Source organism: Panicum virgatum, chromosome 5K, assembly GCF_016808335.1.
Source record: "Panicum virgatum strain AP13 chromosome 5K, P.virgatum_v5, whole genome shotgun sequence".
NCBI classification, from domain to species: domain Eukaryota; kingdom Viridiplantae; phylum Streptophyta; class Magnoliopsida; order Poales; family Poaceae; genus Panicum; species Panicum virgatum.
Genome location: NC_053140.1, coordinates 53,602,866 through 53,653,472, shown reverse-complemented (window position 1 = coordinate 53,653,472; position 50,607 = coordinate 53,602,866). Strand labels below are relative to the sequence as shown.

Here is a 50,607-nt window from a genome sequence, read left to right as displayed (position 1 = left end):
CTTCCCAATCCCTCTCTGTGTCGACGGCGTCTTCCTCTCCGGTGCCGTCGGTGGGATTGTGGAGTCTTCAGGAGAGTTAGTCGGCGGTGGTCGTCGGCTCGGTTCAGGTGTTGCAGAGGTGCAGCCGGTGGGTTCCGGCGGTTGGCGGCGCGGCTGGCGCTAGTGGCTTGTCTCCGGGGTCTGGTGGCGTGTTTCGTCGGCGACGGAGCTGGCGGCTCCTCTGTAATCTCCTGGGACCTTCAATCAGTACCCTCTCTCACACGTGGTGCCGCAAGAGGGAGTGCAACGTCCCTGTTGCCTGCGGAGTTCATAGGACTTCGTCGATCTCAAGAAGGATGCGTTTGTTTTAGTGTTGTGTAGTTGTAGGTCTGGTAATGTAGGTAGGGGTGCGTGTGTGTCTCTATGTACATGAACAGATTCTACAATTATGCAATGAAGTGTGAGAGGGTTCAAAAAAAAAAGATGACATCATCATCCGACATCCATCATCATGAAGCGTATGGCATGATGGTACTGCTTGGGCTGCAAATTGGCGATCTTTATGTGTATCTCTAACGTTTTTTTAGTTCAAATGTTTATACTATTTTTCCAAATAATATTTATTATTTTAGAGAAAGAGTACAAATAACTATTTTCAAATAATATTTATCATTTGGAAAAAATAGTATAAATACTTGAATTTAAAAAAATTGGAGACCTAAATATCACCAACTTGCACCCCTACTCCTACCAGACTCCTCTCAACTTCCACCAAAAGCAAACACCCAATTATTCTCTTCCCCACCATCGTAGAATCATCGACGATTCAACGAGAGACGGTCACCGGTCATTTCGGGGCTTTTGGAGCAATCACTACGGAACAGGTCCATCAGTGATAGCCGTGCACTGCAGCAACAGTGCCTCAGTTACACGGATATTCTTAGGGGTGGATACGGATACCCCGGATACGCCTTAGATATGTTTTTAGCCGTATTCTGAAAAAATAGATACATATTGGTTTGGATACGCGTATCCGATACGTTTGGGCCAGATGGGATATGGCCCAAAGTAGTAGTCAGCTCAATTAGTCCACCCAAGTTCAGATTTGAGACTACTAGTCCTCCCTCTTCTCTTTTCTTTTGCTGTTTTGGTAGTAAGAGATGGCACGAAATGATGAACGCGCGGTAATAGAACTAGGTGAGCAGCAACTGAAGAACCCCTTGTGGAATCACGGTGTGCTTTTTGAGAAGGTTAGTTCTGGAGGTAATGTTGTATAGACATGCAAATATTGCACGTCCGAGTATAGTGAAAGTTACTCAATAGTAAAATCTCACTTGTTGAATATTTATTATTTATATATAATTATTAATTATTTTAGCTGTATCTCCGTATTGGTGTTTTTTTGAAAAAGTACATATCCGTGTATCCAATACGGTCGTATCGGATATCCGTACAACATAGAACAGTGCTACGAGCTGCACAATCTACAGCATAGCTCTCTCCCCAGGCCTCGGCCCTGCGCCCCACGAGCTCAGGAGGAGCAGGAGCGGAAGCGAAGACATGGGCACATGGCCCATGGGACGCCCGGCTCCGCCCGCGACCGCCCCGACACCTGCAACGTCCTGTCAGATGGCCGCTTGCGCTTCCGATCGATGTCAAAAAATTTTGGATGTCAAATCATGTTGGGAGGATTTTTCGGATACTAATTAAAAAATTAATTTCAGAACTCACTTGGAAACCACGAGACGAATCTTTTGAGGCCTTTGACCGCGTCATTAGCACATGTGGGTTACTGTAGCACTTATGGCTAATCATGCACTAATTAGGCTTAAAAGATTCGTCTCGTCATGTACATCCAAACTGTATAATTAGTTTTGTTATTTAATTATATTTAGTGCTTCATACATGTGTTTAAAGGGAAGGTGAAAATTTTTGGGTGAAAATTTTTGGGAGCTAAACGCGCCCCAAGTGGATTGGATGGAGGCGCCCCAGCGAACAGTTCGTAGTGGCGCGCCGTCGCTGGTGGTGGTGGCGCCGTGGCGGTACGTGGTCTCACATGGAACTACGGATCACCGGTAATGTTTGGTTGCTACAGTAAACATTTCGCGAAAAGAAAATTGTGTATGCACAGAGTATTAAATGTAGTCTATTTGTAAAATTTTTTAGAGATAGATATAATTTTTTGCGACGAATCTAATGACGGTAATTAATTCATAATTTGCTACAGTGATGCTGCAGTAACCATTCTCTAATTGTGTGGTCAAGGGTCTTATTAGATTGGTCTCGCGAATTTACCAGAAGTTCTTCAGGTGGTTTTGTAATTAGATTTTATTTAATACTCTAGTGGTGAAATCTGCAAAAAAATTTCATAAAAAATTTTTCGCTCCAAACCATACATGGCCACTGACCAGTGCGGGTGTGCAGTGCTGCACTGTTACTACACCACCACCATCGGATCACTGATCAGTGGACGGGCACCTTTTTCTGGAGAAGTGGGTTGTTGGACGCACATGCTTTGGCGGCGATCTTGCACCAGGGGGCTGTTGATCTGAATTGTTAATAGTACCATGAGGCGGTTTGATTAGAGCTGAAAAACTGCGATAGATTTTTCTATAGGCGGGACGATACATCTGGACTCTTCCGGACGAACAAATCCTAACTTGAATTTGATCTGAAAAAAAAAACAGAATGAAAGAAAGTTCCGCATGAGTTCTCGAGATAATGGACGTGATCTCACGTTGAACAAGCTGGACCACTCAATAGCTAAACCTTTTTTTTTTGAGGGAACAATAGCTAAACCTTAACCAATGTCATCTGAGGGTTTCAGCCAGCATGTCACCAGAATAATGTAGAGGAATAGCGGAAATGTTCTAAACCCGTATCAAGCTCACAAATAATGCATGTCGGTACCCTGCAACTGGGGTACCCACTCCTACTGTGTCAAGACTCGCGTAGTTATCCGTAACTATGCCCTAAGGAGCTGAGCAGCTGGACCCCTGGGGTCCGACTCCATCTCACCGGACCAACGGTCCCGGACCCGCTTTCCGCTCGGGGACGAGTCCAGTGTCACCATGTGTCCCAGAGGTGGAAATGCTCAGCACCTGTGGCCGCGGATCCGAACCCCCGCAGGTGGGTCGGGACCTCCACGTGCCATCCGGACTCCCGCAGATGGGTCCGGGACCTCCACGTGCCTATCCGGACCCCCGTGAGCTCTCGGCTCAGCTAGCTGATCGGGAGGGGTCCGGAGCCGCCACGTGTCACGCAGACGCGGGCGCGGGCGCAAGCCTTCCGCTGGAAGCTCCCTCACCCACCCGCATTAAGTGCGAGTGGTTGAGGCAGGCTCTGCTGCCTCTGGGCACGGGGCAGTTTTTGTCAGTCCACACTGTGGATCGCCAGTTACAGAGGCGGCTCGTCAGTTACCAAGACAAACATTAAAGATTCAGCGCCGTGCGCATGGGCGACAAGTCATGATGACCAGCTACTGACTGGAGCAACAGTGCACGCTGCTACAGTGACCGAGTAAGTAGTTCGGCGCTTCATCATGACCTCGACACGCGGCTGCAGAGGCTATACTCTACTTTGACAGGACAGCTCAAGACCATCCCTGGTCAGAAGCTATGCACGGAAGCCGACGACAAGATCTCCGTATCTGAGGCATTGAAGGCCAAAGTGTAGTTTATAATACATCACCGGGTCCACATGTCGGGGCCCCGCTCAGTGTACGTGCTCCCCTTGGACATATAAAAGGGAGAGCACGCCCGCTAGAACACAGAGGCTCAGACTCTCTCGAGACTCAGCTGGAGAGCGCAAGCAATACAACACACAGTGGACGTAGGGTATTACGCTCCGGCGGTCCGAACCACTCTAAACCCGGTGTGTGTTCATCGTGTTTTTCGTATTCTTGAGCGAGATCGAATTAGGACTAGCTAACCCCCGAGTACTCACCCTCTGGGCTTAGGCGGATGCATTCCGCCACTCGGCTGTGATTTGCCACACCACGACAATGCAGTTCCATATATTTATTTGTAGCTTCAAATCCCCGCCCCCTTAGCTGTCGTCACCGTGCATTGGTTTGAATAAGAAGATGTCAAAAAAAAAAAGTCAGCACGCATGGAAAAAATGTCAGCACGCATGAAAAAAAAAGGATGTCAACAAAAAAAATCTCAGCACGCATGAAAAATAAATAAATATGAAACAATTGGGGTGGAAGAAATCAGAGTTCCCTCTTGACCCTCTTGTGTGTTGGCCACGCGGCCAGTGCAGTGAAGCTAACCCACAGATGCGACTGGAGCACAATGTTCCCCCGTGCCTCTCCACTGGGGACACATGCTGAAAATTGTGCCATCAACGCGATCCCTAGCCACATGCAAGGGCACCTAAAAATTTTCTCATCTTGCTCCCACACTTCACATGACTCGCATGCACAATGAGTCACGGTAACGAATAGGTGGCCTTCGTTAGCTCTTGTCCACGTTGCAGCCAATCATCTCCATACTATGGTGCCGCTTGTGATCCAGGGACCAAAAAATTCCTATTCTGAACAGCCGGGTAAAAGTAAAAATGTCCATGTGCTTTCTCCGAATCCGCACCGTGTTTGTTTTCTGTTTCTTTTCTCGAACTGGCGACCCTAACCCTACATGGTCAGGGGCCGATACTGTAGTTAGTCAGCAAGAAAACAGCCACACGTTAATGTACTAACAGTGCTTACTTAAAAAAACTCGACCTGCGAGGGGCTAGCTGCTCCCCGAGCATTCTTATAAGAAGGAGGCCTACTTAAGATGAACCGGTTGACCTACTTTGGTTTTGTAACAACTGCTTACTCTGCTGCTTTTTGATTTGTGAGCCAGGTATATTCTATTTGTAGATATTTGCAAAATGCACTTTCAGAGCCAACGAAGGATTGTAGTTCGCCAGAATACGATGGTTTTTCTTTTTGAAAAGAAGAATACGACGATTCATAGTTGCATTTCAAAAGACCTGAATCTGACCAAGCATCAACACGGGAACCGATACCACCAGGGCAGGTATCACTCGCTGATGCCGAAAGCTGCGTCCCGGTAAACGGCTCGCTAGCTGTAGCAGGAGCAGATGGCCGGAGCCGTGCACCGATCTGACGGCACACGCTCACGTGCTACCCCCTGGACCCCCTCGCGCGGCGTAGGTGACCGGCATCCCCAACCACTGGCCGCGTCGCGTACTACGCTGGGCTGGGGCAGCAGGCCACCCGTCCACCCCAACAATCGCGCGCGCGTACGAATACGCCGTAACGAACCCATGGATGACGGTTGATGGATCGATCGGCGTTGGCTCCGACGGCCTCCGCGGCGGCAACGCAGCATGAAGGTTCGGCGACTCCGCGGCCGGCGGCCGCCGTACGACGGGGAAAAGGCGTCCGCGGCCGTGGGGTAAAGCGCAAAGGTGGCAGGGTGACCGCCACCCAATCTGGCAATCGGCACGTGCGAGCGCGCCGGGAACCGAGGGCAAAAGGCGACGGCCGCTCGAGTTGGCAAGATCCGGCATCCGGGACATCGCGCAGAGGCTGGCAGGGGAGTAAAAGGAAATAAAAAAATCCTTTTTTAAGAAATAAGAAATAATAAAAAAATCTCACGCAACACAAGCAACGGATCTCATCTCATCCGCACTGACACCAACGCTATTCTAATCATACGATCTGCCATCGCCGCCCGTTCCATCGGCTTTGCCCTCGTCTCCTCCCCCACTCGGCTCGCCAATCATGGGTAAAGAATGGCGAGCAGCCAGGCAAAAAAGTGCGAAACGTATACAAAGGCCAGCTAGCAGCGTTTTACAGGTACTGCATGTCTGCATCAAACTTGGGTCTTGTTTAGATATGTAATTTTTTAGGTGTAAAACACTGTAGCACTTTCGTTTATACTTGGTAATTATTATTTTGTCATGAGTTAATTAGACTCAAAAGATTCGTCTCGCAAATTATAAATAAACTGTGTAATTACTCCCTCCATACCCAAAAAACCTGACGTTTAGGACAAGGTTTGAGTCAAACCTTAAGAATATAAATCATGAATAACTCTCAAGTTGTTGAGTTTGAAAATGTAAAAATTATATGAATAGATTTGTCTTGAAAAATAATTTTATGAAAGTATACATATATCACTTTTTGATAAATATTTTTAGAGGAATAAGAAGTCAAAGTTGTGTTTTGGAGACCGTGTCGCTGTCCTAAACGTCAGGTTTTTTGGGTACGGAGGGAGTAGTTATTTTGTTTAACTACATTTAATACTTCATGCATGCGTTGAAACATTCGATATGATGAGAAATTTTGTAAAGTTTTGAAATTTTGAAAGCAACTAAACAAGACCTTGATACTAAAAGCTGTAAAAAACGGCCGAACCAAGCCTTTTCAGGCTTTTTCCAATCTGGAGGCGTTTTTATGACCGAGTTGTAAATGCCCTCATTCAACACGGCATTTAACCGGAGCAAGATGGAACGGTGCCGGTGGGCCCATTTAACCGATGAAAATACGTTGCCCACTTGCCCCGCAACATGTGGGTCTTGCTAGTACTTGTGGGCGCGTGGGGGGTACTTCCGTACCGTACATGGTATGGTTGCCCGCTACAGGAGCCGGAGGAACCCCCGCGGCCCCGCCTGCGTCCATGACGTGTGGGCCACGAGCCGCCGGCCGGCCAGCTGCGGCCGCGCAGCAGAGTTGAACCCGACCGGCCAGAGCCACAGCCAAGCGGCTATCAGCCGAGCCAACGTCTTCTGGTCGTACTACCAGTTGTCGCAACCGGCTAACGCCTTCCGCCGCGACCGGTCCGCGGCCACGCGGGGCCCACCTGTCATGCTCCCCTTGGCGGGGCCCGCCACGCTGCCAATAAGATGCAGCAGGGACAGCGCCTTTGGGCTGGCGCCGGGAGCGTGACCGTCACGAGCGGGGGCGGAGAGAGGAGATCGAGAGCGGCCCATCGCTCCCCACCGCGCCCCACCTCCAGCTGCCCGCCGCCGTGGTCCGCGGCTGCGGGCGGGGCCACTCGCCCGGGCGGGGGTGAGCAGCGCGGGACGACGGGGTCGCCGTCGGGGAGGTGGGGGCGGGCGAATCGATCCTGCGTGCGGAGTTGGGCTGGCCGATAAAAGGGGCCGCCCCCTTTGGACTGGTGAGGAAAATGTCGGGCTGCTTGCCCTTCCTTGCCTTTTGGTATTTTTCTCCCCGTCTCCGGTTTATTTTTCCTTCGTCCTGGATGCGCCGGTCGCGGGTTTGATCTGACCAAGACGTAGAGGCGGTGGTAGAGGTCCGTGCGGTGGGCGGTGGCTTACCAGAGTTAGGTCCTTGGCGCCTTCAGTCGGGTGAGGAAGGTGAGGGGCTCAGGTCTTTCGGTGGCTGCCTGCTTGCTTGCTTGATTGCTTTAGAGGTTAAAGCTTGCCTTTCTCGCGGTAAAATCGGATCTTTTGGGGTTTTGCGCGCCGCTATTTGATTCTTCTTGGCTGGCTTCGCCTGTGGCTTTGTTTTGGGGGTTTGCTGGGTTGATTTCTTCGCGATTGTGGACGAGGGGGTGCGGTGGGCAGCTGCGAGAGTTTCTCTGGGTCTGGGGCAAATACACTCTTCCGGTCTCCCTGTCGTTTGCGATTCGACCTTCTGGTGAGTTTTTGCGCCAGCTAAACGATCGATGGAGTTCAAATGTCGAAGGGTAGGAAGCGCCACACGAAGCTTGCTTGTTGTGCAAAACAGACGCCTTTCTTTTGTAAGGAAGTTGCCATTTATGGCGAAGAATTGTGCGTTGGCGAATGTTTTGTGTTCATCCTCTGCTTTTAAGCCTGTGGCCTGTGGGCTCAATTCAGTGGCGTCTGTTTTTTCTTCTTGATTCAGTCAAGGCTTTGGTGTGCTGGTATTGGGATCCCGTTGTTATCCTGCTAGTTCGTGGTGAATATCGGATTTTTTTTTCTTTTTGTTCGTTTGACATCTGAGCAGCTTGAAGCTAATTTTGTCGTTGATTTGTGGTTGAACCTCTCTCATTTAGCATCTTTTGGTAATATGAGTTTTTGTTGAATTTTACTCCTGATGCATGAATTATGGTACAGCGAGTACAAGAGCACTAAGTAGAACTTCTGTTTAGTATTTTACTACTGATCTAGCCGTGTGCTCGATCATGTTTTGGTTTCTGTTCCAAAGATTAGATTCCGCTGGCCAAGTATTCTAGTTTCCAACTTATTTTTTAGTAGAGTTAATCTTATTGAACATTTGATATGTTCTGTACATGCAGGCTTGCAGCCGAGACATTGAAGACACAGTAATAGAACACAAAAGAATGGGTAAGAAGGGAAAGTGGTTTAGTGCTGTGAAGAAAGTCTTCGGCTCCTCCGATCCTGATGGAAAGCAAGCAAAGGTATGTCAAAATTCCCTACTTAACAGGAAAAATGCTGCACTTGTCATCAAAGTCTTATCATTTCGATCTGTATGATCTTTGGCTACTACGAAGGCTGAGAAGGCGGACAAGTCAAAATCCAGTAGGAGATGGCCATTTGGAAAGTCGAGGCACTCTGATCCTTCTGCCTCAACGGTGTCAGGGACTGCTCCAGTAGCTCCTTTGCCGCCGCCGCCACCAATACAACTTACTCAGCCACACTCTCAGGAGATTAAAGATGTCAAGCCAGTTGAAACAGACAGTGAGCAGAACAAGCATGCATACTCTGTTGCCCTTGCATCTGCTGTTGCTGCTGAAGCTGCAGCAGTTGCTGCCCAGGCCGCTGCTGAGGTTGTCCGCCTCACAGCAGTTACTACGGCAGCACCAAAAATGCCTGTTACTTCAAGGGAAGAACTTGCGGCCATCAAGATTCAGACCGCCTTCAGAGGTTATCTGGTAATTCATCTGCACTTGTAGGCCATTTACTACTTGCTTCTGTTATCTTGTCAATGTTGTTCGACTAGCCATATGATAAGAAAATAAGATCTTGTGGCTGACGTGGGTCACATCTTGAACTTATCGGCACATGAGACCATGCACGTGAGCTAACTGTTGGGTTAATATTTTGTATGACATCTGATTTGGTTGGTGAAGTGTTGCTCTCTAATTCATCATTGTTTCTTATGCGGACATCTAAATCATCATTGTGTATCTGTACGATTTGTTCGTTTTTTAATACAGCCAAGATTTTGCTTGTGGGTCATTTTCAAAGTTATATTTGTTTGATGTTTCCAATTTCATGGCACCTGAGAGATGTTAATGCCAATGTAACAGCTGAAAAAGTTACTAAATTTGGTTAATATCCCTTTTTAGGCAAGGAGAGCATTGCGCGCACTAAGAGGGCTAGTTAGATTGAAGTCACTTGTTGATGGACATGCCGTCAAGCGCCAAACTGCTCATACTTTGCATTGCACACAAACGATGACAAGAGTTCAAGCTCAAATCTACTCTAGAAGGGTGAAATTGGAGGAGGAAAAACAGGCTCTTCAAAGGCAGCTCCAATTGAAACATCAAAGGGAACTTGAGAAAATGAAGGTGAGCACACCATTCTGACGCCCCAAACTTTTGGGAGAGAATTAAGTTATACCATAGTAAAAAAAAAGTCACCTCGAATTAGATCTTTTCTTTGGGTAGATGATGTTAATCAAAATTTTGCAATCATAGAATAGGAAATTCTTGATATAACATATCACACCTAACTTTCGTATCAGATTGATGAAGACTGGGATCACAGCCATCAATCCAAAGAACAAATTGAGGCCAGCCTAGTTATGAAACAAGAAGCTGCGCTAAGACGAGAAAGAGCACTCGCATATGCTTTTTCTCATCAGGCAAGTTGCCTCTTTCCTATGTTATTTAACTTGTTGTGCTCTTTCTTAATATCTGTAGCTACATTGGCCTGTTCAATACATGTAGTTCTGTATCTCACACTTTCGCCATTCTGTTTCTTCCCATACAGTGGAGAAATTCTGGTCGAACTATAACCCCAACTTTCACAGAACCTGGTAATCCTAACTGGGGCTGGAGCTGGATGGAACGCTGGATGACAGCAAGACCTTGGGAGAGCCGATTGGCAGCATCAGACAAGGATCCTAAAGAGCGTTCTCTGACAAAGAATTCCAGCACCAGTGCTGTTCGAATGTCTGTACCCCGTGCCATCTCAATCCAGAGGCCAGCAACACCAAACAAGTCAAGCCGTCCACCAAGCCGGCAATCACCTTCAACACCGCCATCGAAGGCACCATCTACCTCAGGAAAGACCAGGCCGGCAAGTCCAAGGAGCAGCTGGCTGTACAAGGAAGATGACCTGAGGAGCATCACAAGCATACGCTCTGAACGCCCAAGGAGGCAGAGCATAGGTGGAGGCTCGGTCCGGGATGATGCAAGCCTGACTAGCACACCACCTCTCCCCAGTTATATGCAGTCGACAGAGTCTGCGAGAGCAAAGTCTCGATACCGCAGCTTATTGACTGAGAAACTTGAGCTTTCAGAGAGGGCACCTCTGGCCCATTCAGTTGTTAAGAAGCGCCTCTCCTTCCCAGTCATTGACAAACCGAGCGGTCCACCGGCAGATAAGCCAAAGGAAAGGGTGAGACGCCATTCAGACCCTCCGAAAGTCGATCCGGCAACACTGAAGGATGCTCCTGTTGCCTGATCAGGCCCTTGTGATTGTTAGGTTTCATGCTGTTTTAACTCCATGATGAAATTTCTAAGATTGTTTTCTCTGTGTAATGTATGATCTGTCCGGGTTGATTTGAGAATTGAGACAATTCTAACTGTGTTTGCAGACATGGTTTTCTCCCTGTAGATTGACACGTGTGATGCTAACAGTGTGTGCTGTTGGCTTTCAATGTACCATATAACGGTTTTTGACAGACTTTCTTAACGTGTGAAAACTGCAATATTTAGCCATTCCAAAGAGCCCTTGCCATTGCTATATCTGAATATTCTTTGTGTTAGATATTATATGGGTGATTTCGATGCACTAACTTGCTCGCGGTTGGCAATCCATGTGTTCCTGAACAGAAACCAATCTGATTTCATTTGTAATTGCAGCAGCCACCAGCACCAGGTCGAAGCTAACCGCATCATGAGCAACAAGCGCTCATCTGAATCTGAAGTGGATTACAGACAGCCATTTTGCCTGTTACGGATTTGGAATCCAATCAATTCCTGGATTTTAATTCAAAGAAAGCAAGAACATCGTGGTGAGTCTAAAGATTCATCAGACCCAGATTCACAAGGTTAGGAATTCCATTCACAAAGTAACCAAACCTGAGCTACGAGCCTACGACGACGACGCATCGGAAAGAACACGTCGGGGACGATTTAAAAAGAAAAGCCCAAGTCTAGTGTAAAGCCCATCCCAAACTTGGGCCAACGCTATATTGGGCCGAGATTACTCGTCCAGCAATTACGAATCATTTGATCGTTTATACTAGCTTCCGAACGAAGCAACTTGAACGCCAACGCCAACCGACGCGGTCCGGTTCGACCAGCTCGCCACCCGGCGATAAATTCCCCACGCGCCAACTTCGCGGGCAAATCTCTCCTCCGACGATCTCCGCCCCCGCGCCGAACGCGAACTCCGTCTAGATCCAGGTATCTTCGACCGCCAACCGCTCCTCTCCCCTTTCTTCTGTCGTCGTCCACCCCTGACGGGCGTGGGGTGGAGATCTAACCGGACTCGGGTTGATTCATTCTTCTCTTGGTTAGTATCGGGCCTACTTGCTTGGACGAATCGCTCGTTCCTTTTGTTTTGCGAAATTCTAATGTGCTTGATGGGATGAATGAGTCCATCCAGATTGTTCCGGATTTGTGTGCTGCGTCGGAGTACTAGTGCCTGTCTGTATCCCATAATTTCCGTGGGTTGAGCTGAACCACAGTGGGCCCCACGTTTAACTCCGCCGATGATCCTGAAGCCCGAGCTGTTTGTGGTGTCATCGGTAGCTTCAGAATTTCGACCTTGGACATTCCAACATTTTGATATGTTAGTTTTGTGCGTAGAATTAGCTTTAGTTTTGTAGGGGCTGTTGTATCTGACTTTTTTTATATATTGAAATGATATTGTATTTAGAGCCTAACCAACTAAAAGCTTATTTGGTTAGGGCATGGTAAAACCAGCATAGTAACATAATGGAAATCAGTTTTGCTATTGGTTAAGGTATGGTAAAACTCAAATTATTGGCTATACGAAAAAACTACTCTTACAAATCCTCATTGCTTTGAGGTATATATCTATCAGTTATTCTCGTATTGTTTTCTTAAATGAATCATTCTCATATTGTTGTAATTGAGATTTGTAAAAAATTCATAGGTCCTGCCCTGTGCACTATCTTTCTTGAAACAACATAGGCCCTGGGAAATGTGTCAGCTTTCACTTATATGTTAATAATGGTTCACTTCTCTTGTTGCATTTTACCAAGTTATGGTAGCTACATGGCAATTGCATTATTTTTTTATGACTAAGTTCCCTTAGTCTTAATGTTGTGCTTCTGCAGTTCTTATGAGTTGATCTGTTATATTTTGTTGTGCATGACTTTTTGTTGGTGGAACTAATTACCCTCTTTTTTTTTCCAGTTCAATTCCTCGTTGATTCATCTTTTCTTATAACTGGGTGATAAAACCATTGGAAATGGTATGATTGATTCAAAGTTATATTGTCTTTTTTTTAATAAGCAATTCACTTTGGTCCTGGTGCCTAGACATTCAAAGAGGGCACTCACTGATAAATATCTGTCATTCCTGTAATCTTTGTTGCATCTTGTGATTTGGTATCCATAACAATCTAATTGTTCAATATTTTTCTTTTTTATGTATTACAGGTGGTCCTTGCAGCCTCTATAGTATCAAAATCTGGAAAAGGTAAGCTGGCTTAAAATCGCCCATTTATTAAATTTGAATATTAATATATTACTGTGGATTCGTAAATGCTATATCTTTGTTCCTCAAAATTTAAACATTATTTGGTCACTTTTCTGCCTGTAGCATATATATTCTTCACTCTCTTTACTTTTGGTAGCTATAGCATATTAGTGTGTGTGTAGTCATGAGTCTATAGTTATGTGAAAACAACACTTAATGGACTTTCCCCAATAGGCTTTGTCCAGTAGATTTATGGATTTCCGCTTATGCAGTTATTTTTAGCTACTGCCAACAAATTTCCTCTGCATTGTTTGCCTGACAATTTTTTTAATAGCAAATAATGAGTTGTCTCTGTTTTTCTTCAACTGCAGCACTTGTTTCAAGACAATTTGTTGATATGTCTCGGAGCAGGATCGAGGGACTGCTCGCAGCATTTCCAAAGTTGGTGGGAACTGGAAAGCAACACACATATGTTGATACTGAAAATGTCCGCTATGTTTATCAGCCTATTGAAGCCTTATATCTGCTAGTCATCACAAATAAGCAGAGTAACATTCTTGACGACCTGGAGACACTGAGGCTGCTCTCTAAACTTGTATCCTGTCCCAATTTGTGTTATATTCATACCATCAGCGACTAGTTTAGTGCTAAAAGATTGTGTAGTCAGTAGTCAACACCAGAAAAAGGATTTGTTTTTTTCTCCATCTCTGTATCATTTATTTTTTCCTACATGGTTGGCATTAGATGCATGCAATTCTTTATAAAAACAAAAGAGAAGATTATGCATGAACATACCAACCCTTTTTGGTTTTGGAACAAAGGTCATGGCATCAATCGCCGTGTTAGCACCAGGTGTCCTTGCTTATGACCTAACTATTAGCTTATAGCATTTGCATATTCAAAATGCCATTTCAGTTCAGTGATTTCCTTGAACATATACAAAGGTACCTGAATACTCCCCCTCTTTGGATGAGGAAGGTGTCTGTAGAGCAGCATTTGACCTTGCTTCTGCTTTTGATGAAGCCATTTCCCTTGGAAATAAAGAAAATGTTACTGTTGCCCAAGTTAAACAGTATTGTGAGATGGATAGCCATGAAGAGAAGCTGTACAAACTCGTCATGCAGAGCAAAATAAAATGAAACTAAGGATCACATGAGGAGGAGAGTCAATGAGATTGAGAAAAGCAAGGTCTGCCATATTCTATTCCTAAAACATGCAGGCTTTTCTTAAATCTTGATCATCGAGAGATCTTTTTACTTCTTGTAGACCTTTATACTGTTATAAGTTGAAATTTTATAAACATCAGCACGACAACTCTAAAAGATTTGAGTTCACACAAAATGTTTACTTATCTAAAAACTGGTCAAAGAGCTTGTTAGTCACACAAATAACATGGGATTTAATCTAATAATAACTGTCTTCTGTTAGATATATATTCCATTTCTGTGAAGGCAAGATAAAGCACTGAATGATAGGTAGTAAAAAAAGGTCTGCATAGATTTGCTGATAAACTTGTTGGAATTTATGCAGATTGATAGAGGCAAGACTGAAAAAGCATCTGGCCCCCTGAGGCCTCCAAACAGTTTTAGTGACATGAACACTAGAGGCACTGGTCTAGGAGGTGATCCTATATTTGCTGACTTGTTCGCTCAAAAGCCCAAAGGTTAGTACCCAAGCAAACACTATGTAGAAATTCTGGCGCCGTTAATTTTTTTTTATTGCTGACATTAATGGTTATATAGTAGTTCTGATTGGCATTGTTGAGAATTGATGATAGTGGATTGTGATTTTTGTATCTTTCAAAAAAAAGGTGTGAACTCTCAAATTCACTACAGAACTTTCAGGTGAATTTAAGCTCTCAGCTTTTAAGTGGATTTTGGAAAGGAAACGTCACTAATGAATGCCTCTGTTATGAGCAGCTATAATATTATGTTGATCATTTATGGCATTTGTACAGGGCTTCCTTCTGCTCCTGCTCCTGCTCCTAGTAAAGTTGCTGGTGGTATGAAATTGGGCAAGGCAAAGAAGTCAAATCAGTTCCTAGAATCTTTGAAAGCTGAAGGAGAACTCATTTCAGAGGACACTCAACCAAGTGGAATTCAGTCAAGGCTGTCATCTGTCCCTCCAAGTGATCCTATCGCAGTTGCAATTGAAGAAAAGATCAACGTCACTGTTAAAAGAGATGGTGGGCTTCATAATTTTGATATTCAAGGAACCCTTGCTCTCCAAGTTCTGAATGACACCGGTGGATTTATCCAGTTGCAGGTCATTTTCTATATTTATTTTCTGGACCTCCTATTCATGTTCAATTTTTGTTTTTCTTAAAATTTTCACAATCATGGCGTCAGGCATAAAAGGGCCTCCGCTAACATCTGGTCATACTGATATCTACCATCAAATTTATCGAAATGACCAAGGGTCCGATACCAGTCAAGTGTTGGTCTACTATGCTACTTTCCACACCTGTGCTTCTAACATAAAAAACAATTGAATTTATGATAGTTAAATCCTTCCATTGATTAATTGCTGAAGCTCTCTTTTTGTTTCTTCATGATTGTACGATATAAAATGTTTGTTGTAGAAATCGTACTGTTTGTTCCATATGCCTTGAGATTCTTTCAAACTTATTTGAATCTTGTTGTGTATTCCTGCTATCATAAACATCATGTCTATGATCGCTATTACCTGCTTCCAAGGCTGTGTTTTGGCTAACAATATATTTTTTCTGATCAATAGAAGTTTTTAATTGGTGGAACATACTATATTTGCATGGTTTACAGATCGAGAATCAAGATCTACCTGGACTTAGCTTCAAGACACACCCATATATTAACAAAGAGCTGTTCAATAGTCAGCAAATTGTCAGGGCAAAAGATCCAAACAGACCTTTCCCCAGTGGTCAAAATGAAACCCCTCTTGTGAAGTGGAGAATCCAGGAGTTGGATGAGTCATCTCTGCCTTTGTCAGGTATGTTTCAATTGTTTACTATAATTACGTTACTTGCAAATTTAGACTTGTATAACCTGTTTTTGCCACTTGCAGTCAATTGCTGGCCTTCAGTCTCTGGAAATGAAACATACGTAAACATTGAGTATGAAGCTTCTGAGATGTTCGATTTACACAACGTTGCCATTTCTATACCTCTGCCTGCACTCAGGGAGGCTCCAAGTGTTAGACAAATAGATGGAGAATGGAAGTATGTTTCAAAACCTTTATGGTCCTGTTTTAAATACTCTGGTAATGTGTATGTCTCAAGAATAACCTGTACAACTCACATAATGCTAAGAGCTGTAAGTCAACTATGCATCTGAAAGAAAATGCATCCAACAAGCCTTTGGGTGCGAACATGGAGTTTATGTTATAGAAGAAAGGTGAAGCTGTTTGTTTGACAAGAAGATGGAAAGATCTATTTGTAATATGGTATAAGTTATTTTTTTGCTGGTTGAATACCGAGGTCCACAAAACTGTCTGTAGCCTCTATTTACCATAAGTTAAAATTTCATACTGAATATAGCATAATAATTCCTTCTAGAAGTGTTACAATTCAAAGTTTGCCTCTTTGAAACTGCTCTTACTGGATTAAAATTTGTCTCGGCACTCGGATGGTCTCTTTGTTTGCCTATCTAACTGGTCTCTAGTTGGAGATATTCTCTCTTTCGTTTCTTCCATGCAGGTATGACTCAAGAAACTCAGTGAGTCAGTGTTGGAATGGTCAATTATTCTTATTGACCAATCCAACCGCAGGTACATGATGCAATTCTATCTCACTATTTTTAGTTTCATGCATTATCCCCAACACTGTTGCTAATACTTCCTGTCCTTTCATTTCCAGTGGTTCTATGGAATTTGCTGTTCCTGCAACTGACGCATCATCATTTTTTCCCATCTCAGTTGGTTTTTCTGCGTCAAACACCTTCAGTGATTTGAAGGTTGGTTACCTTTTGTTTTCATTGCATCTACTTGTTTACCACCTTCTTGATGAAGCATGAGTGAGCATAATGAGAGAAATTTTGGGGAGTCAATCAGTTAGTTTAGAACTACACCTTGGATATAGAACATCACTTCTTGTTTTGTTGGTTGCATAATTTATTAGCTCTATGAAGTTCAGTTGTTTGCTTTACAGAAAAATCGTGGGGGTGGTCTGTACCCACTCACTCAATACCCGAAAGTCCTTACCTTGCACCAGATCCCCCCATTACTTTGCAATGATTAATGCTGCATAAGTGCATAACCTATACAGCCCAAATAATGCTGTGGCCCTCGGCATCCAATTTGGTCTGAGGATGTTGAATTTATTGTTTAAGCACCAAACAAAGATTTCCACTTACCAATCCCCACTGCTTTGATGCCATGCTTAGTGTTCTGGTTGTTCACTGTCATTCTTTTTTCCCAACTGTAAACTTGATAAACTGTAAATACCATTTGTGGATTGTGCACTCTAATTCCTGAATTTTATGTTTCTTGGCCTACAATGTATAGTTCTCTTAGTTTTCTCCAAATCATCGTTTCAGGTTACTGCTGTTCTTCCACTAAGGGAAGGTAGCCCTCCAAAATTTTCACAGAGGATTCGTTTGGTTACTGATAATTACATAGTGATTTGAGGCTGAGGGGTGTGGCTGCTTTCCAAACCTGAAGTCGATTTGTTTGATGTAATCGCGCGTAATTAAAGTGTATAGAAGCTAGAAATTTCTGCTGTAACCTTAGGCAGCCACTATGGATAAAAATTTGTTATACATAATGCATTTTTGTGTCTACTTATTGCCAAATGTAGCACCGTGGTGGTATGCACTGGAACACACCTTTCTTTTCTTGAGAAAGTCAAGACGTTGCATTTGCCTTAAGCCTCTGATTGTAGTCCTCATGCCAAACAATTCGCACTTGATCGGGACTGCTCTGTGTGTGATTATGTATACATGTGGCTTCTGGAACTTCCCATTACCCAGAAGTTCACCAGCCTTTTCGTCTCTGGCGGGAAAACCAGGGTCCGGCCTGAAACAGCCAAATGTGGTGCTTATTATGGTCGTGGCAAATGGGTGGCCACTGGCCACTCAGACATGAGCGTCTTGCCCTTGTTTTGTAGTATGAGTTTTTTGTACACTTGCAGCACTTGTACCCCGGAGAGAGCAAGGCGTGAAGAATTGTAATTCCAGTTTCACAGATGCAAGTGCAATCCACAGGATCTAGAGTCTTCTCAAACGCTCCACCTGCCATTTTTGGCCACTATGTTTGGTTGAACCCTGAATAAATCTCGACATTGTCAAGCAAGAGCTTCTGCTTCTCCAAGTCATCTCCCCTGAGCAAGAAGCTTTCTGCCTAGGCTACATTGCCTGTCAACCTTACCGCTGCCTGTTTCCCAAGCACAAGGGCGTCGCCTCCTGGTTCAAAGTCTTCACGTTGGCAATGGCTATCAGCGGCCGAGCAGCCGCGTGCGCCGCGCTCGTCTTCCCGAGCCCCGCGACCACCACCACCCCCACGCTGCCCTCCACCGTCTCCGTGAACCCGAGAGCCCGGCACCGGTCGAAGGCGACTCCGGCGGGTGTTGCCGCGGCGCCGCACGCGAGCGGCGGCGCGGTGCTGGAGCGGCCGGCGTTCGACCAGTCCCAGCTCGACGCGCTCCCCGTCGCGGAGGAAGGAGGGGACCCCGGGAGGCTCAAGGACGGGAGGCGCTCCGGGAGCGGCGACAGCTACAAGGTCTTGCTCGTCGACGACGTGCGCCACACCGAGCAGCACGGTAAGCACGCTCTACCCCCCGTGCCCTTCCCCTTGTCCTGAAACAAATCCGCCGCGCCGTTCAGGATTATCCCAAGCAAGTCTTCTGAGCCTGGACTCACGTCACGTCCTGTGCCTGTGTGCAGTGGAGAAGGCCTTGCCGCAGGTGGTGCCATCCATTACCGCCGAGGCAGCGCGGCAGCTCTTCCACGAGTCCCGCCTGAAAGGCGTCGCGGTTGTCATCGTCGCCGTCAAGGTATGTGTATCCACAGCCGGACAGCCCACGTTATCCGGAACTTCTAATTTCTAATTTGTACGTGAAGAGATTGTCATTGCTACTTTGATGGCTGAACAGGAGCACGCCGAGTTCTACGCGCAGATGATGGTTCGTCAGGGACTCCGCTCTGCCATCGAGCCGGAATCGGACCTGGCGAGCTGAGCGACCGTCTGTAGTAGCTTCCGTTGCTGTAGCCAGCACTACTTGGAAGGAAGAAACCCTGAAACAGTCATACATCTGCCATCTGGTGTCGGGTCTGCTTCCAAACCTTGAAGTACTAGTTTGCTCTGGCTGTGTTTAGATGAGGTGAAAAGGGGAGAAAAAGTCACATCAGTCACTGTAGCACACTGTAGCATTTTTCGTTTGTTTGTGGTAAATATTGTCCTACTATGACCTAACTAGGCTCAAAAAATTCGTCTCGCAACGTACATCAAAACTATGTAATTAGTTTTTTTATTTAACTACATTTAGTACTCCATGCATAGGTTATTTACTATATTTAATGTTTCGATGTGATAGGAGATGTGATGGATGTGATGGAAAGTTTGGAAATTTAGTGGGAACTAAACACACCCTCTCTGTTTTTTGTCAGCCAGTTTCAGACACCCAAAGTTCTGCAGATTTTGTCACACTTAATATTGCAGCATTGAAGGATGGTGCACTTTAAACAAACTGTTATTAGTGGTATCCTATTATTCGACCATTATTCATACACATTTTATGGGCTAGTATTTGGTATCCCCACTTCTGACGAACATTAACACGTGATGTTGATTAATTTGTTAAAGGCTCGTACAGCCACTTACAGTTGTACTTAAACTAGCTCAATTTGCTAGCAGAGTAGTTCCCCGCTCTAAAGAAAAAGAAGACGGAGCAACTCAAAAGGTGAACAGGTAATACTTAAACTAGCGCACGAACGGTTTTAAACTGAAATATCTAGCGCCGGGGCTCACTTGAAAGTTGAGCAGCCGTTGCTTTTCTGACCGATGCAATGATGCGGCCTCCGGGCAGTCAGAGCCCCCCGTCGCCTGAAGCCGCGAGGCGACCCTCCCGCCTCGCCTCGTGTCGTGCCGGGCTCCTTGTGGAGCTGGAGCACCACCTGCCTCGGGCAGTCGGGCGGTCTCGGACGAGACAAACAGCTCACGATCCCCTCACGTTGCCGAGCAGTGAGCAGCTCGCGTGTTCGGTTTGGTTTTGATTAGTCTGGCCGCCCGCCTCCTTTTCCCAGCCTCCACGTTCACGCGTGCGCACGCGACGACATGCCGAGAGCAGATGCGATGCGATCCCCGGCCCTGCCAATTTTCAGCCGCCTCCCGGCTCCCGCCCGGTTCCCCTCCAACCCCCAACCCCATGTGCCCCATTTCAGCCGCGTTCGCCGCCCGCCCTCCCCCACGGCGCGCAGCTCGGCCCGGCTCCGCTCTGCTCACCCACGCGCCACCACCCCCACCACTTGCCGCGCTGTAACACCTAGCAGCCTAGCGCGCCGCGCTGCTGTGGACGCCGAGTTTTTCCTCCGAGAGGCGCACGATCTGATCCGGCGCTTTTGGCTGAGCTGTACCCGTGCCAATCAATCATCGAGGCGGGCGAGGAAATCTCGGCACATTCGGGCCGTACTTTCCCCGCAACCACCGCCTTTGCCGGCACCGCGCGCTGGTCAGAGCAGAGCCAGCGGATGAGGTCAGCTGCCTCTGCCTCCCTCCTCCGCCTCCCCCCTTTGACGCTTCAAGGGGACACCGCACGGGCTCCCTGAGCTGTCCTCCGGTCAATGGGAGTGGCGGAGGGTGGCGTGCGGACCCAAAATCCCCGCTCAAATCAAGGCAGCAACAGGGCAGCCAATCTCCCTGTCCCTTCCCTAGTCAGCAGCAGCAGTAGCTGGAGCGCCGTTGCGTTTGCCTAGTGGGCAAGTGCAGAGCACTGTGCTGGGTGCAGCCAGGCTCAGCTCCGCTAACTTCCGCCCCAGTCTCCAGCGCCTGAAGCTTAAAGATCTCCCGGGGGGAGCTGCACCGCACTGGCAGCTTGCCTCTGCCCAGCCATTGGTTGGAGCTTGGCAGCTTGCCCCCAATGGCAATGGCTCGCGCGTTGGTGCTGCTGCTGGCGGCCTCAGCGGCAGCGGCGGCCGTGGCCACCGGCACCGCCGACCAGGAGAGCGACCGGATCCGGGAGCTCCCGGGGCAGCCGCCCAACGTGGAGTTCTCGCAGTACTCGGGCTACGTCACGGTGAACCCGGCGCGGGGGCGCGCGCTCTTCTACTGGCTCGTGGAGGCGGTGCCGGCTGCGGGGCCCATCGCGCCGCTCGTCCTCTGGCTCAACGGCGGGCCAGGGTGCTCGTCGGTCGGCTACGGCGCGTCCGAGGAGGTTGGCCCGTTCCGCATCAGGCCCGACTGCCAGACGCTCTACCGCAACTCCAATTCTTGGAACAAGGGTGGGTGCATGTTCTTGAGCTCCATTTGACTCTCAATTTAGAGAGCAAGCAAAGCAACGATGCAATGATGTTGGTCTGTTGGAAGTGGCTTATTCCTTTCGGGTGTTCTTGCAGCGGCCAATTTGCTCTTCTTGGAGTCGCCGGCCGGCGTTGGCTTCTCCTACTCGAATTCCTCGCTGGATCTGTACACCGCAGGAGACGCAAAGACAGGTAAAACTGAATCATGGCCATTCCTGCGCGAGCTGGAGCTGATCACATAGCTGTGCTGATCAAGAATTCAGGCACCAACGTCTTGTACTTGCATTTGTCTTGTAGCACTGGATTCCTATGCTTTTCTGGTGAATTGGTTGGAGAGATTTCCACAGTACAAGTACAGAGAGTTTTATATTGCTGGAGAAAGTTATGCAGGTAAAGTTTCTATGATAAGAGAAGTTCTGAATTCTGTTTTGGTTAACTCCATTTAGGGTGAAAGAGATCAATTGTGTGGCCCCTGATGTTTGCACTTTGCAGGACATTACGTTCCTCAATTAGCCCAGCTCATATATGAAAAGAACAAGGGCATTCAGAATCCCACAATTAATTTTAAAGGATTTATGGTACACCACCTTTTGAACCTTTTTTTTTTCCTTGTATTGTACTAGTTCTGGTTTATTTATGCTGGTTTTTGAAATTTCGTGATTCCTGAAAATTAAGGTGGGGAATGCGGTTATTGATGACTACCATGACTACCTTGGCACGTTCGAGTTCTGGTGGACTCATGGTCTGATCTCTGACAAAACGTATCACGACTTGAAGGCAACGTGCTTGCTTGAATCCTCGCAGCACCCTTCTCCTGACTGTCTCAAGAACCTAAATCTAGCCAGTGCTGAAGAAGGCAACATTGACCCTTATAGTTTGAATACAAAGCCATGCAATGACACAGGCTCTCTCAAACTTGGCTTGGGTGGACGCTACGTAAGTGCTTTTCTTTTCCGTTTCTGAGCTTCCATCAAGTAACCCTGTTGAAATATTGTTTCACAAATCTAGTTCCAGACTCCCATGTCTTAATTGCTGAAATTTAGTGATACCGTTTGCTTTTTCTATTTTTGAGGGCAGTGAGCCCATTTGCTTTTAAGGTACTATTTTCACTCAGCAGAAAGCAATGCAATATCAGTCACCAGATGCTTACTGAAACTAACAGATAATTAAGCATGGATGCAATTTACTTCAACATGATGTAGTAGCTCCATTTGAATATCAAATTATCGAGGAGCTAAACTGAATTAATTTACTGTCAACCTGATTGATTCACTGTTAGTCTTGTGTTGTAGATGTTCAGAAAAGCGTAAGCAAAACAGTTACAGGTCCAACACATAGGAAAACATTTTTTTTTTGGCAACATCCACTGACAAATAAGTTACTTGGATGGAGTAAGCACATTCACTATCTAGGAAATATGAAGTTTATGATTTCTGATTTAATTTTGGACAGATATACATCTTTAGAATAAATGGATGTATTTCTGCAAACTTCTACTGTGCATAAAGATACGCCTTTTTTTCATAATTCCCGTTTATTAGCATTATTTCTATAGTTTGGCTCCTTTCTTGTCTACGTCTAGTGACATGTTTCCACCCACAGCCTTGGTTGTCCAGAGCTTATGATCCTTGCACTGAAAGATATGCAAGTATTTACTACAATCGGCCAGAAGTGCAGAAGGCATTACACGCAAATACAACCAGAATTCATTACCCTTGGCAAACATGCAGGTAGCTCACAAAATATCCCATGTATTTGATATTCCTCTTCTGTACATGCTAACTCATTTACTCTCTCGATCACAGTGATATTGTCGGAACCTATTGGGCAGATTCCCCAAGATCCATGCTTCCAATCTACCAAGAACTGATAGCAGCTGGGATCAAGATATGGGTTTTCAGGTGAATATAGTTTAGCATCTTATATTGTGTTGCATTACAGAGGGATTTACTGGGTGTACTCACATCTGGTGCATGCTTTGGTCAGTTCAACATAAGTTCTATCAGTAAACATAGTTATTATATATGTGCTTTCATGTTTTGTAATTGTATTTGTATTATCATCTACCATTTTATACTGGTACTGGAATACTGGTAAAAATGGATGTTTTCTCCGAACATTTTAACTATCATTAAAAGGGAGTCAGATGGATGAAAACTCCTTTTTATCCAAGTTTGTACCTGTCTCTCTTCAGGGAAAAACAACCTTTAAACCTACCTTCGAAATTAAGTTCTCATAGCTGTAAAATAATGCTTTGTGTAACCATGGATTGCATTGAATTATTGACTTAGCTATGTTTTTTTCCTTTTTAATCTTTTGCAGTGGGGATACAGATGCTGTAGTTCCTGTAACTGCAACAAGGTACTCGATAGACGCTCTCAAGCTTCCAACACTGGTAAATTGGTACCCTTGGTATGACCATGGGAAGGTCAGTTACAAGAACATTTGACTTTATAAGCAAATTTTGTAGCAGAATAAATATTACAACATAATATTGATCAATAATTTTATCTGATGTTGCAGGTAGGAGGTTGGAGTCAAGTTTACAAAGGATTAACTCTCGTAACCGTAGCAGGTGCAGGGCATGAAGTCCCATTGCACCGGCCTCGACAAGCTTTGATAATGTTCAGACACTTTTTGCAGAACAAACCAATGCCAACACAATAGCCACTTGAAGCAGAGTTACTATCACAGTAAAATTTATTTCTTTAATTTCTTTTTTACATGATTTAATTATTTAACATATTATTCAATTATCTTGATTGAATGTATGTATGCCTTTTAGCAAATAGGGATAACTGAGATTTGTACTGCAGAAGCTTAAGAGCTCCTCTGTATATGATAATGATTTTTAGCAGTATCTCAGTCTTAGAATTTGCTTAAAGATATAGTTGGCTTTTTGCTAGTTCTTTATCAATTTTTGTGTTTCTATATTCTTATGATGATCATCACCATTTGATCCAACTGAGGCACTACCTGTATGAACCTTCCTGGCCCTGAGCCCCTGATTGCATGAGCTTCTATGGAGCATATCTGATGAAAACTAAGTGCTGGAAACTTGAAAATTTCAACAAAAATCATATTTGGAAGTTTTCAAAAATCTTGAGAAACTCACCATCCATAGATGAGGTTATGCCGCATAAAAATTTCAAGTCCAAACTCAATCCCATTTGTGGAAATATGATGCCATACATATTTGTTTTCACCGGATAACCATCCATGCGTCCAAGTCCTAATTTTTGAGTGAGCTGGTGCATATCATTGTATCCTTGCTAAGCAAATAAACTTAAATGCTTGTTTCGAGGTCACCAAATCTGATTATATAACTTGGATGCCACAGTAAAATTCAAATACTGCTCAATAAATTATATCATTATACTAATTCTTACTTTTTTCCAGAAAGGAAAAGAACTAAAAAGATAAATCACAAGCAGTTGACATGTGCAAGTGAAGCAAGGCTACTCAAAATTGCAACCGTGGTGGATCATGAGTCATGACACAGTACAAATTCTATGGGATCAACTGACATACAGCAAACCTAATCATTTCCTAATACCATGCAAAATTCAACAACCATGTCGCTGTACACTTCACAAATTTACAGAGGAAACGAAGATACTACTGACAGCAAAATGTCTGAAGAAAACAGCATGCAGTTTGTTACCCTCTGAAAAGTTCTCAGCTGTACCAAGCTCTTCCTTGCTGTATTTTCTCCTGCACACAAACTCACATCCCTGATAGCACAAAAATTGAATTCAACCAAGCTGGATGAAGAGCACTCAGCAGCAACTCGACGCCATCTATCTTCATCATAGTGTGAAGGCAACAGCATCAGAATTGTCTGACGATGGCTGCAGCGCGCTGATCTTGATCACGTAGTTCCTCTGGCTCGACGCGCTGCTGCCGCTGCCGCTGCCACCGGAGCCCGAGCTCGCGCGCAGGTCGTCCGAGAAGGCGTCGCCGTCGCAGAGGCCGGAGTCCCTGTCCTCCTCCTCGTAGGCGGCGCCGATGCGGCCGCCGCACTTGCGGCAGAGCAGGCGCGAGCGCCTCCTGAGTGAGGAGGCCCCAGGCGCGCCTGGAGCGGAAGTAGGGCATGCAGGTGATATCGTCGGTGAGCGTGAAGCGGCTCTCGTCGACGGCGACGAAGGCGACCACGCCCTTCTTGATCTGCTTCCGGTACTTGGAGCCGATGCCCGCCGTGTCCTGCGCCGACGAGCTCAGGTTCAGCGCGTAGCCGCAGTACCCGCAGCTGCCAGTCAGTGACATGCTGCCAGTCAGGAAAGGGTACCAAACAAACGGCAGTTGCAGATGCAGAGAACGGGAATTATGCTGTGGCTCCACTCGAACACGTGTCGCCTGTGCAAGGAATTAGGCAGTTGCACTGCTCGTTTACCCTAATTTAAAATCTTAGTCCTTAAGCGTTCGAGAACAACCTTAGTCCTTAAGTAATGAGTAGACACTGTACTGAGGCTGGGATTGGCTTTGTTCGATATGAATCGGGGCTTTCGCTTGCTCTTAGCAAGCCTGCAGAGCAGCCGAGGCCAATATCGGGCGAAAGCAAATGATTGGGGGCCTTGGGGGCAATTCGCGATCAAACCGAACATAAAATCGGATGATTCCACACGCTGTATATCGCCAAATACTACTACAGTTCTTCGGTGGAGAACTACACAACGTGTCGGGTGCTAAATCAGTCGGATGGCAGTATGCACCCGCCTAAGCTCTGAGGGAGAATGAACTCGAGATAGCTAAAATTAGTCTGATCTATATGCAAGAACACGATGAATACAGAAGGACTAGAGTGGTTCGGGCCACCGGAACGTAATACCCTACATCCACTGTGTGTTGTATTGCCTGTGCTCACAAGAGATTGCTCGAGAGTGGTTCTAGCTGGTGAGCTGAGAGTGTGAGGGAGAGAGTCTGAATCCACTTATCCTGAGACTAGCGTGTGCTCCCTTTTCATAGTCAAAGAGAGGCATGTACATAGCCGTTGGGACCCCGACAGGTGAGCCCAACGTGGATGTATTTAAATAACATAACGTCTAGCGTTATTATGGTGCTACGCCTGAGGAAGATCTTATTCTGGGATTTCGCTGTCTCGTCCGCATGGATGTACTGACCGGCGCAGACCCTCTGACCGGCGTGGTCTTGCCCTGTCATGTTGGTGCGGCGTTTGCAGCTAGCCGGGTAGGCTGCGCCACGCATGCTGTTCATGCCGCGTAGCTTGCGGCGTAGGCGGCATGATGGAAAGGGCAGTGCCGTCGCATCCATTTAATGCGACAGAATAACGTGCACCGCACGCGCGGCGCCTGCGGCTGCACTGTGCACCTTGGTAATACGCGACCAACAGTGGAGTCTGGCAAAGGCTGCCCCGTGCTCTGCGGCGACAGAGCACGCCTTAGCCTCCCGCATTAAATGCGGTGGGGGACGAGTCTTCCAGCGAAAGACTCGTGCCCGCGCCCGCAGACACGTGGTGGCTCCGGACCCCTCCTGGGTGAAATACTGGTTCCCCGCGCGTCGGGGGTCCGGATGGCATGGGGTCCGGGGACCCCGGCTATCTGCACCATGCGCTGTTTTCTTTGGGACACGTGGCGTCACCGGATCCTCCCCCGAGCAGAGAGTAGGTCCGGGGCCGCTGGCCCGGCGAGATGGACTCCGGACCGCAGGGGTCCGGCTGCTCTACTCTTCAGCGCGTAGTTTAGAATAACTACGCGAGTCCTTGTCCAGACGCGAGTCCTTGCCCAGACGCAGTATAAGGGGTACCCGGTCCCGGGGTATCGACACAACGAATCCAAAAGGAAGCGAAGAGAAGGGATTGCAGCGAAGCCACAGTGAAATAGTTGTACATCCTAGTGAGGGTCAAGAACAATGATGGATTCCAAGTTCTCTGACCCAGAGCGAGGAAGTTGAGAATCGAGCGCGGCAGGAGAAACCGAGGATCATGGAAGCACCGAACCTGTAGGTGACGTCCTTGACGGAGGAGTAGCTGCTGTCGAGAGACCTCTCCATGGCGAGGCGAAGGCGAAGGCGAAGGCGAAGGACTTCCCCCCTGCCGATCGGAGAGACAGAGGAGACGTGGGGGCGACGAGCGGCCGCCTGCTGGCTAAAAAGGCGGGGCGGTTGTTTGGTCGGGCCTCGGTCTCGCCAACGGACACGGCCACAAGGGGGAGCGGCGTCCGGCGGCGGCCCGTCTCCTGCCCTGCCGCGCGCTTTTCCTCGGCGGATTTGCTTTCGCGTGTGCCACGGCCCCCGGCTCATTGTATATTCGTACTATGCTCCACCTGGTGCTAGTTAATCATTTTTTTAGTCGGGATCCTAGTCGATTAACGAAGCGGCGGCCAATCGGAACCGGCCAGCGCGCGGTGGGTTAAGCATGGGCGCTGGTGCTCCGCTCTGACCCGAGCGACGTGCGCTATTGCGGCGACGGCCGGCCCGGGCCGGGCGGATATGGATGCCGATCAGGGCAGAGCGCGGCCGGCCAAGCCGGCCGTGCGCGTCCACCTGGATATCGAGCGCGTGCGCGTAGTGGACACGTGGCAACGTGACGCGAGTGCAGCCAAGAGAACGGAAGGGCAGGCAGGCATGCTTGCTCATGCCCCCCGGCTCCGGGGCGTGGTCTGTGCAACCGTGCGGCCGCGCACGCGAGACAACCAGCCGCGCCGGAGATCGTCGGCTCAAGGGGTCAAGGGCGGATCGGCCGAAACTGTCGGAATCCACGGCCACGACGCGGCGGCCAGATCGGCACAGGCGCGACCCGTGCGCCGCCAATTATTGGCGCAGGGGGCAAGCTTATCGGCGTCGTCTTGTCATTACGTTTTTGTCGTATTCATTGTCTACGCATATGTTTTTTCAGCATCTATCATTATCATTAGTCTAATATAAGTAAAAAAAGTTTAGTACTGCAAGGGAAACAATGTTCTTTCCTTACTATAGGTGCCACGAAAATGGCAATTGACAAACCCACCATTTTTCTCCTACAAGCGCACCATGCAACACCACACACTAATTGGACAAGTTAGCGAACTGAAAAGTATTGAATTTCTTAATCTGTGGTACAGGTGCTTGCTCTGCTCTTCTGTTTGCCCTTTTAAATAAAAAGAGAACTAGTGCCAACTAGACGTGTCCTGCTTGTATACGTTCTCCGACCACACGAAGTCGTAGCTGCCTAATGCCTATCTATGGCGACTTGGCGAGCTGGCTGCTATGGAGTTGGAAGAGACCTTGGACCAAAACCGTCTGACGTGCCCAAGCCCTTCCCCTCTAGTCGAGGCTCAAGTGTTCTCGAACCGCCTTTCCCCAGAAGGTGATTCCGAGGGCGACTCTTCTTCTCCTTCGTCGTTCCGCCGGCCCCCTCTCATCCATCGTCCTTGCTGGCGATGGTGATGGAAGGGGAGCCCGGCTCCTTGGCGGGAGGGCTTGTTTGGCTCTAGGTCGTAGGTCTAGGAGCTCTTTTGTCTCGCCAGCAGCGTCTTCTTCGCCGGCTAGGGTTAGGTCTAGGGTCTACTCGTCGTCGTTTGGCGGCGGAGCTAGGTTGTGTCCGGGCGACTTCGGTGTGGCGGAGGAGCTGACGGCGCTGTGGAATAAAGTTTCGTGGCCTTGCCTTCGCCCCGACGGCGTTCTTCTCTGACGCTTGCGGCGAGGTCGGCGAGTCATGCACAGGAGACCGGGGTTGGCACTTCATCGTCTTTGCCAGGTGACATTTGTGCTGCCCTTTCTTCTGCTCTTGGATATGGAGGTACCTGTGGGTTCTGTGGATGGCGTCCAGTTGGATCTGGGTCTTTCTTTCCTCGGCGGCGGCGGTCGTCGGTGACGACGCCAGATCTGGGAGCTGGATGGATTGGGACGCGTTCCCGGTCGATGGAGGACCGCCGTTGGCTTAATCCCATCTTCGATGATGGGTGTCAGTTTCGACTCCACTCAAAGCCTGTGTGCGATGGGATTCGTCCAGCTCGAGGTGTTGCTCGGCTTCTTCGGCAACGGCGATGGTCGGCGGCGACGATGTGGAGCACTGAGGTTTCACGAAGGTGCCAGGGACCTTTATGTAATTTTTCTCTTGTTTGGGTATCTTTGTGAAGTTGGGTTAGGATAGGTGGCTCAGTATATTCATCGTATGTGTCTGTATTTGTACTCCATGATGTACGTTCTCCTTATCTGAAATACAGATACGTATTATAAAAAAAACGTCTGACGTCATGTCTTGCTGAATGAGTCCAAAAACATTAGTCTCGGTCTCATTGGTTCCACAGTTCCGTCCACTCATCTCGTGATGGGACGGCGAATAAACGGCAAGCTCTGGCCTTTGGATTACACAGCAGAACTGTTACCCGAGCACCTAGTGGTCCGTGTTAAAACAAGTACACCCGCAATCTCTTGTCACTTTTTATCTGTTACAGCAGATAAACTTTTTTTACTGTAAAAAGTAATCACATTCGTTACTGTAGTACATTGAGAGTTGACAGTATAGGTTTTAGAGTAGTCGAATCTTTGTTTGGATTAGGCGTTGTCAGTTACAACTGCTGCTCCAAATCTGGCCACTCCCCCTGTTCGGTTCGCTAGATTATCAGACGGAGCTGACTTATTTCTCCTGTAGCTCCAGTGCTTTGTGAGGGAAAAAGCGCCCAGTCGCTATAGTACATTAAACTGGAGACGCCACCGGCCAGCCGCTGAAGCCCCAACCAGCCCTGGCTGGAGCCAGCGAACCGAACAGGGTAGAAAGCGTGCCATGCTCGAACTGGTTTGGTTTTCCATGGTTGCGTTTCGGATTGGAAGGCCGGATCTGGAAAAAGTGCAGCAACGGGTGAGGTGGCTCTGCAAGCTATCGCAACTGACCTTGTAGAGAGATTCTTTACTGACAATAGCAGTTCGGTAATGACAATAGCAGTTCGGTAATGACCTTTCCTGCGAACGGCAGTTAGCTGCTCTTCTGCCTTTTCAGATTGTTGATCACACATTTCAGGAAGCACGACGGGTTGCTTTTGCTGTTGAGGACATGACATGACCTGCTAGCTGATCCTCTGGTCAGAGGGTGTTGCACACCTGAGCTGCTAGCTCGAGTTTGTGCCTTTTATTTCTGGAAGGCTGGGTGGATTCTAGAATTTTAGATGGATTTTGCAAAATCTGGATTATGACTAGAATCTGAAAGTGTTGTTTGGATTCTGGGATTCTAGACTCAGATTTTACAGATTTTATGCCCTTGGTATTTTTTTTTGCCGCCAAGTACAACACCACTTCCCACCTTCCGTAGAAGTAGAACCTTTCTAGCTCTGTAGTCTTATCCTCTTAAGATCAACAATCAAGCAATGTTAAGTTCACAAATCAGTGCTTAATTTGATCAGGAAAATCATGTAAAAAATCATCGCTCTTCTCCAGAAGGCACATGAGCAGCTCTTGACCATTCTAGTCAGTCAAAACAATGTTTTTCTTCACATGCCGCAGGCGAACGAGACGTTCACAAAATTGCAATTTCGGATGAGTTCGAGAGATGAGTGGACAGGACTACACCGATGGATGGGACTGGGAGAGAGCGTTCCATGTCGGACACGAGTACGCCATGCACGGTTGCCACAGAAACTAGCCGAGAGAACCTCCGGCCCCGGCACGGACGCACGGTAGGCTGGCACAGGGGCGGGGCAGCTCACCGCTTCCGCCACAAAAAAAGAAGCCGTGATGATGCAGGCGCTGGGCCTGGGCCGCGGGTCCATCCCCCTCCATGTCTGCCGCTGCTGCTGCACCGCCGCCGCTTCTCCCTCTGCTCCGGCTCCACCCCGTCCCCGCAACGCGACAGTGCTAAACACCCGCATCGCCGCCGTGCGCGCCAGCGCCGCCCAGCCCGCGCAGATGGAACGCACGCACGGGGAGGAGCCGGCGAGGGTGGTGAAGCTGCGGGCGGTGGAGGCCACGCCCGAGTCCTTCGCGCCGTTCGGGCAGGTCATCGCCGCCTCCCCCGACGGCGACCAGTTCGGCCCCCACGACGCGCAGCTCGACCTCAGCCGCGGCATCCCTAGGTGAACCCACGGCATCTCCGCGAAACCCACTTCGAATCGTGTCGTCCGAATTTGACCAGAGATTCGAGCTTTTTTTTTTCTTCCCCCTTCCCGTCGCAGGTTCTACATCATGCGACTGCAGGACCGGCCGCTGAAGTTCTCGAGCATCACCCACCACGCCAGCGTGACCCAGTGCCTGGGCTCCATCGGCGGCCAGGACTGGTACCTCGGAGTGGCCAAGCCATCGATCGTGGATGGACCGTCTGAGCAGAGTGGTCAGGAGGGGAGGAAACCGCTGCAGTCTCGCGCTGGTCACTACTATCTGCCTCCCGATCCTGCCGAGGTCTGCGTGTTCCGGGTTTCCGGACCCAAGTTCCTCAAGCTGAACAAGGGGACCTGGCATGCCGGGCCGCTGTTCAAGAGGGATGCAGTGGATTTCTATAATCTGGAGCTGAGCAACACCAACGTGAGTGCTAAGTTACTGAATTAGTTTTCATTATTTGCCTGCTGATCCTGAGAGAACAAGGATTACACATTACTCATTATTATTTTCATTTTTTGGTAGTTTCCTAGTGTCAGCACTCAGTAGTTATCACCTATCAGTTGTACAACTGGAAGTCATAATAGATTTTTGGCATGGAAAACCCATAAATTTTCAAATTCTAATGCATCTACTAGAAACGAACAGAGCTAGTACTAACAATAAATATAACGGAACCTAGGTATCAGTAGCAACGTAGCACTTTTTGGGATGCATCATCCACTGTGCTCATTCAATGTTTAGTTGTGGTAAATCATAACAAAGTTTCTTTCAAAAGTAGCTCATATGCTACTATAGAAAGTTGAGATGGATGTTTTTATTTTAGAGATTTCATCTAGCAGTTCCTTATATTTTGTGCTTTGGTATGTTGTTCACGCAACCTACATTTTTTCCAGCCTTTTTGGACAGTTTGGCAAGCATTAGGATGATGTTGCATTTCTATTATATTGTTAACTCAATATTCTACATTTGTACCTGTTTTTTCAGCCTTCATGTATATGTTCAAATTACCTATGTACTAAATCTCTTATGCATATGCAAGTTAGCTTGGATTTGATGGGTTGAATAATAACTCCATTCAGGAAAGAAATGCTCATTATCTATGTGTCAGACTATCAGTAAATATACTTGATGTCTTGGTTCTGTCCATGTTTCACTTATCTGCATTTCAGGTAGTTGTGTCATAATTAAATACAGCCTTGACTTGGCTCATACCATAATATAATGGTTGTGGTGATCATGTTATCAAAGTAAATTATTGCGAACAAGAATCTGCCACTCCTAGATTAGTTGTTTTTCTGAAGTTAAAGCTATTGGAGTTTCAACCATTCTGACGGCAAATGACTGACAAACTGTAACCTGATTGAATTATTGTTTACTGAAGTTGGAACACGGCCAAAGGTTTAAGTTGCTACCTCGGGCAGGTAGCTGGATAATTCGGATATTCTTTTGAAATAAAATATCCTCATTAGCAATCAGTTTACCAATATCTGCCAAGGATCCTTATGAGATGAAATGAAATTCTGTGGCTTTACTGTTCCATTGTTTTGTGGATAAATTCGTTACATTGCATGTCTTGTATTATACACCCGAAGTTCAGCGCGTAATGTGGCATTTGCTTCACCTAGCTGCACTTGTGCCTTTGCAGGTCGTTGATCACACTACACACCATTTCAAGAAACATGATGGGATAATCTTCGTGGTCGAGGACTGAGACATTTTGCAATACGCACGGGCGCGGACGTTGTTGAGCAGCAGATACGAGTTTACAATAGGCAGCCGGCTCATCTTCTCCTGGTTTGTATGAACAACCAGTTTACAAGATCGCTCACTGATCTTCTCCAAAGTTTGTAATGAACAGCCAACATGTAAATGTTATGTAGAAATGCACGGAGTGAGGTGCTTGTCCCCCGTTGTCCGAACCTGCGCCTTCTGTTTTCTGTCAGCGCCGGAAAGGTTAAAACTCCCGTCTACGCTTTGGAGACGTATATATGGAACCCAGACATCTTTAAAATGATTGCTACCAGCCAATGATGTTCCCACAAGAAAAAGGGGTCGAGTATCTTGACCATTCCTCATATCGAGGACGGAGTGGTTCCCATGCTATGCTCCCAATCTTCACCAATACCGGCGACGCTCAAGCCTGAGAAGGAAAATCGCGAGGCAAGGTGCTGACGGGACAAAATAGAGACGCTGACCAAACCTCACCGGGCACCCTTTCTCCAGCCTCTCGCCACACCAACCACAGCAAGTCACAACCACATCGCGCTTCCAGCCTTAAAAAAAAATCTCACTGCGACAACTTCGTCCATGAACATGGCACTTCTGTTGAGTAGACGGATTGAAGATATCATATGGGTATCATTAATCATCTGAAAGAAGACATGCAGTGGGCTATCTCTGCATTTTTCACTTCACAATAACACGAACAGGTTCTTTCAAAAAAAAAACACGAACACGTGGTGGATGTTACTTGATCCCAGCTAGACGAGGTCCTCTGTCCCTGTCCAAATCGGCTTTGGTTAGGTACTTGGGGTGGCTGTACCAAACAACTATTCAAGTACTTAAATAGTATCATGGCCGACACTTGCTCCTAGAACACAGAGGGGATCAGAGGTGCTTTGATATAATCTCCACGAAAAGCAATGCCCTTTGTTCAGAGCACGTCATGTTCAGGGGAGGGAGAAAGGAATATTTGTGCCTTGCCAGCTAAATTCTGTACTACTACTTGATTGTAGTAATCATTCCTCCAACTTTATTGTTACAAGTTCATTTCCGAGGTGAGTACTACTAGAAGTTAGGGGTTGTTTGGTTCCAGAGACTTTTTAAGTCCCTGGAATTTTTTATTATTTAGAAGTATTAAATAAATATTAATTATAAAACTAATTGCAGAACCCTGGGGCTAAACTGCGAGACGAATCTAATGAGATATATTAATCTATGATTAGCGGATGGTACTGTAGCATCACTGTAGCAAATTATGAATTAATTAGGCTCATTAGATTCGTCTCGCGAAAAAGCACTCAGCTGTCAAAAAATATTTATAAACAAATTTTATTTAATACTATAAAATAGTAAGATTCCTTTTGATGTGATAGGGATTTTTGAAAAAAATTTGGTTCCAAACAGGGCCTTAGAACGGTTCAGCCTCTCATTGACTAAACTTTTTTTATTTTTTGCGAGGAGACTAAAACTTTTGTATTGCATGCCATTAGTACAAGACAAAAACATGTTACGGAAATCCAACGAACTGGTTTTTTTTTTGTTGTTTCGCATTTCGCTGTTACGAGTTCTGGCTTGATGCCTCCCTGCTCTCTCTGCCTCTGCGTTATTCGCTTTTGCTACGATGGATGGAAATATCTATGGTGGTGGTACAGTGACGCTGACCCATTTTCTTCGTACAGCTAGAAATGCTAGAGAATTTAAAAACTGCGCGTGCGCGTACGATAATCACCACTCGCGGCACCTCGGCGGTCCAGCTGTACCGTCGCTGACAGGTGGGGACCACTGAATCTACCACCAATCACCAATACCCTGTTCCGCTAAGCGCACCCGCACACAAAGACCCCACGTACACGGGCGTGCGCGCGGAGACGGACCACCACCACCACCTCCTCCTCCGAATTCTCAAAAAAAAAAAAAAAAACCCACCTCCTCCTCCGGTTGCCTCCGGCCTCGCCTCCCCCTTCCGCCCCTCCTCCTCCTCCCGCTCGAGCCTCACCGACCGTCCGCCCCCACGTGGCGCGACAGCTCGTCGCCGGAGGCCATGGCGGCGGCGGAGGTGTACTCGCCGACCGCGGCGGCGGCGGCGCAGCAGCAGCAGCGGGGGAAGGCGGCGTCGCAGGCGTGGCAGGCGGTGGTCGGGTGGATCGGCTTCCTCCTCCAGGTCCTGCTCCAGATCCTCCGGGGCACCCCGTCCTGCGCCCAGCTCCTGTCCTTCGTCGGCTTCCGCTACCCCCTCCTCTCCGGGCCCGCGGCCTCCGAGCCGTCGCCGGAGGTGGCGTTCATGCCGCTCCGCTCCGAGATCCCAGCTGACGTGGCCCCTGCACCAGAGGCTCCGCCTGAGCCTCTGGGTCGCCTCACGGTACGGAGATTCGGTTTTCGATTGGATTCGCTGGAGTTTTGGGTGTCGGGGGTGGGGAAAATGGCGCCTTTGGGAGGTATATGGGTGTCAATTGGATACTACAGTTGACTTGGGACGGTGGGAAGTGCCTGTTGATCTTATTGGAGGATGCTTGGGTATTTGGGGATGATTGAGAGTGGTTGGTTGAGGTTAATCCAGAGGTTTGGCGTCTTAATTCAGTGAATTGATCATGTTGCTGTAGAATAATTAGTATCTCGACTGTGTAGCAGGCCTTCGTTGAGGATTATTATGTATTAGAAGTTGTCATAATGACTCGCTAGCATGGGCAATTAGTTGCGGCAATTGCAAAACAAGTTCTTGCTTTGTGGTAGTACGGTTGCATTATCTCCTCTCTGAATTGGGGGTAATATGTTTCGCATGATCTTCTTGTGAAGCTCTGGGAAATAGTTTCAGAACACTGGTTCTCTGATGTTATGTGTAGGTGGGTAGATACTTGAATTTGACATGTTGATAGGAGCTGGATTATGAGATACTATCATACCAGCTGCTTATGGATGCTCCAACACATGGGCTGTTATACTGTAAGATATGCTCATATCGGCAAAGAACTTTAATCTCTCACCAATGTAAACAATTGGAGTTATGCTGGTATTGCTTCATATAAATGGAGCCAAAACTGAAATGATAGTTACATTAATGCTAAGCAGCACTACCTGATCGCCTTGAAATAGAGTCTGCTTGAACAATTTTCTCTTGTGTTTCTACATCGAATATTTCTGACAACATTAGGGTTATCTGTGTAGGTAGTGCTTGATTTGGATGAGACTTTAGTTTCTGCATATGAATCATCTAGTCTTCCGGCTATTGTACGCACCCAAGCTGTTGAAGCAGGATTGCATTGCTTTGACATGGAATGTATATCATCTGATAAGGTACGAAACTTCTAGTTTTGCCACCTTGCTATGCTTAATCATTTGAATAAGAACTGATAAATGAGCTTTGCTTATGTAAACTTTAAAGGATGTTGAAGGAAAACAGAAGGTGAATCATGTGACTGTTTTTGAGCGCCCTGGTTTGCACGAGTTCTTGCAGAAAACTAGTGAATTTGCAGACCTTATCCTTTTCACAGCTGGTTTAGAAGGTATGTTGACTGCTCTTATTTTTTCTTCACCAAATGAGTCCGACCAATTTCGGTTCGCATCCTCACTTAACCTATCCATGCTTGTCCTCAGGTTATGCTAGACCTTTAGTTGACCGCATCGATGTTCACAACAGATTCAGACTCCGTCTCTATCGGCCATCAACTGTCACCACGTAAGTTACATTACCTTTTCTATCAATGCAAATCATGTGTACCACCTCTGTGTTATTGTTGCTGCATATTCATGTGTTGAGAACTATTACCTTGCTTATTGGGGATGTTTGCAAAATTAGTTAGCACTCCAGCACCTTTCTAAGTGGAAACAAAAGTAGATCATAGCCAATGCTTGTACACAGCTATTAATGATGATGTCCATATTATGCGCACCAAGTGTTTCTGCACTCCAATTTACAACATATGCAATGTGCCCTTGGGCTGTCTTCATCTATGTTTGTTGCCTGTGTTTTTCGTCGTTCTTTCTGCTAAGTTGCTTCCTGAGATTTCTTTAGAAATGAACCATGGATGCTTCCTTTAGCTTGCATTTTTGTGTTGATTCATTGAATTGCTGAAAGTTAATATGCCTGTTTCTTGATTTTCTCTGTTCTTGCCTGACTGATTGTATTGGTCTTTGTATTGGTCTGGACCATACTTCTTTGCCAATACCCTGAATGGTCATTTTTTTTCTTATACCAATGGGTGGCATGATTGCAGGGAATACAGAGAACATGTGAAAGATCTTTCTTGTGTGTCAAAAGATTTCTGCAGAACCGTTATTGTCGACAACAATCCATTCAGTTTCATTCTTCAGCCTTTGAACGGAATACCTTGTGTTCCATTTTCAGCTGGACAACATTCTGATGATCAGGTAACTGGTGATGAGCACCGATCCTTCAGTGGATCTCAACTTCAACTCTCTAAGATTATACTCATTTTTCCTTGTTTAAACATTTCAGCTCATGACGGTTATATTTCCACTTCTGAAGCATCTCTCTCTCCAGAAAGATGTCAGACCTGTATTGCACGAAAGGTTTCATATGCCAGAATGGTTCCAAAAGCATGGGATCCCCCAAACTAATCAGACAGTTTAAGTTCTGCTGCGTCCTTATGGAACTGTTTTGATAAAGGTTGAAGTGACTACCACGCCATAATTCCCTTAAGATGGGGAGCACTTGTACATTATCTATATTCATTTAGGGTTCCTGATAAATGGAGTCACTGTTCATATGGAGTTGCCACATCCGAAGATAAGAAAATTGTAATGTAGCATAACGTCAGATTTGTATTTGTGTAGTGGAGCATTTTTATATCAATTAATTGTTGTATATCAGCTCTTGTTGTAAAATTTGATTGCTGACAGTTCAGATAGTCTAATGAACAGTTCATGGGTCAACGACATCAAAGCTTACACCATGAGAACAAATGTCCTGGACATTTTTATCACCATTCCATCAACACTAATGTACTTCTGAATCTAACCATTTGATATGTTAGATAAATATTTGTCCAACCCCAATAGTTAGTGCTGATAGCATGTTGGATCCCTGTATTCATTCGCGAAAGGAAGGAAGAAAGAAAGCAAACACTAGGAAAAGCTACACACACCAATCAACTTTTGTCAGCGCTCTTTATTATTTTATCTGAAACATTGTCGTCAGGTTCTCTGGACGTTATATTAGCGGGACATGGAGCATTTTATCTGAATTTCTGGACATCAAAACCGTTGGAGCTCCTTATCTGGCTGATTATCTGGGATGCCTTATCAAACTTGTATGCTCTCTCATAGATGCCGGCAGCCACAAGGTAAAGCTCCCTCTTGTCGATGCTTGGGTCATGGCTAAGCTCGCTGACCAGCGTCTCCAGCGCCTCGAAGTCCTTCTGAGCTCCAAGCAGGCTGATCATCTGGAAGTGCACCCGATCTGAGAACACGCAGCCTTCCTCCCTCATTGCCTGGTATAGTGCCGCGGCCTTGTCGAATTCCTTCAGCTTGCCATAAGCATTCATCGCGGTGGCGATCGTCTCCGAGTCTGGCAACTGGCCCAGCTTCCTCATTTCATCAAATACCTCGATCACATTCCGGTGCCTCCGGTTCTTGGCAAACAAGTCCATCATGGCTCTGTGCACCGACGAGTCCTTGATCTCGCCGGTGTTGGCTGCACGGCGGAACAGCCATGCGGCCTCTTCCACACGACCGGCGCTCGCCAAGATTTTGATGGCTGTCTCCTTGGGGATGCCGTCCTGGTCTTTCAGGTCGCGCAACAAACGCTTGGCCTGCGAAACAAGCCCGGCACGCTCATAGCCCACTACCATTGTCTGGTACAGCACCGGGTCGATCTCCGTGCCGGCTTCCCGCAGCTTCTCAAACAGCTTGGCAGCGCGATCGAGCTTCCCGGCCTTCACCCATATGGAGAGGATGGTGGAGTAGGTGATGGCGTTGGGCTGGACGCCGCTGGCCTGCATGTCCTGCACCAAGCTCCCGGCCTTCTCGTCCTCCAGCGACTTGCCGTAGATGGCAATCATGGTGTTGTACGTCACCACGTTCGGTTTGATGCTGCTGCCAGCGCCACCATTGCCATCGGAAGCGCTGCGCATGAGACCGAACAGGTGAACGGCCTCGCCGAACAGCCCGGCGTCGCCGTAGACGCGGAGCATGGTGTTGTAGGTGACCACGCTCGGCGCCACGCCGGCCCGGCGCATGTTCCAGAACAGCCGGTCCGCCTCGCGCGCGAGGTCCAGCTGCCCGTACGCGTTGAGCACGATGTTGAACACGGAGAGGTCCGGCTTGACGCGCGCCACGGCGCGCATGTGCGAGAAGAGCGACACGGCCACGAGGTGCCGCCCGCGGCGCGCCAGCGCGGCGAGGATCGGGGAGTAGGACTCCGCGTCGGGCGCGACGCCGTCGGCGGGCATGTCGTGGAGCAGCAGCCGCTTGGCGTCGCGGAGCAGGTCGGACTTGCAGTAGGCGGCGACGGCGGCGTTGTAGGCCTTGCGGTCGGGCCTGATCCCCGCGCCCCTCAGCCTGGAGAAGAGCGCGAGCGCCTTGGGCGCGTCGCCGCCGCGGAGGGCGAGGTGGATGAGGTTTGAGAAGAGGATGAGGTCCGGGGCCACGGCGTCGTCCTCCATGAGCGGCAGGAAGGTGAGCGCGTGGTCGAGGTGGCCCGCGCGGGTGAGCGCCGCGAGGAGCGTGGAGTAGGAGAACGCGTCGGGGGTCACGCCCCTGTCCCGCATCTCGAGGAGCAGGCCGGAGGCGAGGCGGAGGTCGCCAGCGCGGCAGGCGGAGCGGAGGAGGAGGTTGTAGGGGATGAGGAGCGCGGGGGCCGTGATGTCCGGCGCGAGGAGGTCGAGCAGCGCGACGCCGCGGCGCGGGTCGGGGAGGCGAGAGAGGAGCGCGCCGAGGAGGCGGGCGGAGACGGGGCGGTGCGGGGCGAGCACGGCGGCCAGGTCGGCCGCCGTCCGCGCGGCGGAGAGCGCGGCCACGAGTGCGGGGACGTCGAGGGCGCGGTCCTCGTGCTGGCGCTGCTGGAGCTCGGCGGCGGACTTGTGGCGGTGGTGGAGGGGGTGGGAGGTGGGGAGGTTGGGGTTCAGCCACACGGATTTCGCTGCCGGGACGCGGCGCGGGGAAGGTGACGGCAGCGCGGCGGCTGCGGCCGTGGCCGCAGACGCGGCAGTGGGAGGCATGGGCCTTGGGCGGGCGCGGCCTCGTGGGGGCGGGAGTGGCGGTGGCGGTGGCGCGGCAGGGGAGAAACGGATAGGAGATTTGTGCCGGGTTTTTTTTTTTTTGATCGAAGGAGATTTTTGCCGTTGGTGGGGACGTACCGCATCGGCAGACCGAGTAGGATTTGTATTTACAGAAAATCCCCTAAACTGGATTTGTATTTACATAAAAACCCCTAAATCGGGAAGATGTCATGCTTGGTTTAAGTTCACCATATGCCGTTGAGGTAGAGGATGACAAATGCCTAGGTGGCTATGTCCAAACTGTGCAAGCGCAAATGGACCATGTACTCCATAGAGGCACCAATGATGACATCTTGGACAGTATTTTTCTCATGTTATCATTAACGAATCAGATGGAGTACAGGAGTGGGCTTTCAACTGTACAGATACACACCGTGGAAAATTTCTGATATTTACATACACTGATACACTCAGGAATCACTCACTGAGGACAGGGGTTCCACACCGAGAATTACCCTGAACACACACACACACACACACACACACACACACACACACACACACACACACACACACACACACACACACACACACACAAAAGGAATCCTGTAACCACAAAGGGCTTCTACAGCTAAAGGAAAAGAGTAATGTTTCATGTTAAGAGAAACTCCAAGAAAAACGATATTTTTCAGGAACTTTACAAGGCTCCAAATTAGGAGAAACACAAACTCATCCTTATGTGTGAAGAAAGCTGTCCCAAAGTAGAACCAAAAGACGGCTTCTCGTTAGTACGCAAAAGAAAGCCATGGATGCTGTAGTGCTTCATCGGCTGTTGGTCTTTTCCGGGGGTTTATTTGCAACAAATAGGACAGAAAATCAACAAATTCTGAATCAGGACATTGCAAGTGTCGTCTTAAGGATGATCTCTCTGGGATCAAGTACTCTAGCTGATCTGTCTCCTGGATATAAAATAAGATAACACATGGATGTGTTAGCATCTACTGCTGTACAACCACTAGTGATAGATATCCACTTAGTGAAACTGAAATTATAATGAAAAGCCTAGTTCTGTAATCACTTAAACTGACAAAAAGCCATATATTTATGACTTAAGTGTATCAAACAAGAAGCCAAATAAATATAAAGCGAGTTCAATATTTGGTAAGCCAGGAAACAGTGCAACTAAAACTGTGAATGTGAAGGAAACAATCAAGAAGCAATTTGTGAAATATAGATTATTTGGTTACAGAATAGGCTGGCAAGCAAGGATGAAAAAAATAAGAATGTTACCTCATTCTTGGTAAAAAGATCGTAATCATCAGTGAAATACTTCTGCGTCTCCTGTCCCAGTTCTAGCATTTCCATGTCAATTGGACCGACTATCCCAATCATTTGAGCAAGCATCATAGGCACAGGCTCATTAGGAAATAATACCTGTTATGTATAAAGACAGAAGTCATAACTCATCCATGGAAAAGAAGAACCCCAACACTAAGAAAGGACATAAATTTCTAATTCAAATTGCAGTTATATGTTGGTATAGCATTCAAACAAGAAAGGAGGCTTCAAAATTGCCAAGATACTATTAAGACCAGTGTGCATCAATCCTTTAAGCTGCCAAGCGTATGAAGCAAACAAAACATACTTACCTCACCAGTGTATAGTTCAGCAAGGATGCAACCAAGAGACCAAATATCAATCCTCTGATCATATGGTAGGCCCAGAATGACTTCAGGAGCTCGATATGAGCGTGATTGGACATAGAGGCATAAGTTGTCTGTCAAAAAGCAACTACTTCCCAGATCGATGACTTTAATTTCGCATCTGCTGTAGCTTTTGATAAGAATATTCTCTGGCTTCAGGTCACAATGAATGATCCTCAAATGGTGCAAGTAAACCAACGCCTCTAAGCATTGCCGAGCTATAACCTACAAGGAAGGGAAACTTTCAAATTGCTATAACTTGTAACTTTCTGGATGAAACCTAATAATACTCGATACTCAAAAGGGATAGTCATATTTAGCTAAGCTATCATTTCAGGGTATCAAATAAGTTTGCTCAGTAACAGTCCAATAGTTAAAAAAAATTGTGTGTTTAAACATGCGACTTGTTAAATGGTTTTGGCTAAGGGGTTGACTACAGTGTGGAATGCAAATGCTTATTATGTACAGGGATGATCTCATTATAAGTAACTTCATGGAGAAGTAGAGAACATCTCAATGGAGGATGGATAACATACCTGTATCCTAGGCAAAGTAAAATACACCTCACCACCAGATTCCTGATTATATTTCTGAAACTCATAAAGATTTGCCCGTAATAGTTCAGTGACGATAAAGAGATGTTCCTGTCAATATTTGCTTGCTGTCAGCACCACGCAACATCATCAGAATTGAAAAATTCCACTAAAATCTGCCACCGAACATGCCCACAAAAAATCAAGTACACTAGTCAAAGTAAAATGGTATATTGTTACAATAGATTCTTTTTAAGATAATGCAATATTACTCGAGACCTAGTCAACTAGAGTATATCCCTTGAGATGCCTTCTAAGGATCCAAACATGTTAAGTCAAAGGGAGTAACTTAGCCAATTGTCTCTCTTAGGAGGCATGTACCTGATGGTAGAAGTAGTCATAGAGGCGCAATACATGGTGCTCATCTAGTGGATCGTATTTGTTCACAAACTTCAGGAGTTTTATCTCATCCAAGCTTTGGTCGAAGAAGTCCTTATCATTTTTAATTATTTTAAGGCAAACATCCATTCCTGTCTGAAGATCATGTGCTTGCACGACCTTGCTGAATGCAGCCGAGCCTAGATATTCGGTGACATAATATCTTCCAGCAATAACTGAATTCAAGACAATAGGAAAATCTTTGTTTTCTTCAAAGCCAGTCCTGCAGTGGATGCCATTATATCAGTATAAAAATGGATCAAACAACATACAATTTAACAAAGGAAAATCAAAGAAAAAGGAGATTGTGAACCTGTTCTTGCGGTGGATAATTCTCAATTCAAATACCTCATATTCTTGGTGAAAATTAGAGAGAGCAAGATCAATATTTGACTCTGGATCTTCCTCAGCTTTAAGAGCAGTTGAATATTGAATATCTGAATTTAACGGCCCAACATTTTGAAACTCATATGCATCATCACCACTTTCAGGGAAAGGTTGTACCCTATTACCTTCTTTCAGATATTCTTCATTACTACTGCTTTTCAGATTTTTTTCACTGCTATCATCAAGCTCACCATTGTCCGTGAAATCATGTACACTATGATCTATGAAATACATCAAAAGAGTTAGACCACCACATGAGCAAAAAGAAAACTTAATCCAGGAGACCAGGATAAATGGACAACTGGCACTCAATTACACACAAATACAGTGCTGGACAAACATCATTTTAACTCGATAGATCAAATAGAAGGTTGGGCCTAGCCACGTTATAGAAACAAAAACCATCCTATTTGTATTGTTGGCCATCCTAGGTTCAAAAATGAAGAACATTACAATTTACCAGGTAGGAAAACTTTGCTTCTCTCAAATTCCCAGATATCATTCCGAGAAGAATAATTATAAAAAAAACATACCAAGGAACTATAAATATTGAATCTAAGAGCTGCTAATATCTAGTATAACTCCATAAATATTACATAAAAGGGCTGCTAATGTCTAGCATATCATTTTTTCTCCATTTATTAAACAATATATTAACCAAGTTGCAACAGAGATTTGACTATCACAAGACAACTCCTTGGTATCTAACCTCTTCATTTTTGCTATATATTCCCCTTTTCCACCTACATTGAATTCAATAAATAAATTCACATTATCTTTGGCTATACATTGGTTTAAAATGGACGAACCATAAACTGTACTGGCACCGAAGTTCAGCTGGAACCCCCAAAGAAATGGAGTACAACTAGGTGAAAAGAGGAACTCTAGTTGAAGGCTTGAGAAGTACTTACTCGCAACAGCATCATTATCAAATGAACTGAGCATTTGAAGCTCCTTCTCCACAACACTCAGCTCTGAATCATCATCTCCTCGCCCGGGATCCCTCGGCATATCGCACTCAAGCACAACATCTCCACTCTGCTTGAATTGAAACCCATCCTGGGCACAGTCATCCAGTATCTCTGTCTGGTCATCCATGATCTGGTATCTCCCGTACACGGTGGAGCTTGAGCTCCTGGCTACCTCAAGCCCGTCAATCTTGAGTCCCCCTCCACAGCAACCACAGAGTGGCGATGAGCATGTGTACACCTCAGCGCACCCCTCACAGCGGTCACTGCCGATGTGTTCGTGACGGTGGCTGTGGCCTGCACCAAGCTTGCCTATTCCTATCAGTTCTGAGCCATCGTGAACCCCGAGTACAAACTTGTCCTCCTCTTTGCCTTCGTCATCCTCATCGTCCAGCTTGCTAGGGAAGAGGTGGTCGTCGTAGAGCCAACCCTCTTGGAAGAAGAGGTCGGTGCTGTCGTACTGGCGCGCAGTACCAAACTCCATCTCCGATGAGGACGCGTCCGACTGCGAGTGCCGCGGCGACCATAGCCCATACGGGTTCAACAGCCCTAATCGCCGGAGCGAATTTCGTTCACAACAGGAAAAATGTGCAGAAATTCCGAACATTAAACGATGCCTGTATAAACGATAAACACTGAACCAAGCATAGAGACGGAAATTAAAGTGGCTCCGAGGTTTAACAACTCTCCTACAAAATCTAAGATATCAATTATGCTATAAAATTCATCCGCGCAGAAAAACAATTGCGTTGATCCATCCATCAGCCCCGAATTGGGCCCAAAGCCAACCATAGCCGCGGAAATATCGGCGCACAGATCGAGATTGCGGGATACACCCACGGAAAACAAGGAGAGGAGGGTTTAAGGCTAGCGACAAAAATGCCTCGTGCCTCGGGTACCTGATGGCGTGGAGCGCATGCTGACGAATGCGGACGAGGACGCCGAGCCGGAGCTGGAGCTGGGGCTCGCGGGCGCCGGCGTGCTAGCGCCACCAGCGCAAGCACCGCCGCCGCCGCCGCCTGAGGCGGAGGCGGAGCCGGGCATCCGGAGCGGCGGGAGCTGGGGATCTAATGCCGCATCGCGGGCGCCCTCCCCGGCGGCGGTGCGGTCGAGGACGTCGTCGCGGAGCGCGGACGCGGCGCCCGCGAAGCCGTGGTCGGTGAGGAACGCCATGACCTGGTCCAGCCCCGGCGCCGCCATGCGCCTGCAGTGCGCGCGCGGTCGGTGGGGCGGGGGCGCGGTCTCGCTCAGGCTCAGGTGCGTAGGCGGCGCCGCGGTGAGGTAAGCGGTTGCGTCGCCATCGGGAGGAGCGGGCTTGGAAGCGAAGCGAAGCCAGGCGAGAGGAGTCTTCGAGGGAGACGACCGTGCGAGACGCACACGAAGGAGCCCGAGGCAAGCCAGAGGGGAGAGAGCGAGCGAGGCGCACGGGACGGGATCGCACTTGCTGCGCGTCCTCCGCATAAAAAGGTCGCCGCGGTTGCGTTTCGCCGGCGGTTGGCCATGTGTAGACACACACTAGACAGACAGTACAGTATAGTTTAGCCCATCAGATTCTGTCACACGCACCCGGGACACCTGTGTGTTGCCCCTATCTTGATGGCCAATTCCGCCATTATTAAGCTCAATTAAGGTATGGTTTCACGACTTGAATGATTACTGAAGTGGCCACCGAAAACTCAGCTTATTTAGTAGAACGCGGTGGGGTTACTTGAACCTTTTGCTTTTCAACTTTTCAACGGGGGAAAAAGGGTGAAGAGTCCGCGTGGAGCCCCTGCCCCCTATAGGCCTGGCGACGGGGGCCCCTGTTCCAGTGGGCCTGCAGGAAAAAGCCAACCGACCTGGATGGCCCGCCCGGACGCCACACCACCGCGCGGGTCCTGCCCCTCCCTCGCGCCCCTTCGCAGTTTTCCGCTGCCCGCGCCGGTGGGCGCGACGCGCGCCTGGGTTGGTGGTCGGGTGCAGAATGCGACGAGGGGAGGAAAAGCGAGACGAGGCCGCCGTTCCCCGCGCCCAAACCCACCGCTCGGGCTCGGCAGACCCCCCGCAGCTACAACTTTCCAGGCCTTTTCACTGTACCCGCCCGCGAAAATTATTAACCAGCGGCCTCACCGCACCGGCACCGGCACTCACCCCACACTCACTGCTCGACGACCTCGACCGCTCCCCAGCCTGGAGGGTGGAGAAGCTGGCGAGCGAGCGCGGGCTCGGCACCGCACCCGCGCTGGGGCCGTCCGTCCCCATCCACCGGGTCACGTACGCCACTTTTCCGTGATCTGCCTGCCGGGTCCGGGGCAGAGTTAACCAAATCGGTGGGAACCGGTCCGGTTTTGATTTGGACCGGTACCAAAACGGTTTAAATTCAAAATTCAAAATTAAATTTAAAACATAAAAAAATTCTTAAAATTTTTTAAAAAATACTTCAAGGTGCGACCAATTTAATGGTGTCAAATTTTTTCAAAAATTCGTCTATTTAGTATAGTTTGCGGGCATATGAAGTTAAATCAAAAAAAGAAAAAAAAAATGGGCCGGCCCATTAAAGCCCACCGCATATGGCGACCGGTAAACCGGTCAAATCGGGAAAACACTTTTAAACCGTCGTATTTTTATGTTTAAAACACCGGTAACCGGTCAGACCGGACCGGTAAACCGGTCAAACCAATCGGTATACCGGTCAGAACCGGTTACACATGTGCTTTTGAATTTGGATTTGAATTCAACCGGTTTCCGGTCAAACCGGTCCGATAAACCGCTACCGGAGGACGACGGTTTGACCGGACCGGTCGGTTTTGTAAACCCTGGTCCGGGGTAGGGGACCAAACCGAGACCAATGCTCCGCGGCGCGCGGGGCGTCCGGCCGCGGCCAGCGCTAGTCACGCACGCAGCGCAGGCCGTATCCAGATTCCGGACGCGCCGTGGTGGCCGGCGCCCGTGGGGACGTTGCGCCACTACCGTCTCTTCTAGCGCGTTGTCTGCTCTCCGCTTCGGTGCGCGGCCGATGATTGGCCATCATGCTCTCTCTGCACTGGAGTGGCTGCCTACGATTGCTTGCTTCGGCGCGAGTGGAGACTGGAGGGAGACATAGTACATCTCCATGTAACTATGCGAGGCAGGCAACCTTGGCGGCACATCTCGAAAGCTAGTTTTGTTTTTAACCAGTGTTCCCACGGTGCCGAGGACACGACAAGTATGCATATGTACCTATGGATAAATATGATGAATGTCATGAAGATGAAGGAGACCTATAAGATTTTTCAAGTCGAGAAGAAGGCACAAAGCTTATCCGGTTCGAGTCGAGGCCCAAAAACAACTCAAGTTCGAGTCCACCTCGGAGTTCAGGAGCAACCCGCACAAAAAATGACGCCTAGGTCGCATACGGAGTCCGTTTTGAACGTTCTTTATATGGATGAAAAGATAATTTTAAAGAGCTTCCAATACCACCAGTTTCAGGCCCAAATTTGTTCAGAGTCGACGGGGCTACGACACCATCTTTTGGACTGTTAGCCCATGTATCGTGTTGGGGGTCCATTATGGACGTGGCTAGGGGGTTATGCACGCCCTAACCATCATATAATCAGCAGCAGCCGCCATATTAGGGTTAGGGTTTTGTTTAGTCTTGTGATTTCCTTCGAAAAACAAACATTGCATCGTTGTATCTGTGACGACAAGTCCTTATACATTGATCCAGGGCCCCTGTTCTTGATCTCCTCCACTGTGTAGATGTTATTGCCATAAATTAACAGGTTAATTAATGGGCCGCGAGTGAGTTGGGCTTAATGAAGAAATTAAAGGAGGCTTATGAATCGGCTCATGCGTGAGCGTTTGGGCCATGTGGGCCATGTATTTTTAGATTTAGTTCAGTTTGAGTTAGAGATAGAGTCCGATATGGACACGTTAGTTTAGATTGTTGTCCAAATCACCGAACTATAAATATGTACTCTATGACATTTGTCAAAAAAGAAAGTCATTACGTTTTGCAAACAACAACTCACGGTGCACCACCACCCCTAATTTTAGGGTTTCGTCCAAGTAAGCGACATGCTGCCCTGATCGCTTCTTGCGATCAGGGCAGCGTTGTTCTTACTTTTACCTTAGTATTACTCATACTGAAGCGTTTTTTATGGCGAGTAGTGCTAGTTATACTGATTTTCGTAGCATAATTTTTAGTAGATTCATCGTGCTTTTGTTGCTTATCATCTACGAACATCATGTCATCTCTGTGCGATCATGTTTTAATCTTATACTAATTCTCGCTGCATGGAATTAATCGCGTAGAGATGACACTCTGCTCCTTTTTTATCTAGTAGATCTAATCTATTATGGTTAGTTCTTATACTTAAGAATTGGCGTAATATCTGCTAGTTTAGGCCTTGCAAACGGGTTGGAAGATCCGGCGACGTATTAGATGCTTTGCCTTGATCTTAATAGGGATTGATCCGGGAATCTGCTTTTGCTTGTTCTTAGGCCTATTTTCTGGTCAAGGTTCGGTTATCTTTTACGCTCGTTAGGCCTAACTACATGTAGGATGTTCCGATCTAGCAGTGAAGCTTTTTACCGTCGTGGATTAGATTAGCTAGATTTAATTGAAGCAGTTTTTGCAGTTATTTGCTTTATCTATTACCACCTGGATATGCAGATCCGATCTGACACCGGGATTCGATCGACTCTTTAAAGCCGATGCAAGAGTCGTCCTGGGGAGCCGACCACGGCTCGGACTAATGTTTACACATGTCTGTGTTTGTAGGCAAATCGTCAAAGGCATGTTCGCACCCTTCTGATCGGGTATAGATCAGGTGGCACGCCCTGCATCTCCGGAAGCGACGGCGTGTGCCAAGATCTGGGCCATTGACCGAGGGACCGTTGCCAGCCAGCGCCCCGGCAGCCTCCCGGCTCCTCGTGTTGCCTGTCACTACTCGCCGGTGGGTTTTGACCGACAACAGTCGATTAGTCCTTTGGAATCGAGTTCTTGAACCCCTCTTTTGATTTGCTTCATTCATACTTGTAATTATTAGATTGCGTGTTTACTCTTTCTTGCTTATGTTTTTCGATTCGCTTGCAGGAAAAGCCTTCTTAGCGAGGTCAATCAAGTTGTGATTGGTTGATAACCAACGGAGCAGTGGTGTAACAGTTGCAGGGTTCGAATTTTGCTGATTTGAAACCAGATCGTCAACGTCGAGATCTCCACCAATCGAACGTACTCTTACCTCTTAGAAGATCGGGCTTAGTCTTCATCACATAGCAGCGCGTGTCGCCATGCTCGAGCAAAAATTTTACTACAAAAGGTGGTCTGCTGGTCTTTGATTAGGGAACTACCGTGGCCATTTCTTCTTTGCCGCGCCTCGGTAGCTTAAACATTTGGCCGTGTTTGGTTTGGGGCTGAAAAAAATTTCGCGAAATTTTTTTAGCTTTGACCACTAATTTAAAATATTAAATAAAGTCTAATTATAAAACCACCTACATGACCCTGGTAAATTCGCGAGACCAATCTAATAAGGCCTTTGACCGCACGATTAGAGGATGGTTACTGTAGCATCACTGTAGCACTCATAGATTAATTACCATCATTAGATTCGTCTCGAAAAGTTACACCTATCCGTGAAAAGATTTCGTAAATAAATTTCGTTTAGTACTCCATGCATGTATTCGTCTTTTTGTGAAATTTTTTTTATTGTCTAAACCAAACACGGCCATTTAGCCACAACCCAAATCTCTAAACTTACTTTTCTGCCGAGTGCTGATGCTTTTATCAAGCTGCAGTCATTGTGACGAAACTACTAGCGCTCCGCGCACTTCCCCTGTAAACTTACTTCTGAGACGTAAAGCAAGCTTTGAGTGCAGCGACACCACCTGCTGCTTTTTTCTACCATGTGATGCGTGCTACATGTCTTCACTGCGTTTCAAGCACTACTGGAGTCTCCTTTTTTTTTTCACTCCCCGGCCTATCTTTTTCAGTGCAGATCCCAATCACCTGGTGCCGTCAATTAGCAGCCGCGATCCATAAACAGTGAGTGGGTGCTAAACATCCGATGGGATGGACTGTAGTCTGTAGTTTGTACTTGTGTGTACACAACAGCAACCGTGCAGGCGAGCAGGTAGGCACCATCAGCACCTAGCGAGAGGGAGGCCATGGAACTTTCCGAGAAAGCAGCCTCGCTGTTGATGCAGACAAGCCCACCTAATGGCGCCCCGGCCGTACGCACCACACGTTCCCATTGCTGTTGCTGGGAAGTGAAGCGATGACTGGCCGGGCAAGTGTAAGCAGGTGTGATGTCGGCGCGCTGCGATGATTGGGAAAATCGGAAGTTTTTTTCGAGGAAAAGGAAAATGGGAAGTTTCAGAAGTTCATCCTGGTGATCGGCAGAATTTGCAAGCAGAGACCGATACCATCTATCGAAGACGATTTACGATTACTTAGTTTCGCTATCGAAGACATTGGAATAAGGCAAGAGG

General features: G+C 47.4%; 7 protein-coding genes and 2 pseudogenes across 13 annotated transcripts; 6 read left to right on the top strand and 3 right to left on the bottom strand.

The window, feature by feature from the left end:
* Window positions 1–6,855: 6,855 nt before the first annotated feature.
* Window positions 6,856–10,836, top strand: LOC120708560 (protein IQ-DOMAIN 1-like). Of its 7 annotated transcripts, none has more exons than XM_039993857.1 (6): window positions 6,856–7,311; window positions 8,217–8,339; window positions 8,433–8,813; window positions 9,231–9,452; window positions 9,629–9,748; window positions 9,877–10,836. In XM_039993857.1, the coding sequence occupies exons 2-6, from the start codon at window positions 8,262–8,264 to the stop codon at window positions 10,570–10,572; spliced, it is 1,497 nt and encodes a 498-aa protein (XP_039849791.1). In that variant the 5' UTR covers window positions 6,856–7,311; window positions 8,217–8,261; the 3' UTR covers window positions 10,573–10,836. The 7 variants fall into 7 exon arrangements, with proteins under 7 accessions (XP_039849791.1, XP_039849795.1, XP_039849793.1 ...); XM_039993861.1 differs by having other exon boundaries at window positions 6,902–7,112; XM_039993859.1 differs by having other exon boundaries at window positions 7,128–7,594.
* A 554-nt stretch (window positions 10,837–11,390) lies between these two features.
* Window positions 11,391–17,548, top strand: LOC120708559 (annotated as a pseudogene).
* Window positions 17,549–18,182: 634 nt separating this feature from the next.
* LOC120710247 (ATP-dependent Clp protease adapter protein CLPS2, chloroplastic-like) lies at window positions 18,183–18,930 on the top strand. The gene is made up of 3 exons (XM_039995893.1): window positions 18,183–18,513; window positions 18,638–18,747; window positions 18,847–18,930. The coding sequence occupies exons 1-3, from the start codon at window positions 18,183–18,185 to the stop codon at window positions 18,928–18,930; spliced, it is 525 nt and encodes a 174-aa protein (XP_039851827.1).
* Window positions 18,931–20,279: 1,349 nt separating this feature from the next.
* LOC120708555 (serine carboxypeptidase-like 27) lies at window positions 20,280–24,172 on the top strand. Its single transcript, XM_039993854.1, has 9 exons — window positions 20,280–21,190; window positions 21,305–21,400; window positions 21,506–21,598; window positions 21,701–21,786; window positions 21,884–22,144; window positions 22,811–22,938; window positions 23,014–23,109; window positions 23,531–23,636; window positions 23,732–24,172. Exons 1-9 carry the CDS (start codon window positions 20,830–20,832, stop codon window positions 23,873–23,875), a joined length of 1,371 nt encoding a protein of 456 aa, XP_039849788.1. The 5' UTR covers window positions 20,280–20,829; the 3' UTR covers window positions 23,876–24,172.
* A 478-nt stretch (window positions 24,173–24,650) lies between these two features.
* LOC120708557 lies at window positions 24,651–27,448 on the bottom strand (annotated as a pseudogene).
* Window positions 27,449–30,758: 3,310 nt separating this feature from the next.
* LOC120708556 lies at window positions 30,759–33,245 on the top strand. The gene is made up of 3 exons (XM_039993855.1): window positions 30,759–31,212; window positions 31,312–31,657; window positions 32,880–33,245. Exons 1-3 carry the CDS (start codon window positions 30,875–30,877, stop codon window positions 32,943–32,945), a joined length of 750 nt encoding a protein of 249 aa, XP_039849789.1. The 5' UTR covers window positions 30,759–30,874; the 3' UTR covers window positions 32,946–33,245.
* A 1,561-nt stretch (window positions 33,246–34,806) lies between these two features.
* LOC120708554 (carboxy-terminal domain RNA polymerase II polypeptide A small phosphatase 1-like) lies at window positions 34,807–37,849 on the top strand. The gene is made up of 6 exons (XM_039993853.1): window positions 34,807–35,315; window positions 36,119–36,247; window positions 36,336–36,456; window positions 36,548–36,629; window positions 37,168–37,321; window positions 37,410–37,849. The coding sequence occupies exons 1-6, from the start codon at window positions 34,998–35,000 to the stop codon at window positions 37,542–37,544; spliced, it is 939 nt and encodes a 312-aa protein (XP_039849787.1). The 5' UTR covers window positions 34,807–34,997; the 3' UTR covers window positions 37,545–37,849.
* A 299-nt stretch (window positions 37,850–38,148) lies between these two features.
* Window positions 38,149–40,131, bottom strand: LOC120710246 (pentatricopeptide repeat-containing protein At5g39980, chloroplastic-like). The gene is made up of 2 exons (XM_039995892.1): window positions 40,045–40,131; window positions 38,149–39,990 (listed from the first exon to the last, which is right to left on the bottom strand). Exons 1-2 carry the CDS (start codon window positions 40,129–40,131, stop codon window positions 38,149–38,151), a joined length of 1,929 nt encoding a protein of 642 aa, XP_039851826.1.
* Window positions 40,132–40,477: 346 nt separating this feature from the next.
* Window positions 40,478–45,667, bottom strand: LOC120708553 (DYRK-family kinase pom1-like). Its single transcript, XM_039993852.1, has 8 exons — window positions 45,060–45,667; window positions 44,104–44,709; window positions 43,119–43,413; window positions 42,749–43,028; window positions 42,371–42,478; window positions 41,781–42,059; window positions 41,422–41,565; window positions 40,478–41,090 (listed from the first exon to the last, which is right to left on the bottom strand). The coding sequence occupies exons 1-8, from the start codon at window positions 45,619–45,621 to the stop codon at window positions 40,917–40,919; spliced, it is 2,448 nt and encodes an 815-aa protein (XP_039849786.1). The 5' UTR covers window positions 45,622–45,667; the 3' UTR covers window positions 40,478–40,916.
* Between the last annotated feature and the right edge of the window lie 4,940 nt (window positions 45,668–50,607).

Bases quoted from the DNA above. Each gene is read 5' to 3' on its own strand.
- LOC120708560 (XM_039993856.1), top strand. From the start codon at position 8,211: ATGCAGGCTTGCAGCCGAGACATTGAAGACACAGTAATAGAACACAAA. The intron at 8,340-8,432 runs GTATGTCAAAAT...GCTACTACGAAG, and splicing joins CTGATGGAAAGCAAGCAAAG to GCTGAGAAGGCGGACAAGTC. The intron at 8,814-9,230 runs GTAATTCATCTG...ATCCCTTTTTAG, and splicing joins CCGCCTTCAGAGGTTATCTG to GCAAGGAGAGCATTGCGCGC.
- LOC120710247 (XM_039995893.1), top strand. From the start codon at position 18,183: ATGGCTATCAGCGGCCGAGCAGCCGCGTGCGCCGCGCTCGTCTTCCCG. The intron at 18,514-18,637 runs GTAAGCACGCTC...GCCTGTGTGCAG, and splicing joins GCGCCACACCGAGCAGCACG to TGGAGAAGGCCTTGCCGCAG. The intron at 18,748-18,846 runs GTATGTGTATCC...ATGGCTGAACAG, and splicing joins TTGTCATCGTCGCCGTCAAG to GAGCACGCCGAGTTCTACGC.
- LOC120708555 (XM_039993854.1), top strand. From the start codon at position 20,830: ATGGCAATGGCTCGCGCGTTGGTGCTGCTGCTGGCGGCCTCAGCGGCA. The intron at 21,191-21,304 runs GTGGGTGCATGT...GTGTTCTTGCAG, and splicing joins CTCCAATTCTTGGAACAAGG to CGGCCAATTTGCTCTTCTTG. The intron at 21,599-21,700 runs GTAAAGTTTCTA...TGCACTTTGCAG, and splicing joins TGCTGGAGAAAGTTATGCAG to GACATTACGTTCCTCAATTA.
- LOC120708556 (XM_039993855.1), top strand. From the start codon at position 30,875: ATGATGCAGGCGCTGGGCCTGGGCCGCGGGTCCATCCCCCTCCATGTC. The intron at 31,213-31,311 runs GTGAACCCACGG...TTCCCGTCGCAG, and splicing joins CTCAGCCGCGGCATCCCTAG to GTTCTACATCATGCGACTGC. The intron at 31,658-32,879 runs GTGAGTGCTAAG...GTGCCTTTGCAG, and splicing joins TGGAGCTGAGCAACACCAAC to GTCGTTGATCACACTACACA.
- LOC120708554 (XM_039993853.1), top strand. From the start codon at position 34,998: ATGGCGGCGGCGGAGGTGTACTCGCCGACCGCGGCGGCGGCGGCGCAG. The intron at 36,248-36,335 runs GTACGAAACTTC...TAAACTTTAAAG, and splicing joins AATGTATATCATCTGATAAG to GATGTTGAAGGAAAACAGAA. The intron at 36,457-36,547 runs GTATGTTGACTG...GCTTGTCCTCAG, and splicing joins TTTCACAGCTGGTTTAGAAG to GTTATGCTAGACCTTTAGTT.
- LOC120710246 (XM_039995892.1), bottom strand. From the start codon at position 40,131: ATGCCTCCCACTGCCGCGTCTGCGGCCACGGCCGCAGCCGCCGCGCTG. The intron at 39,991-40,044 runs GTGTGGCTGAAC...CACCGCCACAAG, and splicing joins GCGTCCCGGCAGCGAAATCC to TCCGCCGCCGAGCTCCAGCA.
- LOC120708553 (XM_039993852.1), bottom strand. From the start codon at position 45,621: ATGCGGAGGACGCGCAGCAAGTGCGATCCCGTCCCGTGCGCCTCGCTC. The intron at 43,414-44,103 runs GTAAGTACTTCT...TGTATTTCATAG, and splicing joins TGATAATGATGCTGTTGCGA to ATCATAGTGTACATGATTTC. The intron at 41,566-41,780 runs GTAAGTATGTTT...TATACATAACAG, and splicing joins CTGAACTATACACTGGTGAG to GTATTATTTCCTAATGAGCC.